We start from the raw sequence: 72,089 nt of genomic DNA, 5'->3' as shown, positions 1-72,089 counted from the left end.
GCTGTAGGTGTCCTGGAGGGCTGCTAGTTTGCCCCGGTGATGCGTTGGGCAGACCACACCACCCTCTGGAGAGCCCTCACCTCCTCCCTGTAGGCTGTCTTGTCATTGTTGGTAATCAAACCTGCTACTGTTGTGTTGTCTGCAAACTTGATGAACTGAGTTGGAGGCGTGCTTGGCCACGTAGACATGGGTGAACAGGGAGTACAGGAGGGGGCTGAGCACGCACCCATGTGGGTGCATGCTCAGAAATGGTGAAAGAAATTGTGGTTTAATTGACCCTGGTCAGCCAGTCAACTGCCTGCCCCTCGCCCAGCCTCTAGTTAGCTCGATGGGAGTTCTGTCAGCTTCTAGTGAATCTTTACTTTCATTTCAACAACTTTCTATTGGTGATGTGCTAGACGCCTTGAGCAAGATTGATGTACAAAAAAATCCACTTGGCTGAGTTGCTTGATCCTTTCTTGCTGCAGCTTTCTGCTCCTCTGATTGCAGAATCTTTAACACATCTTTTTAACCTTACAATTGATTCTGGTACCATTCCCAGGGTCTGGAAAGTGGCCTATATACTCCCTCTTCACAAAGGTGGTGACCAGTGTGACCTAAATAATTATCGCCCCAATTCCAAACTCTATTGCCTAGCAAAAATTCTAGAATCCTTGGTAAATACTCATCTTAGATCCTTTTTAACTACGAAATGTATTCTAAATTTACACTAGTCAGGTTTCAGACCAGGTCATAGCATCATCTCTGCTACTTCTTTGGTTTTAAGTGATTTTCTTAATCCTTTTACATTTATTTTTGAAGATTTTATTTATGATTTTTTTTTTACAATAGAAAACATCCACATACAAACGACAACATACAGACGCAAACAAACATCCACAACATCACCCCAGTCCAGACTCACCTGCTCACACCCCCATCTCCAGCGCCCATATCACTCTCTGTCACATGGCCTCAAACTGCACCATTTTGTTTCTCTCAGTCGCCCATGCACTTTCAACATTTAGATAATAAAGCATTTGACCTTTCCATTGTGTTAACGATGGAGGATTGGTTGATTTCCAGTTTTTAAGTATACATTTTTTAGAAATGATTGATGAGAAAAGTATTGTCCAACCCATCGGTATCTCACTGCACCCTCATATTCCATGTCTTGAAATTATGATGTTCTTAATTGATTGGATAAGAAGAAACACTATGTGGCCATTTTTATTGACCTGTCTAAAGCCTTCGATACTGTGGATCACTCAATAATTATTCAGAGGCTTTGATTAATTGGCCTGGACCAGGCTATGTGTTGCTGGTTTGAAAGTTATTTAAAGGACAGAACAGTGTGTACCCACTGGGCACAGACATCAATTCAACATCTATTCCACATTGGTTCAATGTAATTTCATTGAAATTACTTGGAAACAACGTTGATTCAACCAGTGTGCCCAGTGTCTCCACCGAGTTAGGTAAATATTTGTTTAGTTCTTTTGCGCCTCTCATGTGGAATGAGCTCCAAAACTCCTTAAAGGGGCAATCTGCAGTTGCTACATCAATTTTTGGACTTCAATTATATATAGGCCTACCCATTGATCCTTTAAGAATATAACTTATAAATGCCCTCATGAGCTTAGTTCAACTGTCGTACCCCATCAGAACCCAAAATATAAAGTATTTTTTCTCCAATGCTTGTCAACAAAGTCAATGTAAACAAACAATATATTGCCTCAAAACGTGGTTTAAACTATCATTTCGATATCATGGATGGTCAGTCCTTGCATCCCTAGCTCTGTCAATGAATTTGAGAGTGGTTACATTTCTCCAGCCACATTCCTCAGCTTTTTACAGAAACAGGGGCGGGGATGGACTTTGTTATTGTTTCTACTGCTGATTGCTGCTTTAAAGTTGGTGGCATTGGTGCCTCTAGGGCAATTCAGGCGGATGTTGAAGGGCCTTTTTTTACTGACGAATGTGTTTGTTTCATATGATTGTGTTTTGCTTTTCGCAACATGCAACAATTTCAAAGATTTTACTGAGTTACAGTTCATATAAGGAAATCAGTCAATATGAATAAATTCATTAGGCCCTCATCTATGGATTTCACATGATTGGGCAGGGGCGCTGCCATGGGGTGGGTCTGGGAGGGCATAGGCCCACCCACTGGGGAGCCAGGCAGAGCCAATCAGAATGAGTTTTTCACCACAAAATGGCGTTATTACAGACAGAAATACTCCTCAGCCCCATTACATATGGTCTGCAGTTGGAAGTACTGCCAAATTCTCTAAAATGATGTTGGAGGCAGAGCATGTGAGCAAAGTTGCATGGTTGGAAATCCAGCTCATCGCTCATGGAGCGCTCCAGCACTCCATGTCCTTTCCAACAGCTCCGCTAAAAACCGCACGGGCTCACAGGAAGAAAAAAAACTGCTTCTCCAAATTTGCTCCATTCATTAAAATCACAATTTAACCAACACCCATCTATTTTTGTGACTACCTGTCCTGGACCTACCATTTGGTTTTGAAGTATTAAAACCAAACCATATGGATTTGAATGAAAAGTATTTGAATAAACATGAAAAGGTGAATGTAAGTAGTATACATTTCAAATAGGCTACATGTCATATTAAATAGCATATAAACACTCTAAATAGGCCAGGAGCCAGACAGGGAGCCTAAGAAGGAAAATGAATTATTTTGTCTATATTATTTCAATTATTTCAAGGCTATAGCCTACAAAGAAATACATTGTGAAGCATTTGCGAGTGCGACACACTAGGCTGGTAGGGACATAAAGAGCTCAGCATTTAAACAACATTTCGCTGTAAACAACATTTCGCTGTATTAAATCATTATAGTCTATAAATTGTGCATATAGGCTGTGACTTACTTGGAATTAAATACAAATTAAACGAAAAATGCCTTATTAGTGCCTTTGAATTCATTTTTAGAATTCATTTTTAGAAACAGGAGTTTGGCCAGTCTGTGGCTTCAGGCTCATGCGATGGTACTGGAGAGCCGGCCAGCAGCGGAGAATATCCTCCCCTCACTTGCAGAGTCACTGGGGATGCTGACCACCCTTTTGGCCACTCTGGGCAGGCTGGGCAGAGATGCAGAGTTGTTTTTGTTATTTTTCTATAGGTAGGCCTAAAGATTTTTAGGCAAAATAACCCAAATTTAAAACAGAAATCTCCTTGAACATGGGAATATGCCAGGCCTATTGTAAAAAATCAGTTATGGTCTATTGTATAGATAATAGAACAAAAATGAACAAAACGTTTAAGAGATCTGATTTTTAGTTTATAAATACTTTGCTACAATGACACACTTAGTTATCTACCCACCTCAGTCCTTTCTTTTAGCATGTGCACGTAGTAAGTACACCGTCATGCTTTCGGGATATGTGTAATTTTAGATTCCACAATGATTCTTTAGTTGTGGACACTACATCACCCCGCACTCCCACTCTTGCTCTTGGTCCTCATCTTTTTAAGTCACCTTGATTTAGCACCTGTGTGTTCTATCAAGTTTCTTTATGAAAATATTTAGCGAACTCCATGACAGTAGCTAAAGCAAGGGGCTATAACAGCACAAAAGTAGACTACAAATGTATGCTGGGCCGGGCATGCCCTGAGTTAGTGAAGTGAGCACTACTGGAGCTAAATTGGAGCGGGCGAGAAGGCCGACGCTCCAGCCTTTGGGAATCTCGCTCTGTGCTCCAGTCAAAATGGGTACGCTCCACTCCAGGTCCGCTCGCATACTCTCGTTGGAGGCAACTTATGGTAGAGAAATGAACATGAAATGCTCTGGCAACAGCTCTGGTGGACATTCCTGCAGTCAGCATGCCAATTTACCGTTTAACCTCTTAAGGATCGGACCCTTTTTTTCCATTTTCGCCCAAATCTAACTGCCTGTAGCTCAGGACCTAAAGCAAGGAAATGCATATTCTTGATACCATTTGAAAGGAAACACTTTGAAGTTTGTGGAAATGTGAAATTAATGTAGGAGAATATAACACATTAGATCTGGTAAAAGATAACACAAACAAAAAAAAACATGCGTTTTTAAACGTGCAAGAGAAAGGCCACAATATAATACTACAGTTTTTGGCGCAATTTAGATTTAGGCCACTAGATGGCAACAGTGTGTGTGCAAAGTTTCAGATTGATCCAGTGAAGCATTGTGATACTGGACTATTTTGTAACAAGTCTGCTTCACTGGATACATTTTCAAGTACATAACTATAGAGAACATACAAAAATGATATGGTAATACTAAATGCAGGTTTACACACTCCCAGGAATGGCATACATGATGGATCATTAGCTTATACACTAACTTTCACACATCTAGATGGCCGGGCGGGGTGGGTGTGGAGCCAGAGACAGCAGGGGTTCAAACTGTAGAACCCTGTTCCTACATTTGATTATAAAAATTGATTTTATCAAACAAAACTACGCTAGATTTTCTGTCTGGGACCCTTAGGATGACAAATCAGAGCAAGATTACTGAACGTACAGTGGGGGAAAAAGTATTTAGTCAGCCACCAATTGTGCAAGTTCTCCCACTTAAAAAGATGAGAGAGGCCTGTAATTTTCATCATATGTACACGATAACTATGACAGACAAATTGAGGGAAAAAAATCCAGAAAATCACATTGTAGGATTTTTAATGAATTTATTTGCAAATTATGGTGGAAAATAAGTCTTTGGTCACCTACAAACAAACAAGATTTCTGGCTCTCACAGACCTGTAACTTCTTCTTTAAGAGGCTCCTCTGTCCTCCACTCGTTACCTGTATTAATGGCACCTGTTTGAACTTGTTATCAGTATAAAAGACACCTGTCCACAACCTCAAACAGTCACACTACAAACTCCACGATGGCCAAGACCAAAGAGCTGTCAAAGGACACCAGAAACAAAATTGTAGACCTGCACCAGGCTGGGAAGACTGAATCTGCAATAGGTAAGCAGCTTGGTTTGAAGAAATCAACTGTGGGAGCAATTATTAGAAAATGGAAGACATACAAGACCACTGATAATCTCCCTCGAGCTGGGGCTCCACGCAAGATCTCACCCCGTGGGGTCAAAATGATCACAAGAACGGTGAGCAAAATTCCCAGGACCACACGGGGGGACCTAGTGAATGACCTGCAGAGAGCTGGGACCAAAGTAACAAAGCCTACCATCAGTAACACACTATGCCGCCAGGGACTCAAATCCTGCAGTGCCAGACGTGTCCCCCTGCTTAGGCCAGTACATGTCCAGGCCCATCTGAAGTTTGCTAGAGTGCATTTGGATGATCCAGAAGAGGATTGGGAGAATGTCATATGGTCAGATGAAACCAAAATATAACTTTTTGGTAAAAACTCAACTCGTCGTGTTTGGAGGACAAAGAATGCTGAGTTGCATCCAAAGAACACCATACCTACTGTGAAGCATGGGGGTGGAAACATCATGCTTTGGGGCTGTTTTTCTGCAACGGGACCAGGACGACTGATCCGTGTAAAGGAAAGAATGAATGGGGCCATGTATTGCGAGATTTTGAGTGAAAACCTCCTTCCATCAGCAAGGGCATTGAAGATGAAACGTGGCTGGGTCTTTCAGCATGACAATGATCCCAAACACACCGCCCGGGCAACGAAGGAGTGGCTTCGTAAGAAGCATTTCAAGGTCCTGGAGTGGCCTAGCCAGTCTCCAGATCTCAACCCCATAGAAAATCTTTGCAGGGAGTTGAAAGTCCGTGTTGCCCAGCGACAGCCCCAAAACATCACTGCTCTAGAGGAGATCTGCATGGAGGAATGGGCCAAAATACCAGCAACAGTGTGTGAAAACCTTGTGAAGACTTACAGAAAACGTTTGACCTGTGTCATTGCCAACAAAGGGTATATAACAAAGTATTGAGAAACTTTTGTTATTGACCAAATACTTATTTTCCACCATAATTTGCAAATCAATTCATAAAAAATCCTACAATGTGATTTTCTGGAGAATTTTTATTTTATTTTGTCTGTCATAGTTGACGTGTACCTATGATGAAAAAGACAGGCCTCTCTCATCTTTTTTAAGTGGGAGAACTTGCACAATTGGTGGCTGACTAAATACTATTTTTCCCCACTGTGAGTTCATTATAAACCTTCAGAGGTGAATGTATCAAACCAGTTGCCGTGATACGTTTTTTTTTTTGTGCACTCTCCTCAAACAATAGCATGGTCTTTTTTTCAGTGTAATAGCTACTGTACATTGGACAGTGCTGTTAGATTAACAAGAATTTAAGCTTTCTGCCCATATAAGATATGTCTATTATTGTGGAAAGTTTGCTGTTACTTACAACAGTCATGCTAATCACATTAGCTCACGTTAGCTCAACCGTCCCGTATATGGGACACCGATCCCGTAGAGGTTAAGAACCAAACAGGAGCAAACAGAACAAAACAGGGAGGGACCTACCTTCCATTTGTCCAATTAAAACTCTTGTTTGCGTTTTCCATTTGGAGTAAACGGTTTCTGTTCAAAACGTTTTGCAACATACTAAACGTTTTGCAACAGAATCGGCAAAATGACTACACCCCAGAACATCTACCAGAGGGAAGATGGCGGAAGCGAATGATGAAGTGGAATCTGAGTACAATGGCGGTAGAATCAAGGAGAATTGGAGTTGTTCAAAAGAATGGAAAACGGAGCAAAGTAGGGTACAGTGATGAGAGTGACCCTTCGTATCTAGTAGGAGTACAGTTTGTTAGAAGAAACCATTTGAGTTATCCAAACTGGTGGAGAGAGTGCTGGGTAAAGTGAAGGATGTGAGGATCACAAGAGACGGGCTTGTTTAGATTTTTTGTGATTCTGCGGAACAGAAGGAACGTGCGTTGTGTCGTAATCGATTGGATAAGTTTGAAGTGTTGTGTGTGTCGCCTCGGAACAGGGCACCCCTTAAGGGGGTTATACAGTGCCTTGCAAAAGTATTCATCCCCCTTGGCCTTTTTCCTATTTTGTTGCATTACAACCTGTAATTTAAATTGATTTTTATTTGGATTTCATGTAATGGACATACTCAAAATAGTCCAAATTGGTGAAGTGAAATGAAATAAATAAATAATGGAAAAGTGGTGCGTGCATATGTATTCACCCCCTTTGCTATGAAGCCCCTAAATAAGATCTGGTTCAACCAATTACCTTCAGAATTCACATAATTAGTTAAATAAAGTCCACCTGTGTGCAATCTAAGTGTCACATGATCTGTCACATGATCTTAGTATATATACATCTGTTCTGAAAGGCCCCAGAATCTGCAACACCACTAAGCAAGGGGCACCACCAAGCAAGCGGCACCATGAAGACCAAGGAGCTCTCCAAACAGGTCAGGGACAAAGTTGTGGCGAAGTACAGATCAGGGTTGGGTTATAAAAAAATATCGCAAACTTTGAACATCCCACGGAGCACCATTAAATCCATTATTAAAAAATGGAAAGAATATGGCACCACAAAAAACCTGCCAAGAGAGGGCCGCCCACCAAAACTCACGGACCAGGCAAGGAGGGCATTAATCAGAGAGGCAACAAAGAGACTGTCGTATCGAGTGAGTGGTGGCAATTATTGCTGATGAACAAAAGGAGTCTGCTCATACTGAACGTTGATCATAAGTTTTATTCAGATCAGAAGCTTCAGCATGAGTGACAGGTGACATGACACCCGGAGAGTGACGCCTCAGAATGGCTGCTCGTTCTGCCCTCTCCTTCGTTTTCCCCCCTATTTATAAACAATGATGCTCCCTCTTCTGGCCAATCACCAGTCTCTCCTGTCCACAACACACTTCCTGTCGGTTGTATGCGACGTTACACTAAAAACATTCCCTCTTGATACTAACATAAACAACATTCCATTTCTTCATGAAAAACATTTAACAAAGACATAATCTTAATACACTACATATTCCCCCCTTCGAGACAACCTAAAAGTCTCGAAAACAAACAGAATAGGATTATGACTAGTAACAATTTATCTTATTGAGTATCTTTAACATTAAACCAAAAACATTCTCCTCTAGAGTGTAAATACCTTTCTATGAAATAACTGTTTATGAAGTGTGAATACATTACTATGAAATATGAACAAATCTCTATGGAGTGTAAGAGCGAAAAACTGTCCGGCAACCTTCCATCCATCAATCAAGACAGTAAAATTCTCTCACGGTCCCTCTGCCCCAGGCAACCACCTTCGGTACTCCAGATAACCTCATAAACCATGTAAATGCATTTGAAACTATGATGCAATTAAATACACATGTAAGCCCCTGCAAACAAAATCCTATCCAAAAACATCCACTCTAAAGGCTGGTCAACCCATTGGACCCTAAAGTGGACCTCTCCCTGCCTAGACTTTCTCTGTCCCTAAGCATCACCGAAATAAACAAAAACATCTAAGTTCCTCACATGTATTCAATAACATCAAACATCATTCTACAAAAATTAATCCCTAAGAATATGACACAATTATGTATTACACATGTCTATATTTCATTGCAGACACTGGAATGTAGTCCACTACACTTCATCTCCCCGTAGTCTCCTCTTCCAATGGACTTGTTGATGATGGAATCGGAATCTTTCCACACCCTCCTTGTTTCATCTCCTCCAGTCATATTGTCCCTTCCCATGTTCCCCCAAATGCTTCTGGAAGAAAAAGAAACGACCAAACAGTATCTTTTGCAAAACAAACACTTTCAAATTAAACATCAATATCAACTAAGAATATAAAAATGATATATAAATGATGTATGAATCACATAAACCTATTCCCCCCTTTGATTCATAAATCATACTACAAATCACCCCAATATTGGAAAAAAAATTTGAAAAATGATCAAAACATCAAAAATGATATTTATCCATCAGTTCCACTTGTCCATCTTTATCCAGATCAGGAACAGTCAACACCGGCATCTGAGTGATGTCTCCAGGCATCACTCTCCAACCTATCTCAATATCATAGCTTTCTCAAAGGTCAGTAACAAATTACAAACATCACACGGTGTTATCAAAGCTGCAATTAAATGTAACCCATCACTGCCCCTACTGGCCTACCTGATCTTGCAACCAAGACTTCTCAGATCTCCCACTCCCTCAGATATACCAAATGCATCCCTTATATTCTTCAATGCATATATAACTATCTGGACTCAAAGTATAACTATTATCATCAATAGGATCTTCCCAAATGTTACACCATACCATGGAAAATGTGATATTCCCATAAACATACCCCTTACCTCATATGTTTTATTAGAACAAACAACTTTTAGCCCTCACTGGTTTCACCTCCAATACTTCAGTTACGCTGTTACCTGATTTTTCTTTACCATCCAACAAATTCACACAAGTTAATTCACTTAACACAATAACACCTAAACCTAGGCTTAAACAAATGTTTTGACAATGACATTATTTTATCTGTTACTGACTGTTGCTGATACAACAGTCATGACAAAGCATAAGATTGACACATACTTGATAGAGGTCGAACGACCGTCTCTAACATGTTTGGTGGAATTCTCACCAGACATGTACCCTCAAGATTCCTCACTGATCTTACAAAATGAGTTAACCGCTGGAACCAAAGATTCCTACCTGGCCATCTATCTCTAATTTTCACAACAGAAGAATCAAACTACATGCATTTAGTTTTTCTCCTCCCTACATTAAAATCAAAGACCTCATCCTGTACCTCCATGATAGTATCATTCACTATTTCAGATGAATCTATATTGTTCTCTATTACTATCTGTTCTCCTATTTTAACCCTATTCGTACTATAATTGACAGCACTCTCCATCCGTAACATAAACCCTGAGTCCTTCTTACTACCCCTTTAATTTCAGAAAAGTTGTTGTCGATGCCATACTCCCTACATTTGCTATTGACCTAATATTATCATTAATCCCTTCCAAAGTTACCATTAAAGTAGTTGATTTAGCTGATGTATCAACACTCTTCACTACCGATATCCTATATGCATTATTTACTGTTGGAGTGACTACTGTAACATATTCTTCCTGAACTCCCTTGGTGACTGTGAAACTTCAACAGATTTCAAATCTTCCATCATAAGCGTTACTTTATGAATTACATAGCCTTTTAACCAATAATTCTTAACCGGAACAAATTCTAATGCTTGCACTAGATAAGTACACATATATTCTCCCTGACCTTTCTCTGTAACATTACGCAACATAAGTGAACAGTCACTTCCTAACCCTCTTCCAAACTATACCTCCTTTGACTAGGTGCAACAGCTTCTACTCCTGGTCCTGATAACAATACTTATTCTCCATAATTATCTCTCCATATGGGAGGAACGTCCCCATCCTAACCCTAATAAGTATTTTTTCCCCTAAAATTGGTGCTGTATTGGTTCCCTTATAATCAAATGCGATATATTTATGGCTTTAATAACTATCAATGTTGAAAGAGTTAACTTGCTTCTCACTGTTGTTATAATAGACTGAAGTGTTAATGTCCTTATTGTTGCTTCATCCATTTTCCCCAAAGAAAAGTTGTCTTTGCTTGTACTTCCATCTATCACCACTAGTGTCACTTTTTCCCACTCTCGGTCCTATCTCTAATCCCTGACTTTCAAATTTTTGATTATTAAAAAAATACACCTACAATTACCTTGATCTTCCTACTCTAAAGTGTCATTCACCATTGTTCTCTCTCTTACTACTAACTTTGAAACTTAGCTTACTGTCTTAGAGTTCCTTCAACCTAGTCCTCCTAACTTATTTTAATCTAATCTTTTCTCTCATAACCTTTAAAACTTTTCCCCTGATTTATTCACAAAATCCCTTTACCACCAAATTTTTAGAATATGTGATTGGGAAAGTCCCCACCTGCTTCTGACTTTTTCACACACAGACTTGGCAAACGACTAAACACCTTTTAGCCTAGCCTGAAATCTCTTAGTGTAAGAATGTAAACCAGACTAACAGTCACCCCTTTTAAACTTTATTTTTCAGACAGATTGTCTAATAGATTATCATCCTTCCTATGATATTATCTTTTTAAGCAAATACGATTCCCAAAAACCCTACTTTTTAAAATCCTCTACCAGACAGCCGTTTAGTGTACATCCTATTGTACAATTCAATTTAAACAATGCATCTCTTCCCAACACTGCAATAACAGTATCTTCTAATATTCGTATGTCTATTTTAATTTCTCTTTGAGTTCTTATAGCATAGCTCAATTGGTTCCCTAAGAGTAATTAGCTGTTTACTACCTCAAATCCCTATCCTAATTAGTCAATTTTACATAGTGAGATGTTTAACCTCTTTAGGCTGAACACAGATACGTTTTTCCACTATTCACCATCACTTCTCATAGTCCTCTGGTTTTACTTCAATTGTTGGATATTTTGTCTTCTTCTCTAATCGGTGCTATCAACTGGCACCCCCCTTCCGGATCTTCTAGGCACTCTAGAATCTTTAGGGTTCACCTGGAGAACAGGTGATCTTGAATTGCCCCTGTATCTTCCTTAAAAATTTTCTCTGTTTTTCCTCCTGACTTGTTGCACTCACAGGTAAAGTACCCAATCTGTCCACAATTATAACAGTCTTCTGAAAGTTGCTGGAAGTGTAGCTGAAATCTTCCTCCTCCTATTTCTTCTCGTCCTCTTCCTCTCCAATTCTGTGTCTGTCCAGAAACTGGCTGTGGATATGGATAACTGGTACCCCCCTTGGTGGCTGGTACCATTGCATTTGATATTGTTCAGTTGAAGCTGTAACAGTGATTGTTGATTTGGTTCACTCTGATTCTTCATAACCAAAGCTTCTCTTCTCCACCAGTTGTATGATTGAGTTCTCTCAGAGTTTCTTCGTCCTGTTCTTTCTTGTTGACATATCAGGATTCTTCAACAGCTTATATTCTAAGTTCTGTCCTCGAAATATCATCTTCCATCATCTTCTTACTTTTCTTCAGCATCTTGGCCTCAATGTATTCTTCTTCTCCTCCAATTCTTGGGATTAAAAAATGTTCTCAGCAGGTTTTCTCCTTGTCTCTTCAACGTCTCGAGCTGTTCCTCTAGCTCTCTTACCTCTCCCAAAGTCCTCGCTTCCTCCAGGCCTGATAAGCCTCGGTCTATATCTCCTTCTATTTCTTCTTTGCTAGTCATTGTAGGATAAAATCCTCTTGAACATAAAGCACCTTTAATCTCCAAATCTTCATCGCTTTCTTCATCTTTGCTTTCATCAGAGATCAAATCTCGTGTATCCTTCTTCCTTCAACTTCCATCAGAGATCAAATCTCTAGTATCCTTCTTCTTTCCTCTCTTGCCAACTTCCTTCTGATCACAGAGTCATATCCACCCATGCATGACCTCTTCTCAATCACTCATCTTCATCATCCTCATCTTCTTTAAGTTCCATCCTCCTTAACCTCCCTCTTTTCTTCCAGACATCACATTTTCTTCCTTCTGGAGTTTTGATTCATCTTCATCGTCGTTTCTGCTTGTCCTCTATCTATTATTCATCTTCATCTCTGATGCAACAATCACCCTCCTGGATGATCACTGAAAGCTGAGGATAAACATCCCTAAACTGTACTTCCTTCTCATAAGGTGGGTGTCTTACCGCTGAATCCGTATGTGAGAAAGGTGTACTAACTTCTGCCATTAGTTTCTCCTAACACTACTTTAGTTAAAGGATTACTATTTTTCCCCTATATCAACCCTTTTATATTCCTTTATCGTGAATTATTTTATTTTAGACTGTATAGCCCATGGCTTCCCCCCTGTAATTATTAATATAAACCTAACAACTCCAAAAAAAAAAAAAAAAGTTTTTTATTTTTATTTTTATTTTTTAATAAAATCAAATCAACTAAAATATGAATCTTAACAAATTCAATTAAATGTTTTATTCAAAAACCATTTAATTAAAAATAAAAAACCAATTAAAAACTCAATTAAAAATTATGAATAATTTAAAACCAATGTTTTATTCCTATATCACCAATTTATCAATTAGTGTTGGCTATCTTACCACAACCCATCAAATGCAAGTAAATGTAAGTTAGTCAACTTCAAAGCAATCCCAAAAACAAAGCCTGTAACCCTACCATTACTCCAATTCCCATAACCCCTTGCTCTATCAGCACCTAATTATCTTAAATTTACAGAATAATGTCAGTCCTTGATTCCCAACACAACTCCAATCAAACCCCAGTGATGCACAGAGCCTCCAAAATGCAATTTTTATTCAAATGAGTATTTGCCAAGCCTATGTGAAATTGTCATATCATCACATATTTTGTGAACTAGCCTGATATCTGATCCGATCGTCTGCCTCGTCACGTGATGTCACGTCAGCACTTCCTGTATCTCCTCTCTCTCTCCTCTCCTGTCTCTCATGACAAGGGAACAAAGACACAGAAACAGCTTTTAGTAGTTAATGCAATCACTGAGTTATTTCAACCATTCAATATTCGTTCGTTCTACATTCGCTCTAAGAATTAACTCAGAACTAAATAGATCGCTCAAAAACATTTTTATTTTATTTTAATCCGTCATTTAATTCAATTCATTATACTCCGTCAACCTATATTTAATTTATAAATTCAATAGGTCACAAAACAAGTTTCATCTTTAACCATCCGCCGTTTAAACTAGAATACTCGTGTTAAAATCTCTCCTCTTTGTCTGTGTCCATTTCTCTGTCTCCCCCTTGCAGGGTAACCCCAGATGGGACCTATGACCTTTACCAACAATGCAGTGTTTTGTAGTTTTTGCAAATAACCTCATGTCGTAGTTTTAGCGCCGTAAAATCATGCACATGCGCACATCCATTTAACCCCATGCTTTTCACCATAGAACGATAGCATTACGCTACAGCGTCACTATTTTATACCTTATACTCACACAATTACACATAACAGAGCTCACATTTGCGTAGAACTTTAAATTCTACACACACATACATATTTTAAGAGGCTTAGTCCATCGCAATGGGACCTCTAAGGATACATTAGCATGTAGCACACAACACAATTAGCATTTAGCCTTAGCCGCCATGTACCATGTAGCATGAAACACACTCCCATTTAGCATTAACATTAGCCTTAGCCTTTAGCTAACTGCGGCCTACCCAGCCCTAAGTAACCTGCACCGTGGCCAAATCATTGTCCATCATTATCCATATCTCCGCCTAACTTTATGCTGCCGTAAGTTCTGGATAATCATAGAGAGGTTATCCCACACATATACTTCGTCAACTATAAGATGAGCATAACATACATATAATCCGTCCAGCTTATAATTCCCAGAATCAACCTTACCCCACCGAACGCGTTGCAAGGATTTCATGGCCCATTCCTAAAGAATCGCCTCGCTTCGAGGTCTTTACCAGATTCACGGTGCCCTAAATATGCATACGTATTCCAGCCTTTATTCTCTACCAATCCATTGTTCTAGACTTGCTATTATTTACCGTTTACACATCAACCAAATTTAGAATATTTTTCAGACTCCTAGTTAACAGCAATAACGCCACCCGAGGCACGGTCGTAATGGTACATCCCTCCAGTGTACACAAGCAGCAACAAAACTAACAACTTAGCTGTGAGGAACACTCACCCTGTCTGGTCATGACTCCAGACCGAAGTTAGCTTGAGTTAGCTTGGCGGCTGCAAATGCAGCAGAGGAGGATTGCAGACCACTCCTGGCAAGCTCGCCATTTGTCGTATCGAGTGAGTGGTGGCAATTATTGCTGATGAACAAAAGGAGTCTGCTCATACTGAACGTTGATCATAAGTTTTATTCAGATCAGAAGCTTCAGCATGAGTGACAGGTGACATGACACCCGGAGAGTGACGCCTCAGAATGGCTGCTCGTTCTGCCCTCTCCTTCGTTTTCCCCCCTATTTATAAACAATGATGCTCCCTCTTCTGGCCAATCACCAGTCTCTCCTGTCCACAACACACTTCCTGTCGGTTGTATGCGACGTTACACTAAAAACATTCCCTCTTGATACTAACATAAACAACATTCCATTTCTTCATGAAAAACATTTAACAAAGACATAATCTTAATACACTACAAGACCAAAGATAACCCTGAAGGAGCTGCAAAGCTCCACAGCGGAGATTGGAGTATCTGTCCATAGGACCACTTTAAGCCGTACACTCCACAGAGCTGGGCTTTGTGGAAGAGTGGCCAGAAAAAAGCCATTGCTTAAAGAAAAAAATAAGCAAACACGTTTGGTGTTCGCCAAAAGCCATGTGGGAGACTCCCCAAACATATGGAAGAAGGTACTCTGGTCAGATGAGACTAAATTGAGCTTTTTGGCCATCAAGGAAAACGCTATGTCTGGCGCAAACTCAACACCTCTCATCACCCTGAGAACACCATCCCAGTGGCTAGATGTGCCAAGCCTATAGAGACATACCCCAAGAGACTTGCAGCTGTAATTGCTGCAAAAGGTGGCTCTACAAAGTATTGACTTTGGGGGGTGTGAATAGTTTTGCATGCTGAAGTTTTCTGTTTTTTTGTCTTATTTCTTGTTTGTTTCACAAGAAAAAATATTTTGCATCATCAAAGTGGTAGGCATGTTGTGTAAATCAAATGATACAAATGATACAAACCCCTCTGGCGTTTCGTGGGAAGTTGATTTGGAAGAGATGAAAAATATTCCTGGAGTGATTGAAGCACGTCGGATGAATCGAGTGGTGAATGGGGAAAAAGTGAAGCGTTTATCTGTTCTTTTGTTTTTTTAATTGAGTCTCTCCCTAATGAAGTGCGGTTAGGGTATATTAACTACAGAGTTAGAGCATTTATCCCAAGAACAATGCAGTGTGAACATTGTAAAGATTTTGGTCATGTAGAAAGTGTTTGCAGATGGGAGAAGCCGAGATGTACAAGATGTGGAAAATATCATATTATGTGTTGTAAAAGTGAAGAAAATGTGACATGTAATTGCGGTGGGAATCATGAAGCCACGTCTTCTGAATGCCCCACAAGGGTAAAGTAGAATGAGGTGGCCAAAGTCAGGGTTGTACAGAGCATTTCATATGCAGAAGCTGTGAAAAGGGTTGAGGGTTTGAATGTTGCACCAGAAGAGTCCATGGTAGTGGATAGGCCTTCACTGCAGGCTGCAGGGATTGTCTTACACCAAGAGGATCCTGAAAGGTTAAAAAGGTGGACTTTGTGGCCTTTATCGCAATGGTGATAAATGGCACTGCCAAGGTGGAGAAAAGATCTAGGAAGATTGAAATTATAGTGATTTTGGCAGAGCGGTTCCTGGGGCTGAAGGATTTCACAGCAAAGGAGTTACATGGAATATTAGCAAAAGCCGTACCACCTTCTCAGGACCTAGAGCCTGAGAAGGGAGATATGGAGAACTAAAATAAGGAAGAAGTGGGAGTTTTCTTTGTTTTGGCAATGTACTATTTGTATTAGGGTGGATTGTTAGAATCACTATTAATTATGGATTTATTTTTATTTATTTATTTTTTGGTTTCAAATCGTCCAGTTGGTGGCGGCAATACAACTTTTGGATGAAGTCTGCCATAAAACCCACAGAGGAAGAAGAAGAAGAAGAAGAAGCCGGAGCAGGAGGGTCGGATTGGGAACTATGTGGCGGACCAAATATTTTCAGATAGAAGACGAATGCCAAGATGTTGACACAAGTCCAGAGGATAGAATAGACGCCGGAGGGAGCAATGAAGAGGTCATTGTGGACTGTGAGGTCGAGGATAGAATAGAATCCGGAAGGGAAAGGAGGGGGAAAATGGAGTCCTTTGAGAAGGCAAGACATTGATATTGGTTAGGAGAAATGCAGTATTATCATAAGGAGACGTATACTTGGATGAATGAGGAGGAATGGATGGAAAAAGAGAGGCAGAGGAGGTCTAAGAGAGAGAGGGAGGAAGACTGTGAGTTTGAGTCAGGAAAAAATGGCGAAGGGAGAAGGTTCGTTAAAGAGTGGTAGGAAATGTAAGCAAAGTGAGCTGAAGACAGGAGTAGAAATGGAAGAGGGTGAAGTATCGAAGGTTGTAGGTGTGGTGAAGTGCTCGGAGCCAGAGGCTTGTGCAGAGGGTCAGGATAAAGATGAGTCTGTGACAGTAGGAGTGAAGTTTGTGGAAAAAGTGGATCCTTGCCTTTTGGCTGATCCATTTGTGGTTTCAAGATCGGTGAAAAAAGCGTTGGGTATAGTGGAATCGGTGAGGGTAACCAGAAGTGGTCTAATGATGTTTGTGTTTCTGTTGGGCAGAGGGAGAAGGCGCTCAGAGTTAAACAAATGGTGGAAAGAATTGTGAATTGTTTCGCTCTTAAGAAAAGGGCGCCATTGAGAGGAGTGATTACTGGGGTAGCAGTAAATGTAAAAGTGGATCAACTGAAGGAGAAGATTCCCGGTGTGTGTGATGCTCGTTGTTTGGTGCGACATAAAAACAGGGTGGCGAGAGTGGGGAAACAGAAGAGTCATTGTCTGTTCTTTTGAGTTTTGAAGTTGAGTCTTTGCCGGATAAAGTGAAGTTAGGATATATAAGTTATCCTGTGCGAGTGTATGTGCCGAGTACGTTACGATGTTACAGGTGTCAAACTTATGGGCATGTGGCAGCAGTATGTAGGAGGGAGATTCCAAGGTGTGAGAAGTGTGCAGAAGGGCATGAGACTAAGGAGTGTGAAGCAGTGGGGAAAGTAGTGGTATGTGCTAATTGTAGGGGTGGCCATGGGGCTGGGGATCAGACATGTCCAGTGCGAGAGAAGCAGGTTGAGGTTTCCAGGGTAAGAGTAGAGAATAAGTTGTCATATGCGGAGGCATATGCGGGGGGGTGGTGAGAGTAGGAGATATATACCAGTACAGTGGGATAGGCAAGCAAGTGATATATGTTTCTGTAAGATTGGGTTTTTAGCGTTTATAGCAATGGTTATTAATTGTACTGCAGGGATGGAACGCAAATCGAAGAAAATTGAGATTGTGGTGGCAGCTGCAGAGAGATATTTGGGTGTGTGAGACCTGACAGCAGAAGAGTTACAGGGAGTGTTAAGTGGTGATGTCCCATCATTTCAGGTTGAGGGCATGAGGTAGGAGTGAGTATATTTAAATAGTGGAGAAGGGTGGGGTTAATTATTATTATTAGTTTTGAAGTTGTGAGTGTAGTGTTAGATGGTAGGATATTTCTTTGCTTTGTTTTATTTTATTTTTCAAGGAAAGATAAGGGAGTTGTACTCCAGTATAGTAGGTGGCGTTAATGCAACAAATTGGATGCCAACCGCCGTTAAACCTAATTGAAGAAAAATAAGAAGAAGAAGATCTACCAGAGGACACGTCATTCATGTGCGACGGTGAAACGCCCCTACGCTACCTAGAAGATGGACGTCGAGCCGATGTAGGCATTGCGAGTGGCATATCTATATTTTATATAACCGTGCAAGTTTACTCCAGACACGCTATTAATATGACGTTATAGTAATAACAAACTTATGTTACTGAATATGGCTGAACATTTTCATTCATCATCGTCAGTATATTTGGCTTTCTAGCTAGCAGCACGGAGTCAACTAACGTTAGCTTGCCTGCAGTGCTAACGTAGCTAGCCAGCTAGTTATTTTTTTAGGGCTTAACTAACGTCAGTGAGCTAGCTAGCGAAGTTGTCAATAACTAAGTTGACGCATTGGGATCACTATGATAATGACAGGTATGTAGGACTGCTTAAGGCTAGCTACTTCTCTTTCACGTTAGACTAACTAGCTAATAGCTAGTTCGAACGAATTTGCTAGCTTCTGAAGTTGCGTTCTTCTCAGGCGGCGCTAGCTGGTCACCGTAGTAACTACCTAGCTATGACATGCAGGCGAGGAAATTGTAATAGCGGCATGGATTCTCATTTGAGTAGCAATAGCACAACCGGTGGTGCTAATCGTAAACAAAGTATAATCAACGCCCCAAACAGATCCGGGACTGAGCCTTGTTATGATCGTAAAGTAGGGAAGGCTGAGTATGGGCACCAAGCATGCCAGGGCAACATGACTGTATCCTCACTGAAGACACGTCTAGCCCCGACCATTCAAACCACGTTATCCGCTGCTGTGGATACCCTCTTGGGCGAAGTAGTACTTGTACTAAACGAGACCCAACAAGAGCTGGTTAACAAGGAGCAGGAGAACGAAAGACTCAAAGTGGAATTGAGGACTTTACAGGAATGCCTTAGCAGCGCCCAAAAGTTAATCGACCAGTTGCAAATTCCTTTCCCTGGTGCACAGACCATGGGTCAGTCGGTTTTCGCCCCGTCTCTCACATCTATTGGCTCTATGGACAGGGACCGCCAGAGCCACCGTAATGTGAACGGTGCGGATGGCCGGTGTGTTTCCGGGGTCGACCTAGAGATGGGTGGCTCTCTCAGTGAGTCTCTGCATGGTTATGACTCCAGGGATGACTATAAAATGTGTCAGCTCTCAATCCAATCAGATGGCTCTGTGACCAACCATTCTATGGACTCCTATGCTGCCAACGCACCTAACATCTGCTCCGACCCCAGCCGGCCAGGTAAATTATTCCTATTTGTCATAAGGCAATCCAATGTGTATATGTAGATATAAAAAGAGAGAATATCATTACAAATTTGTTGTAGCTCCATGCCATTCATTTAGAATTAATGGAAACATGGAATGTCTATGTGCTTCTAACATCCCTTTCTGTTGTTTTGTACTAAACAGATGAGAGGCGGCAGCAGGGGACCCAAGCAGTAGGACCAAGGTTTGAGATCAAAGAAGAGCAGGGGCCAGGTCCAAGTTCAGGTCCAGGGCAGGCCTGCAGTAGAGGCCCAGGGCTGAGGAGCGCCGGGGGTGCTGGTGGTGAGCAGACTGCCTCGAATGTGGGTGATCTGGGATACATCCATGTGGTGGAGCAGGAGGGGTCATTGCGCTCCAGCAGCTACTCTCTCCGCCACCCAAAACCCACGCGGCCACGTGCTGCTACCTTTGGTCCGGCTCAGGGGGGACTGGCAGGACAGAAAGCGGTGTTGAGGTCCCCTGGAGCAGTAGGAAGTGACATGTCCCCAGGTAGGGCAGGAGAGACAGCAGGACCATCCACCTCTCCAGGAGACCCAGACACAGATCGCCCCCACCATTGTCTGGAGTGTGGGAAGACCTTCCGCCTCATTTCCAGCCTGAAGAAGCACATCCGTATCCACACAGGAGAGAAGCCCTACCCATGTGGGGTGTGTGGCCGCCGCTTCCGTGAGTCGGGGGCCCTGAAAACCCACCTTCGCATTCACACCGGCGAGAAGCCCTATTCCTGCTCTGATTGCCCTAAAATCTTCCGCCACCTAGACGGCCTGCGCAAGCACCAGCGCACCCACACTGGTGACAAGCCCTATGTGTGTGCCATCTGTGGCAAGCGTCTGAGCCGACTGCAGCACCTGAAGCACCACCAGCGCATCCACACCGGAGAGAAACCCTGCAGCTGCCCCTTCTGCAACCGCACTTTCAAGGAGCCGGCGGCATTGCGCAAGCACGTCCGCACTCACCGTGAAGAGTCTGTTCACATGGAGGCAGGCATGGGCGACGACCCGGACCCAGACGCCCTGAACAACATCAACAGCCTCCACCCTGCTGCCCCCTCCCCTCAGATGAGGTTTGATGAGTGGGGAGCCGAAGGGGACGATGTGGACTGTGTGTAGGATGGTGTCATCCTTCTGTCTACTGCCTACAGCATTAGAACATGACGTTTAAAGAGTCTTCCTATTCCATTACTGTACTGTGTGAGGAAGTCTCCATTCCTTCCCTGAGAAACAGGCTATCTATCTACACCCTTAGTGTTGTCCAGTGACCAGGGTAGCCTATTAATTTCAGAGACACTTCATGTGCCTGTCTGACCCTTTGACATATCTATCCTTTAGTGCTTTATAATCTTAGAAATGTGAAAGTAGTTTATATAAGATGAAATGTACCTATGTATCATGTTCCCCCCTTCTCTCATTGCTAATGACCCTCCTATACAACTCCAACAACCTACCTAAACTGTGTTTGAATACTCATACTAAACATATTTGTGACGTAAATTGAGTATGTAGTATGCTTTTTGGTCATAGTATGGATATAGTAAGAATGCCAAAAGTTCCCGAATGTTGTACTACATTTGCCAAAATACGAAGTATACAAGCTGTGGACACTATTTCTGTGCTTTTAGGGCCCATAATGCAATTCTTTAGGAAATGGGTGTAGCTTCACAACATTTTCAGATTTGAAGAAAATGTAGGAAAATAGGCAGCTGAAGTCCGACGAGAGCGGAAACAAATTCATTGCTTTAACTAATTATGACAAATGTTAAGAAAATGTTGACCAATGTAATAAAGTAATTACTTTTCAAATTACGAACTGCATAGCGTATCATTACACAGTTGCTTGTATGTACTGGTATGTTATCTAGCTAGCTACCTAACGTTAGTTGGCTGCTAACAAGATAGCAAGAACTTGCGTAACAAAAGCATCAACTTCCAGTAGACAGGCGAAGCGCTAGTACACTCAACTGAAAGGATACCGTTCGTTTACAGTATACTAAAATGAACTAATAGTATGTAGTATATACTCATTAAGTATGTAGTATACAGTATGTTAGTATGGGTTTTCAAACACAGCTCTAGTGTATAACAGCCATGTGTCCGCTGGAAATACAAATCCTGTAAGGTGCTCGTCATATGTATTTTGAGATTGAATGGAGTTTTATGCAACCATGTCCAAAGACCATTTAATGGAAATTTAACAACAGTTAATTTGCTACCATTATTGCCACCGCCATGGTGACATTAAACAGAGATTCAGCATTGTGACATTACCATAAACAACTGCAACTTCAGAGAGAGTGCAAGGCCTTACTAGCACCTACCCCACACAGATACTGATAAACAGCTGCATATATGTACCAGCCGGGAAATCCCTCTTTCATGCAACGTGATAGCTGTGTGGTAATGCTGCGCACATTAGCCTCTTGCTTCCTACTCTCTTTGTTTTTGTCAGAAGTTGCTACTAATAGTCATGTCATATTGCTGAATGTACCTTTAACTATTAATCCCACTATGTAATGTAAATATGTAATCACTTGCAATTCTTCCTGGTATTGATTGTCCCATTCAGACAGAAAAGGGGAACCATCTCTTATCTGAAGGAGTGTCTGTCTGATCAGAGCATAGCAGAGTACACTTCAAATTTCAGCCTTTTAAAGCTGTCAATCTCTTTCCCAGCGTATGATCCTTGTGAACCAGACTTGGTCCATCTGCAATTATGGAAAATGTACATTACTGTTGACAATATTGAAAATATGCTTTAAAATGCACAGCTGGAGTTACATCCAGCATACGTAGTGGGTTCTCTGGACCCAAGGTAACAGGGTCATGTACCGCATTCAGTGGTTATTTTTGCACGCCAATATTGAACAAATTGTTATATTTTTCTTCCTGCTAAGTCTTTGGTATGAAATGTTCAAGAACATGACTTTGTTATGACTTGTCCTCCTGTTTAAAATGTATTTTTCACCCATCTGATGCATCCAGTTACTTTGTCTTAATGTTACCTATTAAAGGGCCTTTGTTGATATTGTGGCCTCTTAGTCATTGTTATTGTATGTAATCAATAAGATAATATGTATTGATCTTGCTATGAGGGCTTGAGCTTGCAATATATATTTTCCACAATGTTGATGAGGACTAGTGGTGTTACAATTTCAAGTCAACAGTGGAGCTCAGGCACATTAAATGTAAGATGTTCCTGGTTAACAGAGGCAGAGTTGAACACAGCGTCCTGTGGTCTCTCTGGTGTGGTCAGACTGGTGTTGTGGTGGCGGGCAGCCCTGTATTTCTGATCCACTCTCGGTTTCCACACATGCAACCAAAGTGGTGACCCTGCTCCCCTCCCTGACGGATATGGCCTGGCTGACACACCCTCACCCACAGACTACTCACAAACAATGACAAACACACAACCCCCCCTCCCCTATGGATTGATTATAATGACAGTCTCATGCACACAGAAAACAGCCACACACTCCCTGCTTTTTCCACAGGATCCTCGCCATAAACGTTGATGACATGCTAGTAGACTGGGTCACAGGATATGACTGGAGAACCACCATATTTAACATAATCAGGCCCATGGAAAACCAGTAGCATACAAAGGTTAGATAAATAGAAAAACCCTGCCAACCACAGCCAAACACTTCCATCCCACCTCGGACTTACGCACAGCAGTCCCTCCTTGTTTATCCAGTCCCACTGAAATGCCTCAGTGATGTCTGTAAGCCCACAGCCTCCACCCTGCCACAGCCCTGTGGTCTTACTGTCTGTCCCACTGGTACCACTGACCCAGTCTGGTGGTGTTCTGGCATTCACTGCTATCTCACGCGAGGATTGTCTTGATATGGAAGAGGAATATGGGTTGTTGTAATGACAGTCACAGTAGACTTACTACTTGGTCTGTAAGTAATAACCATTGCGTTTACAAAGGGGGCAATTTATAATAAGTGGAATTCCTTTGGCCTCCATGGGACTAAAGAAATTAGGCATTGATGTATACCCCCCCCTCCTTTCTATAGCTGTGACTCCCTCATTCTTGAAATTCGTGGCAGTCAGTAATCAGACCTTTGATAGTCTTCTTCTGTCCGCACTATGTGCAGGTGGCTGTACCCTGATTGTGTTATTGTATTCCTTACTCTCCATTTCCCATCAGTCTAGTCTGTGAGTACCTCTCTCCTGTTCTAATGTAAAAAGCAGGACTGGGCTCTGAGTTGGGTATTAGTTTAGTTTGGGAGGGAGGCAGTGGACAACAGCTGTGTGTGCATCTAGTTTGAGTGTTTGGGATGTGAGTGAATGTGCTTGAGTAGAGGTGTGTTACAGCTCGACTGGGTTCTATTTTTGTACGCTTCTGTGAGTGTTTGTTTGATTCGATTGTGAGTTTGCATAAGAGTGTGTTTTGTGCAAGTGTCTTTCTTGGCAGTGGATGTCGCTGTGCTGGACAGAAGCAGAGGCAGAGAAATGTAAGTGCAGCCTGTGAACTCTCCAGGCCCATGCAGTCATTTCCTTAGCGACTGAAAGCAAATATTCTCACTTTTTGTAGAGGAAGTGACTCAACCCTCTCCCCAACTCTCCCTTTCTCCGCCTGGCCCATCACAAGAAACCACCGGATGACCCCAACTGTACACCTTTGACTGATTGTGAAGGTCAGCTAATCATATTGGTGTGTGGTCTGTAAGTGAAGGGGGGTATGTGGTAATGCTCTATTGTTAGGTCATACTTTCTTTATATTTCACTACTAAATACAGTGAAAATAAATAGACTTTGATTGGATAGCTAGATTTGGCACTGTTACTTTCTCATCTAGTCATTGTATGGTGTCTCACATCTATACCAATATTGGTCATTTATTGAATAATCTAGATTTGAGATAGGCTTAAATTATGATGGCTAATGATTAATGTTTTTTTGTAAATTGAGTTTTGTCAACAGACACCTATTTTCCTCCCACAACTGTAACTGTAAGCTGTATAATACTCTACATTCCTCTGACTGGAGAGCTGTTTCGCACTGTTGGCATTCACACTTGATTTGGAGGTGTTTTCCAGAGCGACACGCACAGCTGTGCCGTTATCGTTCCCTGGATGGGGGGTTAGTGGGTGTTAGGAGAAATAACCAACAACGAAACCACTTTCAGCTTAGCTCCTGCGCTGCCTGGCCTACTGCCAGCTCTTTCTGGAGAGGATTGGCTTGGCTCCCTCTCCCTCTCTCCTCCCTCCCTTCTTTCCCAAACCCAGATACGCACACACCAACCATCCAAGCAACAGCAGGGAGAAAGGAGAGCGAGAAAGCGGGTAGGAAAATGGAAAAGTTATCTCGGTAACTTTTGGATCCTGTATTTTAGTTAAAATAAAAATGCCAAACATTTTACTGTTCCAAATGAATAATTTTTATATGCGAGGAGACTGAAATGTACTGTTTTTAAAGGGCAGGAGGGAAGAAGTACACCACTGAAGTTTTCTCAGCACTTTTTTTCGTTGTATGAGGCACCTTTATAATCAACATTTTGGAATACCTCCGGAAGTTAGTCGGTTGTTTTCAAGGTTCGATTGAAAGGAATACCGAGTCCCTTGGTGTTTTGTTACGAGCTGAACAGTCTTTAACAGCATTACATTTTGCCACCGTGAATGCCCCCTTCTCTTTGCGCACGGCGGTGAAGGATGCCAGGATGCCTTCTCTGATCATTTCCCATCTGCTCGTCATCTGGCTGGGTGTCCAGAGGCTGGCCTGGTGCGCAGAGCGCGCATCCACCCGTGAGCGCTTCAAAGTGGTCATCGCCCCTCTCATCTGCAAGAGGATTTGTTTAAAAGGCCAGTGCCAGGACACCTGTGAGCAGGGCAACAATACCACACTGATAGGCGAGAACGGACAGTCAGCGGATACTCTCACAGGGCCTGGATTCAGAGTGGGTGAGTGGTGATGCGATGATAAACAATAATTATTTTACACAGGCCTTATTATGCTGTTTTTTAAACACTAATCTCTGAACAATATCAGTCCTAGTAGGGAAGAAAATACACATAGGCCCCTAGGCCTTAATCATCAGAATCAAAATAAACATCTCCGTGTCAATTTGGCTATTACCATTGCATTGCTAAGACATTTGGCATATTTCGGATTTTCCCCCTTCTCTAATCTCTTGTCCACATTGTCTGGCTGGCATGAGTTGAATCTTTCTGCACAGAAGTCAGATAAACTGTGGTAAACCAAGGCTCCAGGGCCTATACCAGTTTACATTCTGGAGCCTACACTGGAGTTGACTTAGCTGACTAAACTCAACTCCACGATTTACGACTAGTGTGGGCGGACTGGAGCTCCAACATCACTTTACATTTTAGTCATTTAGCAGACGCTCTTATCCAGAGCGACTTACAGTTAGTGAGTGCATACATTTTTTTCATACTGGCCCCCCATGGGAATGAAAGTTGAGTTTAATCTGCTAGAGTTTACTGTTCCCTCTCCCACTGCCCAGTATATAGCTGCGACCAGCAACCATTCAATCAACACACTCTCACAATAATAACAATTTTACCAGTATTGTGTTTTAAAAGCACCCTTGCCAGTTTAAATTTGAATTATCTACTGTGATGGATCACAGGCTAGCAGCAGTTGTCAGACACAATAAATACACTGAGTGTACAAAACATTAGGAACACCTGCTCTTTCCATGACATAGACTGACCAGGTGAAAGCTATGATCCCTTATTACATTTTACATTTTAGTCATTTAGCAGACGCTCTTGATGTCAGCTGTTAAATCCTCTTCAATCAGTGTAGATGAAGGGGAGGAGACAGTTTAAATAAGGATTTTTAAGCCTTGAGACAATAGAACCCCACAGTGGAGGTGTCATAATACCCATAAAACCTAGCGGTCCAACAGGGAAATGGTTCCATTCATTTTTTCCCATAGGGACTTTTAGAAACACTTAAAATAAGGGCTGTGTTTCGTGTAGGCTTACCCTGGCATAACGTTTTGATAACCATGTAAATCTCTCTTGGACAAGGTGACTTTTAGCAATATATATTCGGCTCTATTTACGCTCAGATTCGAAAATGCTAATTAGCATCAAAGTAGACATCATGCAAGACTACAAATCCCTGCAAGCTCCTGCACGTCAGCTCTACCTGGCACCTTTGCTAACAGGTACAATTAAAGAAATGTAGCCAATTTATTCATTACTACATTTAGCTAACATTAGATAGTTAATCCAGAGATTCTTACCTTTGCCTCAATTTGGCAGTCACGTCCATATCATCATGCCATTTATAGTGCTTTATGATAGCCACATTAGCAGCTAATTAGCATTTCATTTGTTGGGGGTAAATACAGGTGAATATATTGATAAAAGTCACCTTGTCCGAGAGAGATTTACACGGTTATCAAAACGTCATGCCAGGGTAAACCTACATAAAATCCCCTATTGGAAAAATAAATGGTGGAAAAACGATTGGAACCATTTCCCTGTTTGATCGTTCCTTTGAACAGGGTATGGTAGTAGGTGCCAGGTGCACCGGTTTGAGTGTGTCAAGAACCGCAACGCTGCTGGGTTTTTCACACTCAACAATTTCCCATGTGTATCAAAAATGGTCCACCACCCAAAGGACATCCAGCCAACTTGACACAATTGTGGAAAGCATTGGAGTCAACATGGGCCAGCATCCATGTGGAACGCTTTCGACACCTTGTAGAGTCCATGCCCTGACTAATTGAGGCTGTTCTGAGGGCAAAAGGGGTGCAACTCAAAATTAGGAAGGTGATCCCCTTTGTTTTGTACACTCAGTGTGTTTATTGGGTCTGACAACTGCTGCTAGCCTGTGATCCATCACAGTAGATAATTAAAATGTAAACTAGCAAGGGTGCTTTTAAAACACAATACTGGTAAAAAAATATATATCAACAATATTGCCTCTGTTTAGATAGAGAACTGTTATTACTTGCTCAGCTTTTTCATTAGTTGTGATGAGGGGGTGTCCATTTCTTTGTTGATCTGTGTGAGGCCCAGGGTTATTTTAGTGTGACTTGATTTTCCCTCAAACCCCTAATTAAGGCAGACTAAGATTTGCTTTAGAATGTGAACAAGACCCCAAAATAAACTGCAGTAGTAAAAATAAATGAGGAAACTGATTCAGTCACTGTGAAAGCTACATTTATGGAAATGCATGCAGAGGCCGCCCTTAAAGTGTCGGCTGTGGGGCTCTGTGGTCAAGGGAGTTTGAGCAACATTCACATTCACTTAGGCCCACACATTTCCTATACATTTACCCACATTTTCCCAATGTTTAGATTTTTCTTGAACACCTAATGACTGTAATGCCAGTTTACCCTGTCATAATGTTGTCGTACAGATTTTGTTTTAGGACTTCTTGTGAAATGTGAAGTTCCTACGCTTTTTCTCCCACCAGCCCTTCATTACAGAACTACAGCATATTCCTAATGCATTTTTGTCATAATAAACTCTCTTTCTCTGCACTGTGAATGAACATGCTCACCCTTTCATCACAAAACCATCAGAATGGCCCTCCTTACATACTCCAGTTGTAATTACAGTGCAACACAGAATTGTTAATTTTGTGTAATCTGAACATTTGGTCTGGAGAATCAAACTAGTGTACAATCGGCCCTGTGTCTGGTATTGTACGGGTACTGTAAGCTGCATTTAACCAGGCTTTTGTGCAGTTGTTTGGGTTTGTCTGGCAGGGGCTACAGAGTGCAACTTGAGCCAGTGTCAGCTTTTGGCAAACCAGAAGTGTGTGTGGACAGTGTACTCTATGGACATGTGGAATTTTCTCTCTAGCATGTTAAAATGGCCGCGGTCAACGACAACAATATTAACACTTTTCCATAATATGAGTGGCTGTGACGTCAGCACCACAGCAAGGCTGAGACCTAGACTGAGCAGACCTGCCAGAACCTTGCCGTGAAGCAATTCACTTCCAAATGCATTAATTTTCTGCCTAATGATTCAAGATTTCCTGTCTTAAAGTCTTCACAAGAACAATGTTGTTAAAGCTGTTGTAGGATATTATGAGAAAATTAATAAATAAGGCTTAGTGAGTTTCAGCGAAATCTACTGGGCTTCAGCGGTTTTGCCAGGTTGGCCTCACGGCTATTACGTAGCTATTGGTATATATTACAGTAGGTACATTTCCATCCTGGATTTTTTTAGTTCAGTTAAAGATTTGTAATAGTATCTACTTGAACAGATTCTGACATGGTTCAAGTAACATAAACAGATATTTTGAAGCAGGATTACATTTTTTCTACAATTCTCTGGTAAATGAGAATTGACTCAACCAATCAACTCAACAGTGAAATGACATAAATAAGCAACCCTTTTCCATGTTCATTCTGTGCTCATTCCCTTAATCCTTCTCTTATGCTACTGTCTGAAGTGTATGGCACAAGCACCCTAATATATAATGTTCAGGAATTCTAGTGGTTTGGTCAGTCTTCTCTCATCACCAGGTGATCTGAAGTGAAACTGGACGTTCCTCCTTAAGTGGAGGATTGATGCATAGAAATAGAATCACCAGGACGTCTTCATTCCGTTCTGTGGAGTCTATGTATCTATCCCTGGTAAAGCAGGACTGGCTACCACCCCAGCCCTCAGACAGACAGTGTGGGGAATCCAGCAGGGTTAAAGAGGGATTAACTACTGCTACTGTTACTGCTACTTTTGCTGTTACTGCTACGCTTAGTGTTCCAGGGATAAATCAGCTGAGAGACAGCTAGGCCACACAGACTCCTGTCTGCACTGGATGAGGCCTCTGGATATACATGCTGTAGTATGGGAAAATAAACTAGAATGGCAGAGTTGCCAGAGTATAAGTAAGGAAGTAGCTAAATAAACGTAGGCTTCTATTTCTCAGCATTATCTCTTGTCATACTCAAATTACGTATGAAAGATAAATCCTAGATTCATATCAGAGATGGCATATGCTGTATGTTGAGATGCTGTTATACGTTTAGTTTCCGGCAGGTTCTATAGATGAAAAGAGTCAGTCGGCGGTTGATCTTTGAATCAGGCAGGCATTGTTCTGTGTTATGTCTCCTCCACATGGTCATAGAGGTTGAGCTGGGTTGTGCAGGTCAGACTGAAGCAGCACTCTGGATGTATGACTTAAGAGACTGGGAATGGGAATCTTGATAGACATTCCTCCCACCCCCACCCTCCCTACAGTATTTACCCACAGTAGTTCTGAGCCTGTTCCCCCAGTTTTACTGCACACAGCTCTGTTTGGGTGAGGGACGGAGGACGCAGCCTTTCTTCTCTTTAAAGGTTGCTACCGCACAGGCATTCCACCCATCAACCTCAGCAGACTGGCAGCAGCTGCTCTCCACCTCTTCTGGACCTGCCTCTGCTTCTCAGTCACTCTCACTCTGTATCTGTCTGTATCCTAAACTAAACCCGCTGTCTCATTCAGCCCAATCACAACAAGAGTCCCATCCTTACTGTTGAGGCTGAGCTGACTTCTGTCTCTCTAGAATGTCCTATGTCACTCCCCCTGTATTCAGTTCCTGATGGACTTCTCCCTCCATCCTACTGCAGTACCTCTGGCTCATGTCTCTCTATCCGTGACTCAGGATGGAGGTCATGTGAGAATGTTAAAAGCCAATGTGGTCATGCACAAAATATGAGTTTAATGGGTCATTCAAACCCAGTCATCCATTTCATTCTGAAGGCTCAGCTGTCCCACATTTTATTGCAGTGATTTATTTGGGTTTTCCCTGCGTATGGATCAGAGGTATGGGTCAGAGGTATGGGTCACAGGTACGGGTCAGAGGAGAATGAAAGGTAAAACAGAAGTCAGCAAAACAAGCCGAGCTGGAGCTGCCCAAGGCTAGCTGTCCCTGTTTAGAGACACACTTGAGTTTCCCTCTGAGAGCACTTCCCCACACTCACTCACTTCCTCCTCTGATGCCAAGTTATGGGTGCTGTAGTAAACATGGGCAACCCAGAAACCTGCACCACTCCACAGTGTGCCGCAGGCCTGGCTTTTCCCAGAGGTGAGGCTAAGCAGGGCTTCGCTCACACACACTCTCTGTCAGTCTCTCCCATGGCCATAGAGAGGGGGATTCACACAGCCATTTACGAACTTTGTTTGTGTGCGTGTGTGTGTATTTGATGCCATGTCATCAGCCTTCCCTCAAGGCTGTGTTTTAATGTTTATGCGTGCATGGTTTAGGCTGCTCTCGTATGGAGGGCAAATATCTCCGGTTATTTAAGGTCACAAGCGATGTAGCTCTACAGTCCAGTATTTGGGGATCTTAACTGGGATTTTTCATGGAATCAGATTCCTCCTCTCAGGGCTATTCCTGTCCTGTCACTGGCTCTATTCAAGTCAACACTTCGGTGCAGGTTGAGAAAAAAAAACAGTGCGAGGCAAATTGTTTTTGGCTGCTGAAGCTCCAAAAACAAAACACCAATTAGAGGTCAATTTTGAAAGGGATGAGGGAACACAGTGTGTGTGTCAGGGAGAAGGCTGTCTCGCATTTGAAGCTAATATAGGAGGAGCTAGCTCAAAAAACACCCCGGCTTGCCATGTTTAACACGCTTTCCTCCCATTTGCTTAGCGTGGGGGAGAAAGGGAGCAGTTATTTAAAGCTGGCCAGTGGAATGTGAGCACTGTGAGACTGTGTAACTGCACCCCCGCCAGACCTCTGGAGCTGCACAGCCATTAGCCAGGGTAAATACAGAATAACAGTGCTGCTGCCAGGACAGGGGGAGAAGGCCCTAAGACACCCTAGCCTGAACCACTACAGCTCCCCTGAGGGTGTGCCACCGCACCGCCATCGGGCCTGGGCAGATATCTCACATCAGCTCTGCTGGGTGCACCGTCAGCATTCCTCTCTCTACCTGGTCTGTTGTTATACAGAAAAACGGTGGATTAGACCAGTGATTACATGACATCACTTACCCAGAGTTGGTGCCAACATTCTGTCTCCCTCTCTCTCTCCACAGACGTTAAATTGCGCTGGTGCAGGGGGCTGCCAGGTTACACTGGGTTCATGCCTACCTCTTGGCCATAGAAACAACCTCACATACCTCCATGACATGTCATAATATGCCCATTGAGTAATCAGGGATTGGAGTGATGGGTTTGGGCAATTATACATAATCAGACAGACAGACAGTGCAGTATCATAGTCTCACACCAGATTAATGGTAATGATATGTAATGTTAGAAATTATCTGCCTAGTAGTCCCCTGTAGCTCAGTTGGTAGAGCATGACGCTTGCAACTCTAGGGTTGTGGGTTCGATTCCCACGGGGGGCCAGTATGAAAAATGTATGCACTCACTAACTGTAAGTCGCTCTGGATAAGAATGTCTGCTAAATGACTAAAATGTAAATATTGTTTATTTTTAAATAAAAATGTGTTCTAGATAATACTGCTTTAAAAAAGGGGTGGGGTTAATGAAAGTGGACAAAAATGAAAGTTGATCAAACCCAGCGAGGGTGGTCTTATTCATGAAAGATTTCTGCTAGATAATTTTGTGCCAGTAGACTGTTAAAGACAGCAATCATTTAGTGACTCAAATGTTCTATATGTGTTGAGCATTGGAACAGGCACTGTTTGGATAGCTAAGGGCTGCAGCCCTCCTTGCCAAGCGATCTGGGGTGGATGCGGGGATTGAGGGGATGCATGGGTACAATATGGGTATCTAGAGCCCATTCAGTAAACAGAGGCCGTTACTCCCAGGCGGCCTTCTAGTCGGCAGGAGGAAGCGGAGGAGACTTTCTCAGGCCTGTGTTTTTAAAAAGCCAGTGATTATGTCATTTACCCTGGGCTATGGGCTCAGCTACAGAAGTCTGGCCCAGTCCATAGTCCACTCTGTGGATGTGGTATGCGGTCTCACAATGCCAGTTTAAAGCAGGCATATTTGGGGATGTGGTTTCTTGCTTTTCTACTGACCGTGAAGGCAAGAGCGTCATAAGATGTTGTGCCTCCCATTATTGTAATAATGCCCTTTTAATAGTGGTAGTAGTGGTAGTGGTGGTGATTGTTATTGTGGTGTAATGTTGTTTTTGTCGTTGTCCTTTTGATGGTATTTATAGTGGGAATGAAGACATGAAAATTGATTGATTTGACGTGGTTGTGTAGCTTACTGGCATTAATGAATCATACATTGATTGCTAGTGACTCATAATATGTAATCCTCTAATCATCTGTTTTCTCTGTTACTCCTAGTATAAAACTGTAATACTAGTACAATACTGTAATACTAGTATAATACTGTATGTAATACTAGTATAATACTGTAATAATATACAAAAAAATAAACGTATTATCATTTTCTGATGTTTTGGCAAATACTCCCTCCTCTATAACACCATACTTTTTAAGGCATATAATCATAATCTCATGATCACTTTAAATGATGATGAATATTTGTTTAGCCATGAGAAGCTGGCCAGCCTTCACTGACCCACTGACATATTCAGGATGATCTTCTAAGAAATGTAAGATATCAGATGAACAGCTCACTGTACGTAGACTAACTGTTGAACTGGAACGTTAAACTATCATTTGATCATTTAGAGCTGGGAATATTTGAGTTGGGAGGGAGAGGCTGTGGTTGGATGGGAAGCTGTAGGGGGAGGTAACCAGGCTGCTGCTGCGTCATCTCTAGACAGACAGAAGTGGGTGGGTGGCCACAGTCAGAGCAAAACCCCAGGGGCATGCAGAGGGCGCCCCTTACACACACACACACACACACACACACACACACACACACACACACACACACACACACCTCCCCCACCTCCCTCTGCACACAGTGTACAGACAGGCAGGAGATCCCCCCTACTAAAGATACTGTTGAGGTCTGAGGTTAGTATGAGTCTTGCTGGTTTTAGATGTGCTGTATGAACTGTGATGTAGTGATATTAGAGAGCTCTGAGTTTTATCTCTTCAGCTAGGTTTGATTTGAATGGGGACTTAGTTGAACCTATTGTTGCTCCTGGGGCTTTGGATCCCTGAAGAGGAAATAGAATGGTCCTTGTTCAATCTGGAGTGTAGAAACGTGAGTCCAGGTTTGGCATTGGAAATGGGTCAGATCATTGCTCAAGACTTGAGTTTGTAAGGCCTATTGTTGAAATATTATCCTTGGCTAAAACTCTTCCACCCTGTCGCTCTCAAACGTGGTTGGTTGTAATGAAAAACCCAGCAACCAGTAGTTGGTCTGAAATAATAACATAATTAAACATTCCAAAGTGTGTGTGTTGGTGTGTCAGAGTTTCTGTATATGTACAGCATAGTACGTATAGCTCTATGTTAGTGTGCCAAATCTGTGGTAGTGTGTCAGTGTGTGTAAAGCACACTGTATAGTTGTCTCATCTTGCTCACGCTACAGTTGAAGAATGACAGGTATGTATTTTTGAAAAAGTCCCTCTGCATTTGGAGAAAAAAGTGCAGATTCATTTGGATCCCTCTGATGTTTTTTCCATTGCACTTTCTCTATTCTACTTCTTTCTTTCTCTCTCTCTTTCTTACACACTTTCCCCCTCTTTCCACTCCTCCCTCTCTCCTTCTCTCTCACGCTCTCTCTTGCCTCCCCACTCTCTCTTTTTCTCTACATATCCCTCTTTCTTTCTCTCCCTTTATTTTTTTGTAGTGCCTCAATTGGCCTGTCTATCCCCTACACACTGTCGGTTTCAGTCTAAATCAGTGGTATTCAAACTTTTTCAGTGGGGACCCCATTTCGGTACATTTAGATTTTTACATCTACAAATAACCTTAAATTCATTGCATTTTCATCTCTTATCAAAATGAAAAGAAACCAATAAATACATTTACTCAATAAAATTGTATTTTCAAATTATATTTTTCAAAAATGTTTGTATATTGTCCCATATAATAATCTGTACTCTTAATTTTCTGTTCCCACCCACAAAAAATAAAAAAAGTGTGTATACATAAACATAGTGCATTGGAAAGTATTCAGACCCCTTTACTTTTTCCAAATGTTATTATGTTCCAGCCTTATTCTAAAAGGATTAAATATATTTTTCCCCTCATCAATCTACACGCAATACCCCAAAATGACAAAGCACAAACAGATTCTTAGAAATGTTTGAAAATGTATAAAGTATTCAAACCATTTACTCAGTACTTTGTTGAAGCACCGTTGCCAGCGATTACAGCCTCAAGTCTTCTTGGGTATGACGCTACAAGCTTGGCACACCTGTATTTGGGGAGTTTCTCCCATTCTTCTCTGCAGATCCTCTCAAGCTGTATGGTTGGATGAGGAGCGTCCCTGCACAGCTATTTTCAGGTCTCTCCAGAGATGTTTGATCGGGTTCAAGTCCGGGCTCTGGCTGGGCCACTCAAGGACATTCAGAGACTTGTCCCGAAGCCACTCCTGCGTTGTCTTGGCTGTGTGCTTAGGGTCGTTGTCCTGTTGGAAGGTGAACCTTCGCCCCAGTCTGAGGTCCTGAGCGCTCTGGAGCAGTTTTTCATCAAGGATCTCTCTGTACTATGCTCCGTTCATCTTTCCCTCGATCCTGACTAGTCTCCCAGTCCCTGCCGCTGAAAAACTTCCCCACAGCATGATGCTGCCACCACCATGCTTCACCGTAGGGATGGTGTCAGGTTTCCTCCAGACGTGTCACTTGGCATTCAGGCCAAAGAGTTTAATCTTGCTTTCATCAGACCAAATAATCTTGTTTCTCATGGTCTGAGAGTCGTTAGGTGCCTTTTGGCAAACTCCAAGCCGGCTGTCATGTGCCTTTTACTGAGGAGTGGCTTCCGTCTGGCCACTCTACCATAAAGGCCTGATTGGTGGAGTGCTGCAGAGATGGTTGTCCTTCTGGATGGTTCTCCCATCTCCACAGAGGAACTCTGGAGCTCTGTCAGAGTGACCATCGGGTTCTTGGTCACCTCCCTGACCAAGGCCCTTTTCCCCCGATTGCTCATTTTGGCCGAGCGGCCAGCTCTAGGTAGAGTCTTGGTGGTTCCAAACTTCTTCCATTTAATGATGGAGGCCACTGTGTTCTTGGGGACCTTCAATGCTGCAGAAATGTTTTGGTACCCTTACCCAGATCTGTGCCTGGACACAATCCTGTCTTGGAGCTCTACGGACAATTCCTTCGTCCTCATGGCTTGGTTTTTGCTCTGACATGCACTGTCAACTGCGGGACCTTATATAGACAGGTGTGTGCCTTTCCAAATCATGTCCAATCAATTGAATTTACCACAGGTGGACTCCAATCAAGTTGTAGAAACATCTCAAGGATGATCAATGGAAACAGGATGCACCTGAGCTCAATTTCGAGTGTCATAGCAAAGGGTCTGAATAGTTATAAGGTATTTCTGTTTTTTATTTTTAATACATTTGAAAATGTTTCTAAAAACCTGTTTTCGCTTTGTCATTATGGGGTATTGTGTGTATATTGATGAGGACATTTTCATTTATTTAATCCATGTTAGAATAAGGCTGTAACATAAAAAATGTGGAAAGAGGGAAGGGGTCTGAAAACTTTACGAATGCAATGTATATCAAAAACAATTTTGGAGACCCCACCGCAGTTACCCCGATTTTAAATACCACTGGTCTAAATCATGGCATTATGAGGAAGGAGCTCTCACATAAAACACGAGAAGAGCTTTAAAGCATTTGTTCCTTTCTTCCTCCTTCTCTCCCCCTCTCTTTTCTCTCTTTTGCTTCCAGCACATGCTGGATAGGAAAAAAGATTTCCCCTTTGACTACGGTTTGGAACACATGTGACCCAATTTTGAGTATGAAATCTATATCCGAAGACATGCCAATAAAATGGTATAATGTGAAAGTGAGATGTGAGCAAAATCTAAAAAAACATTCCCTGAGGATTTGGACCACAGTATTAATGGTGGTGACTGAGAATTTATATCCATATTGGTATCATGGGTTTCATAGAAGTGCTTTATAATATATAGCACTGTATAATATAGCCTAGATAGCACCAAGCATTTGTTGGAGTGATCCTATAGCTGGGTGGCTTTAGTGTTTCAGATGATCTATTCTAGGCCATTCTGACTGCCTGCTACCCACTCAATAGAGTGGGAGAATTTCCCATCTGCAGACTTTGTGTGCCAAGTTGGGTTTCATAATTCAAGGATGCATTGGAACACATATTATCATGACTGGATCATAACAGTCCCACGATAATTTCACTCACTCAGACACAGTCTGCAGAAAGTATTAGTCCATGTGCATTATACCCAGGTCTCTTAAGCTGCCCTGTACTGGGTTTAGATAGAGGAAGCAGATGTGGAGGAGAGTCTAGTTTAAATCCCTCCTATTTACTGTGAGAAGACCAGTCTGAGACCTGGCCTCCTGGTCCAGTCAGTGTGGTGTAGTCTGATTAGTGGACTTGGAGGTCCACCCTCTCTACCTCATAAGATATGTGGTTAGCCTGTCATGCTAAGCACCAGTACGCCACACAACTAGCTAATCTGTGGGGAAGGGATTAACATTCTAAATACAAGCACACAGCAAGAGGTGTGCTAGAGATGGCAGACAGCAATGTGATGTAGTCTCTGTTGTGAAGCCCCATGCTGGGGTTAGTTCTAAACATCAAAAGAAAGGCTCATTCACCAGATTTTATTTTAACCACAGCTTATGTACAGTCTGCTTCAAGGTATGTGTGCAATATTTTCATGGAGACAAAGGTATAATTTTGAGTAACATTACCTAAAGGCTGTGTAATTTTTTTTTCATAGAACCCCTTCCTGTTGTTGGTCATGGAGTTGTTGGCCATGGAGTTTGTGTGTGTGTGTGTGTGCATGTGTGCCTGTGTGACTGCTGTGAGCTCCTGTTCCCCGTCAGAGGGTCTACTCTGCTCTCTCTTAGACAGCTTCTCTGCCAGACGGGCCCTCTCCCCTAGCCTTACCAGACTTTTCCTATGTTGTCTCTCCGGTCTCTGTGGGTTGAAGTTGTATAATCGGGTTTGGAAGGAGGCTACGCCCCTGTCTTTCTTTCTCCGTCTCTTTCTCTGTTCTCTTCCCAATTCTCCATTCCCAACAGCTTTCTCCGCTTTCTCTCTCCGTCTTTCCAGCTTTCTCTACTGAGACAAAAAGTAATCAGACACACAATAGATGTCTGGAGAGCTGTGCGTGGGGAAGGGAAGTCCTTCTCCAGCTGGATTTACTCTCCAGGTTTTCCCCTGCTATCTGTGAGCCTCCCCATTAACCTGCTGCTGCGTGTAGCTGCCTGTTTTGGGTGTATGGTTAAAGACCACTGTCAAGTTTAATTATGGTGCAGGCAGTGCAGGCTGCGTCAGAACAACCCAGCCTATCCCACTACACATTTAAACATAAGCTGCACAGCCTCATGTAATTTCATTATGGCTGTGATTTCTCCAGTTGCTCTTTTCCTTGACTTTCATTGGTTTAAAGATGTCCCTGCTGTGTTTGAGGTGATCTAGTCCCGTCATTACACAGCGGCCTAGACTCCGAGGCAGTCCAGGCCTAATTGCTTCAGTGTGTGGAGCTCTACTCTGCGGGGCGGGTAACACGAAGAGGCCTCATCTCAACCACTGGGTGGGTCTCTGTGTCAGTCAGAGGTGCTGAGTCGTCACTCTCTCTATCTCTCTCTCTCTCTCTCTCTTCCTGCCCAGGGACTCACACTGCTGCAGGTCTGTGATACTGTTATGCTAGACTGCAGGGAAAGACATCCAAACCACTGAGCTTCAACTTCTGCTTTATTTCATGGCCACATTATGGGACAGAGAGAGACTACAACATTTAGTCGTTGATTAAAAGTTTCAACATTTTATGTTGTATGTCTATTGAACTATGTGTGTTATTACAGCATGTATTGCAGCATATCTTAACACAGCATATCTTGAATTAAGTTATGATTCCATTATTATTGCTGAACGTCTCAGTCTGGTATGTACTCCTAGCTCCCAGATCTCGGCTCCCACTATTTCATCTGATTCTCCTTTTTAGGGAGAAAACTAGCTACCATAAAAGTAAACACGAAGGGAAACCTACAGAACGGCATATATGGCATGAAGCTTTTTCTTTAAGCAGAGCTCCTGTGGTTTCAAATCTTTTCCAAATCCCAGTAAAAAGACGTCATTCCTATCAGTGTTCTGCTCTGGCCTGCTCTCATCCACAGCCAGCCCCACCCCCACCCCCTGCTGCTGATTGGCTGAGGCAGCTTGTTTGTACGTGGAGCTGATGTGATTTGACTGTGTCATTTAGTCCTGAAATCCAAAGTGACCTTGTGGGGGTGACTAATACTGGAAACTCCTGACATCAGGGTGTTGTTGTTCCCCACGAGGAAATCTGGGGGGGAATACTGTGGATCTGTCTCTGTCCATTAGTACATTTGTACGGTAGTCACATGCAATATCTCAGACAGCACTGGCCCAATTTTTACGAAACTTGGGTGGATGATGTGTCTTGCCATAGAGGTCCGGTATTTACAAAATTACACTGATTGGCCAGATGGTGGTGCTATAGCAAGAGATTGAAAATGCAAATGTTGAAAGGTCACGCCCTTCACTCCATTTGACCTAAAGTCATGAAATTCGGTACATACGTCCCTCTTCTCACAAGGACCAAATTTGCCTCAGGGACCCATAAGGTCTGCCATGATGGATCTTCTGCCATTTTGAATTATATGAAAAACACTTAAAACGCTACTCTTCTGGCATCGAATGACCAATCTGCACGAAACTTGATACGTGGCATCTATGGAGAAAGCTCTCTCAACGCAATATTTTCCAGAGTAGTACCTAAAAGAACAAGGTCGAGGTATCTAAATATCTGAAAATGGGCATTACCGGTAAACCCTTCAGAGGCTAGTTTAAATTTAAACAAATCCTTTCTAATTGCGATTATTCTCTAAGCCATACAGAGAGGAAGGTTGCTAGACACGGACTGTGGTATCTATGGTAACTGCAGACTCCCCTCAACGGGAGTGCCGAGGGAAGGCTAGGATCTTGTGAACTGCCAACCCTTCCTTTGGACACATTCAGCTGCCTGGACAGCTAAATAAAGACAGAGGAAACAGATCATGCAAGCGGTTTCAACCCACACATCACAGAATACAATAACAACACTGACTGACTGCAGACATTTCATAGACAGACCATACCCAGGGCCATGCACATGGAATGGAGCAGCTGAGCACAGGCCACACATTGCCTACAGTGACATGTGAGATGGGGTGGCCGGACAATGGTAATGGGAATTACATTTGTATGTAAATTAACACAGCTACACTGTTATATACAGTGGGGAGAACAAGTATTTGATACACTGCCGATTTTGCAGGTTTTCCTACTTACAAAGCATGTAGAGGTCTGTAATTTTTATCATAGGTACACTTCAACTGTGAGAGACGGAATCTAAAATAAAAATCCAGAAAATCACATTGTATGATTTTTAAGTAATTAATTTGCATTTTATTGCATGACATAAGTATTTGATACATCAGAAAAGCAGAACTTAATATTTGGTACAGAAACCTTTGTTTGCAATTACAGAGATCATACGTTTCCTGTAGGTCTTGACCAGGTTTGCACACACTGCAGCATGGATTTTGGCCCACTCCTCCATACAGACCTTCTCCAGATCCTTCAGGTTTCGGGGCTGTCGCTGGGCAATACGGACTTTCAGCTCCCTCCAAAGATTTTCTATTGGGTTCAGGTCTGGGGACTGGCTAGGCCACTCCAGGACCTTGAGATGCTTCTTACGGAGCCACTCCTTAGTTGCCCTGGCTGTGTGTTTCGGGTCGTTGTCATGCTGGAAGACCCAGCCACGACCCATCTTCAATACTCTTACTGAGGGAAGGAGGTTGTTGGCCAAGATCTCGCGATACATGGCCCCATCCATCCTCCCCTCAATACGGTGCAGTCGTCCTGTCCCCTTTGCAGAAAAGCATCCCCAAAGAATGATGTTTCCACCTCCATGCTTCACGGTTGGGATGGTGTTCTTGGGGTTGTACTCATCCTTCTTCTTCCTCCAAACACGGCGAGTGGAGTTTAGACCAAAAAGCTCTATTTTTGTCTCATCAGACCACATGACCTTCTCCCATTCTTCCTCTGGATCATCCAGATGGTCATTGGCAAACTTCAGACGGGCCTGGACATGCGCTGGCTTGAGTAGGGGGACCTTGCGTGCGCTGCATGATTTTAATCCATGACGGCGTAGTGTGTTACTAATGGTTTTCTTTGAGACTGTGGTCCCAGCTCTCTTCAGGTCATTGACCAGGTCCTGCCGTGTAGTTCTGGGCTGATCCCTCACCTTCCTCATGATCATTGATGCCCCACGAGGTGAGATCTTGCATGGAGCCCCAGACCGAGGGTGATTGACCGTCATCTTGAACTTCTTCCATTTTCTAATAATTGCGCCAACAGTTGTTGCCTTCTCACCAAAATGCTTGCCTATTGTCCTGTAGCACATCCCAGCCTTGTGCAGGTCTACAATTTTATCCCTGATGTCCTTACACAGCTCTCTGGTCTTGGCCATTGTGGAGAGGTTGGAGTCTGTTTGATTGAGTGTGTGGACAGGTGTCTTTTATACAGGTAATGAGTTCAAACAGGTGCAGTTAATACAGTTAATGAGTGGAGAACAGGAGGGCTTCTTAAAGAAAAACTAACAGGTCTGTGAGAGCCGGAATTCTTACTGGTTGGTAGGTGATCAAATACTTATGTAATGCATAAAATGCAAATTAATTACTTAAAAATCATACAATGTGATTTTCTGGATTTTTTTCACAGTTGAAGTGTACCTATGATAAAAATTACAGACCTCTACATGCTTTCTAAGTAGGAAAACCTGCAAAATCGGCAGTGTATCAAATACTTGTTCTCCCCACTGTAACTATTGTCAAGATCTTTGGAATATCCACGTAGCAGAGAAACAACACACACACACATGCACCCACACAGACGTCCTCAGTGATGGAACTAGTGGTCTGAATATCAGACCGTTACTGCTCTGGGGCAAAATATCACAGAATTTCATATCTGAGGAAGCAGTCTAATGTAACTGCTGCCATTTGAAGACATTAAAGCATGACAGGTCAACCTGTAATGCTGAAGTCCCCATAGATCTCATCAAACATCCCTCTGATTAGATTCATTAACAGCTTACATTGATCAGCGAAATGTGAGTCCTCTCCTGTCATGCATTATACCACCACCACAGTACATTCCTATCAGTACTGGTTTAGAGGGAAGGTGCCCCAGAGGTGTTGATCCAGCTTCCAGAGGTTAATATTCTACTACCTGCTGATGACAAAAGTTTTGATTGCAATCAGAATGAAATGTATGAAATCTGGTAAAGGTTATTGTAATTAGATAGTAAAGGATCATGTTCAGTCCATTCCCCTAGTTGCTATACAGAATAGTTGCAGCATAGAAGTAATAGTATACTGCTTCAAGTTACAAATAGTAGCTTCATAATAATTAAGTGTTGCAAGTGTTTTTAAGCTGTACAGTCGTGGTCAACCACTATTGACCAATAAACATTCAAGTGGGCGTGGTCTGGCACATAAATGCATATAAATCAGTCGAGGATATTCGTATTGTAACAACATTTGGTACACATGTTGCAAACACTATCACAACTCAACAAATGCAAGAACATTCATATCGACCACACAGTGGCATTATAATGGGCACATGTTTATATCTCTTGATCTGTTTGACGCACAGTGCTGAGATTTGGCACACATGCTCAGGGATATGAGTATAGCTAATCCATGCAATATCTCAGACACCACTGGCCCGATTTGGATGAAAATGATGTGTGAATGATGCGTCTTGCCATAAAAATCCTTCATTTAGAAAATTACACTGATTGGCCCAAGGGAGGTGCTATAGTAATCAACTGTACATACGTTAGTTATACGCAATATCTCAGACACCACTGGCCCAATTTCATGATATCCAATTACGATCTTGTCTCATCGCTGCAACTCCCCAACGGGCTCGGGAGAAGCAAAGGTCGAGTCATGCGTCCTCCGAAACATGACCCACCAAACCGCACTTCTTAACACCCGCCCGCTTAACCCAGAAGCCAGCCACACCAATGTGTCAGAGGAAGCGCTGTCCAACTGACGACCGAAGTCAGCCTGCAGGCGCCTGGCCCACCACAAGGAGCCGCTAGAGGGCGGTGAGCCAAGTAAAACCCCCCCGCCAAACCCTCCCCGAACCTGGACGACGCTGGGCCAATTGTGCACCGCCCTCACTGGTCTGATTTTGACGAAACTTGGGTGAATGATGCTTCTTGCCATAGAGATCCAGGATTTACAAAATTACACTGATTGGCCCAAGGGGGGCGCTCCATCATTCATGGATTTAGGGATGTAGCTCAGTTGGTAGAGCATGGCGTTTGCAACGCCAGGGTTGTGGGTTCGATTCCCACGGGGGGCCAGTATGAAAAATAAAAAAATAATGTATGCACTCACTAACTGTAAGTCGCTCTGGATAAGAGCGTCTGCTAAATGACTAAAATGTAATGTAAAAGGGGGATGACATGTTTATTTTCTACTGGAATGATGCGTCTTGCCATAGAGATCCGGGATTTACAAAATTACACTGATTGGCCCAAGGGGGGCGCTCCATCATTCGTGGGGGATGACATGTTTATTTTCTACTGGAGCTATGGTCCTGCTATTGTAAAAGTCCCAACTGCTCTCTGTTTAAAATAATGTTCCAAATGAAAAAAAGCACAACATTACGTTATGTTGATGATGTTCGCCATGTGTACATGTTTTTCCTCTCCTAATGTCTTGGTGATGTGTTTTATTTTGTATTTAGTAACAACACCTCTTTCTCTCTCCCTGTCTCTTTAGTTGTGTGTCCACTGACCTGTATGAATGGAGGGGTGTGCAGCTCGCGGACCCACTGCCTGTGCCCGCCAGGTTTCACTGGTCGCCTGTGCCAGTTCCCGCTCCGGCAGATGCCTGAGGCCCAGGCGGCGCGGGGCAACAAGCAACCCGTCTACACGCTGTCAGTGCTGCCAGACGGCCAGAGCCAGGGCGAGCAGGCGGCCATGGGGCGACCACAGCTGGCACAGACCCACTCTGTGTTCACCCTTCCCCTGGCACAGGGAGCAGGACATCACTCATCAGAAGGTAACCATTATGGCAAACTGTGGGCACTGAAACCACAGTCATATTGCTGTATATATCAATACCTGTGCCCATGTAGCAGTTTGTTTTGGGTGACATTATACAGAACTGTAATCATATTAATGTAATCTCCCTTGTGTTTTTCTCTTCCTCTTTCTTGGCATCTCTCTTCCCTCTGCTACTCTCTCTCGCTCTCTCGCTTTCTCTTTTTAGTGCAGTTCAATGTCCGTGTCCACCATGCACACGACACATCCGTTGTCATCCACCCTCTCGACCAATCGGATTCGAAGCCCCCTCATAAAACCGTGACACGCTTGACCCCTCAGACACACAAACCCAGGGGGCGGTGCTTCCAGGAGACCACGCCCAAACAAGCTGTGAGTTACACCGCCCATCGACACAGTGATTGTCACTTTACATACAATAAATGTGTTATGGTTTTTCAATCGCCATTTTGTACATTTCCCTCTTTCTTTCCCTTTCTCACGCCATGTGCTTCAGTGTAGCAGTACCCCTCTCCCTGTACTGACCAACCAGGAGGACTGCTGTGGAAGTGTCGGGAACTCCTGGGGACAAAACAAATGTTATAAATGTCCCAAGCTACCATGTGAGTAACAAATGCCTCAGAATGGACTTGTGTGTGTGTATTTCCTGGACTACTGGTGATCTGACATTCTTTCATTTGTGATCTTCTATCCAACATCTCTAACTGCATATCTGTCATGTATAGTGATTATCTGTCATGTATAGTGATTATCTGTCATGTATAGTGATTATCTGTCTTGTATAGTTGTATAGTATAGTGTATAGTATAGTGTATGTATAGTATAGTGACAGATAATCATCTAGATGATTATCTGTCAGGTGTGACAACTGAGCTTCCATTATTTATAATCTAACTCCTTGGCAGATGTCCATCTGATCTGGATCTCTCTGCTGTTATACGCATTGTTATTTGTTTATGGAGCCAAAAAACGTCAAGCGTCCACGCCAATCATTCATTCCCAGCTTATGAAATAATGAGCCTGCATTAACGCAAGCGATTTGTGTATGTCTATGTTTGTATAAGTGTGTACGCATGTGTGTGTATGTGTGTGTGTGTGTGTGTGTGCATGTGTGTGTGTGTGTGCATGTGTGTGCAAGTGAGTGAGGGAGAGCGAGAGAGCGAGAGAGAGTGAGAGAGACAGAAAATAACTCTGCAGTTACGTGTCTTCCCATGTGCCAGGCCAGTGGAATACTGTCATCGAATTGCTGAAGATTGAATTTCAAGCTGCGCCCCATGAAAGTCTTGGCTTACCTTTTTCCATTTTTCTATTACTCCATTCCTCATTTGTGTGTCAGACAAAGAAACCTTTGTAAGAAAATGATAGTTATGGTTAATCTTCCAACTTGGGACAGCAGGGTCCCTGTCTGGCGTGCTTCTCGCCTCTTTTCTAGTAACGTTGAAGGAACGTTGTATTGTTTTTATGAGACATGTCTTCTGCGTATGAACAGACACAAGCAAGTGGAAAATATGATTCTGGCCTTTTCTTGGGAAGCATAACTTTTTGAAGTTGTACTTTTCATCAATCTATTTTTGAAAGGTATTCTGGAACGCAATGCTCCCACAGTTTCCCACAAAAGCATTCTTTCAATATTTCTGCCTGGAGGAAAAATCACTCATAGACCACAATTTTTTCTATCTTCATTTGATTCCTTTCGGTTTAATCTCTCTTTCCGAGACGAGGTGGAATTTGACTTGGTCGCTTTACCTCTCTTTTATTTTATTTTCCCTCTTTTAGTACTCCTTGTTTCATACTCATGCTTGGATACCTGTAATCTCTCAAACCCAGGCTCTGATCAAACGTGTCTCATCTATACAGATATCTTTGTCCCATGGAACCACACACACTTACTGTCATGCTTCCTATGCTGACAGACTAAAGAGGGAACAGCTAAATGAGCTACTTAGTCCAGGGCAGCAGGTAGCCTAGTGGTTAAGAGCGGTGGGCTAGTAACCGAAGGGTCACTGGTTCGAATCCTCGAGCTGGTAAAGTGGAAAAATCTGCCATTCTTCCCTTGAGCAAGGCAGATAACCCCCAACGACAATTGCTCCCAAGTGCCGATGTTGATTAAGACAGCCCCCCGCACCTCTCTGATTCAGAGGGGTTGAGTTAAATTCGGAACACACATTTTGGTTGAAGGCATTCAGTTGTGCAACTGACTAGGTATCCCCTTTCCCTAGTGTATGACTAACTGGGGGGGGGGTGGGTAGAAGGATTACTTTATCCTATCCCAGGTATTCCTTAAAGAGGTGGTGTTTCAAGTGTCTCCGGAAGGTGGTGAGTGACTCCGCTGTCCTGGCGTCGTGAGGGAGCTTGTTCCACCATTGGGGTGCCAGAGCAGCGAACAGTTTTGACTGGGCTGAGCGGGAACTGTGCTTCCGCAGAGGTAGGGGGGCCAGCAGGTCAGAGGTGGATGAACGCAATGCCCTAGTTTGGGTGTAGGGACTGATCAGAGCCTGAAGGTACGGAGGTGCCGTTCCCCTCACAGCTCCGTAGGCAAGCACCATGGTCTTGTAGCAGATGCGAGCTTCAACTGGAAGCCAGTGGAGTGTGCGGAGGAGCGGGATGACGTGAGAGAACTTGGGAAGGTTGAACACCAGACGGGCTGCGGCATTCTGGATGAGTTGTAGGGGTTTAATGGAGGGAGCCCAGCCAACAGCGAGTTGCAGTAATCCAGACGGGAGATGACAAGTGCCTGGATTAGGACCTGTGCCGCTTCCTGTGTAAGGCAGGGTCGTACTTTCCGAATGTTGTAGAGCATGAACCTACAGGATCGGGTCACCGCCTTGATGTTAGCGGAGAACGACAGGGTGTTGTCCAGGGTCACGCCAAGGCTCTTCGGACTCTGGGAGGAGGACACAACGGAGTTGTCAACCGTGATGGCGAGATCATGGAACGGGCAGTCCTTCCCCGGGAGGAAGAGCAGCTCCGTCTTGCCAAGGTTCAGCTTGAGGTGGTGATCCGTCATCCACACTGATATGTCTGCCAGACATGCAGAGATGCGATTCGCCACCTGGTTATCAGAAGGGGGAAAGGAGAAGATTAGTTGTGTGTCGTCTGCGTAGCAATGATAGGAGAGGCCATGTGAGGATATGACAGAGCCAAGTGACTTGGTGTATAGCGAGAATAGGAGAGGGCCTAGAACTGAGCCCTGGGGGACACCAGTGGTGAGAGCACGTGGTGCGGAGACAGCTTCTCGCCACGCCACTTGGTAGGAGCGACCGGTCAGGTAGGACGCAATCCAAGAGTGAGTCGCGCCGGAGATGCCCAGCTCGGAGAGGGTGGAGAGGAGGATCTGATGGTTCACAGTATCAAAGGCAGCAGACAGGTCTAGAAGGACAAGAGCAAAGGAGAGAGAGTTAGCTTTAGCAGTGCGGAGAGCCTCCGTGACACAGAGAAGAGCAGTCTCAGTTGAATGACCAGTCTTGAAACCTGACTGGTTTGGATCAAGAAGGTCATTCTGAGAGAGATAGCAAGAGAGTTGGCTAAAGACGGCACACTCAAGAGTTTTGGAGAGAAAAGAAAGAAGGGATACTGGTCTGTAGTTGTTGACATCAGAGGTGATCAAGTGTTGGTTTTTTGAGAAGGGGTGCAACTCTCGCTCTCTTGAAGATGGAAGGGACTTAGCCAGCGGTCAAGGATGAGTTGATGAGCGAGGTGAGGTAAGGGAGAAGGTCACCGGAGATGGTCTGGAGAAGAGAGGAGGGGATAGGGTCAAGCGGGCAGGTTGTTGGGCGGCCGGCCGTCACAAGTCGCAAGATTTTATCTGGAGAGAGAGGGGAGAAATAAGTCAAAGCATAGGGTAGGGCAGTGTGAGCAGGACCAGCAGTGTCATTTCACTTAACAAACGAGGATCGGATGTCGTCAACCTTCTTTTCAAAATGGTTGACGAAGTCATCCACAGAGAGGGAGGAGGGGGGGAGGGGGAGGAGGATTCAGCAGGGAGGAGAAGGTGGCAAAGAGCTTCCTAGGGTTAGAGGCAGATGCTTGTAATTTAGAGTGGTAGAAAGTGGCTTTAGCATCAGAAACAGATGAAGAAAATGTAGAGAGGAGGGAGTGAAAAGATGCCAGGTCCGCAGGGAGTCTAGTTTTCCTCCATTTCCGCTCGGCTGCCCGGAGCCCTGTTCTGTGAGCTCGCAATGAGTCATCAAGCCACGGAGCTGGAGGGGAGGACCGAGCCGGCCGGGAGGATAGGGGACATAGAGAGTCAAAGGATGCAGAAAGGGAGGAGAGGAGGGTTGAGGATGCAGAATCAAGAGATTGGAGGGAGAAGGATTGAGCAGAGGGAAGAGATGATAGGATGGAAGAGGAGAGAGTAGCGGGAGAGAGAGAGCGAAGGTTGCGACGGCGCATTACCATCTGAGTAGGGGCAGAGTGAGTAGTGTTGGAGGAGAGCGAGAGAGAAAAGGATACAAAGTAGTGGTCGGAGACATGGAGGGGAGTTGCAGTGAGATTAGTAGAAGAACAGCATCTAGTAAAGATGAGGTCAAGCGTATTGCCTGCCTTGTGAGTAGGGGGGGACGGTGAGAGGGTGAGGTCAAAAGAGGAGAGGAGTGGAAAGAAGGAGGCAGAGAGAAATGTGTCAAAGGTAGACGTAGGGAGGTTGAAGTCCCCCAGAACTGTGAGGGGTGAGCCATCCTCAGGAAAGGAACTTATCAAGACGTCAAGCTCATTGATGAACTCTCCAAGGGAACCTGGAGGGCGATAAATGACAAGGATGTTAAGCTTAAATGGGCTAGTGACTGTGACAGCATGGAATTCAAATGAGGAGATAGACAGATGGGTCAGGGGAAAAATAGAGAATGTCCACTTGGGAGAGATGAGGATTCCTGTGCCACCACCCCGCTGACCAGATGCTCTCGGGGTATGCGAGAACACATGGTCAGACGAGGAGAGAGCAGTAGGAGTAGCAGTGTTTTCAGTGGTAATCCATGTTTCCGTCAGCGCCAAGAAGTCGAGGGACTGGAGGGTAGCATAGGCTGAGATGAGCTCTGCCTTGTTGGCAGCAGAACGGCAGTTCCAAAGGCTGCCTGAGACCTGGAACTCCACGTGGGGGGTGCGTGCAGGGACCACCAGGTTAGAGAGGCAGCAGTCACGCGGTGTGAGGTGTTTGTATAGCCTGTGCGGAGAGGAGAGAACAGGGATAGACAGAGGCATAGTTGACAGGCTACAGAAAATGGCTACAATCATGCAAAGGAGATCGGAATGAAATGAACTAAACATCTGGGAAAGGAGAGAGCGGGGCCTCCCTCACCACAACACCCAAATATAACTCTCCCAACTTCCACCTCAGAAACTATAATTGTTGTAAACTACAGCGGTTCAATGTTTTCTAGGAATAGACTAACTTAGTTTATTCAGCTAGCTAACTTGGTACAGTATTCTTCCGTGAAAATCTTCCAGGGCACCTAGTCATAAGACGCCACAGCCAGCTAGCATGCCAGACTCCAACAACACGGTTTAGCACCAATACTCGGCCACAACAAACCACCAGTGTGTTAACACGCCAAGCAGATCATTAGTGTCCGTATCTAACGTTGTGGGTTAGTCCCGACAGCTTGAGCGAGTCCGTCGTCAACTTATTCAGCCAGTTAGTTAGCTATAATAGTTAGCATAATAGCTAGCCATTGCTTTCAGACAAAGAAGAAACCCCTCCTTTCACGGCACGAACACACAGAGAGAGCCAAGCTAACGTTAACTAGTCACCCATGTCCCGAATTCCCTTGAACGACTCTGGCTACCAATATGTAAAAACAAAACATAAATGTAGGTTATAACTTACTACTGTTAGCTAGCCAAGTGCAAAGCTAGCCACTGAATTGACTCAGCCAGTTCGCGTCTGTTTGCTAGGTCGTTCCAGCTATTGTTTACTAGTAGCTATCCAGGTAGCAACAAGCTAGCTAAATTTCAAGCACAATAGCCACTTACTACCTAACGTTAACGCTTCAGACAATGAGCTTAGAAACAGCTGAATGGTAGGCATTATTGTATGTAATTATTGTAGGCAGCCAGCTGGCTTAAATACAGTCACTCTCAGGCATGAAACAACTATCCACCGTTGCTAATAGTTGCCAGTAGCTACCCGCTAGCTAGTCCAGGTAGTGGGTTAGCTAGCTAGCTTCGTGCTTCACCGGGCTCAGTCGAATACAATACTAACCTACAATAATTACATACAACAACCCACGATAACTACCTACAATACCTAACTACAATCTAAATACATAGTTTAAGCTTTACTCGACAAAGCCCAAACTATGTATAAAGCCAAGCTTACCTCCCGCCAGAGAGAGACACAACCTCATCCGACGACCTCCTGCTGGTAAAGTACTTAAGATCAGGTGTGCTACTTAAGGTGTGCTACTTAAGATCAGGTGTGCTACTGCTATTAGAAACAGAGTAGGATCCTACTGACATAGGCCTGATCCATTACTAATGATTTAGGCCTGTCTTATCAGATTCTCAGACATTTTATGATATGTTTTTTTTTATTTTTGTTGATGAGCGGTGTGTAGTCTCTCCTTGCTCTCTCATTCTTCCATTCTCTCCTCTTTTGATCCCCCCTTCTCTGCCTCACCCTCAGATGCTGTAGTGAAGCTGCATACCATCATAGAGGACTATGGTTCCACCTGCCCTCAGGGCTACAAGAGACTCAACAGCACCCACTGTCAAGGTAGCATGAACATACTGCCTCTCCCCTGACTGATTCAACGCACATCAGGAGGATGTATCAAACAATAGATAATTTACACACACGTTTTAACACATTTTGTTTGGTACGCATTTGGTATGCCTGGTATGAGTGTAAAACTTTGCCCATTTGCTTCACTAATGTGAGGAGAAAAAAGCCAATCCTCACTTTCTCTCTCTCCCCCAACTCTTTCTTTGTCTCTCACCTGTAAGACATCAACGAGTGCACCATGCAGGGGGTGTGTCAGAACGGAGAATGCCTGAACACCCAGGGTAGTTTCCTGTGTGCCTGTAAGCCTGGCTTCACCCTGGACAGGACTAGATGTGTGGGTGAGACTCAGAATCTCCTCCAGTCAGACCTGCTCTCCACACAACTCTGCATTCACTCAGCACAGCCATATCACTTTCAGTAGCAGCAGCACTATACACTATACATCCTCTCCTCACGTGTGTGAAGATTAATTATTGTGGGGTTTTCGTTTCTTGGCAATGGAGTGGTCAAGTGGTGACCTCAGCACCTGATAGGTAGATGAGCTGAATATGTTTCACATCCATAAAGCTGTCACCAAAGCAGACAACTAGCCTTTTATGTCCCCATATTTAGTACAGTGTTTTCACACATCCATTATGTCCTTACTTAAAATGCCACATCTAAAATAATAGAAATGTCATGTGATTTTCCCTTCAAGAAACAGCACTACCCTTACTGACCTCTTCTGTCAGCCTAATGTCCTAACTCCAACCTCTGTTGTGTTTTGCTCTCTTCTGATTGGTCCTGGCTGTCAGAGTCTCCGTCTCCGGTGGAGCAGGGTCAGTGTTTCCTCATAGTAACAGAGGCGGGTCGCTGTGAGCACGCCCTACCCACGTCCCTGTCCCAGGAGATGTGCTGCTGCACCGTGGGCAAAGCCTGGGGCTCCAACTGTGAGAGGTGTCCCCAAGATGGCACGGGTCAGTGTGATGCTAGAGTAGGAGAGTGGGGGTCGGTTTCTAGTATTTGACAGGTCAGATGCTGTATGATTAGTGCTCATCTCATCCCCTCTTGTCTTTCCACCTCTATTCCTCTCTCCCTGGTCCCCCAGCCTCCTTCAGTAAGATTTGTCCAGCAGGGAAGGGCTACTTCTTCCATAGTGTCCGGGAGACGGTGGCGTTCCCACCTCAGATCCACACCAGCCTGGAGCAGGTCCCCCTCAAGCCTGACAAGAGCCACAAGAAAGACAGTGAGTCACTGTGGCTTCCCCCAGGAAGTAGATGAAGGGTGGACATGATTACCTTTGTCCGCCTGCCAACAGATGTACTTCATTCTGGATTCACTTAGTCACTTAGACCGATGCGATTGCTAAGCTTGTGAGAGAATGCAGTCGGGCTATTGGGAGATGCCTCCATATTACTGGGACTTTAGAGTGCTTAAAAATCTAATCACATGTGCCGAATACAACAGGTGTAGACCTTACTGTGAAATGCTTACTTAAAAGCCCTTAACCAACAATGCAGTTTTAAGAAAAATAAGAGTTAAGAAAATATTTACTAAATAAACTAAAGTTTGAAAAAGTAACACAATAAAATAACAATAACGAGGCTATATACAGGGGGTACTGGTACCGAGTCAATGTGTGGGGGTACAGGTTAGTCGAGGTAATTGAGGTAATATGTACATGTAGGTAAGGGTAAAGTGACTAAATTCATCATCTGTAAATGAAAATGGATAATTATTCAGTATTTTGACCTGTTTTTCTCTGTGTGTTCTCCTTTTTAGAAGTCAAGCCCCCGGTAAGAAACTATTTTCCTTTAGACACCAGTCATTATACGAGAGACTGTGTGTCCGCAGCTCCTCTTAGACATGTCTGTGTCTCTGTCCCCTTTCCTGTAGGAGGAGCCTCCAGAGACAACCACACCCATGCAGCTGTCTCCCATCAGCACCCACGGCCCCCATGTCCCTGGTACGCCTCTCATTCCTTTATTCTTTATTTCACTTGTATTCATCCAGAAAGTCCTATTAGGGTCAAGAGAGCCCATTTGCTAGGGAAACCTGTTGATATTCAGGGAGACATGGGGCATTGATTGGGTCTGTCTGTTTCTCTGATGGGTCCCAAAGTGATCATCACCAAGCCCACCCCTCCGCCCATCATTAGGTTGAACCCAGGCAGTGACCCCCTGGAGGTGGCACAGACGCAGGTCTCACGTGAGTTCCACTACACAATCTAATCAAAACTACTATCAGCCTATTAACTCTCAGCTTATAGCTGCAGTGTTGTTGTCACCGTGATGGGATGTGCAGTACAGAGATCAACTGTCTTAGGTAGATTGCTGTGTGTCCCCTCCCCACAGCAGAGACAGACGAGTGCAGGCTGAACAGGAACCTCTGTGGCCATGGGGAGTGTGTCAACGTGCACACTGGCTACAAGTGTGAGTGCTATGCTGGCTACCGGCTCCACCCTCAGAGGAACGCCTGTGTGGGTAAGTCAAGGGACAGGATAGGGGCATGGCCAAAGGGATGGGAGGGATTTACTGGGTAAAGATTTTGGCACGCTATATCCAAAAAGTTCAATTGTGACCGACTGGCTCGATTCGGTCTTATGTAGCAACATTTGAAATTGTGTTTTTTACATTGGATAAAAGTAAATGGTATATCATATACTACAGTTGAGGAACAATGGGAAAGTAATTCTGCTTTGAAAGTTGATGAATTTGTAACCCCACTTTTGAGAAAATGACCCTTGAATGTTTTGGTACACGTTCTGGAGAGCTCTTCTTTGTCTACACCCATTCAGTATCGTTCACACCCTCTTAAGCCTTAGCCCCACCCATCTCCTTAAGGATTCACATGCATGACATCAGCAGCCTGGTGGTCCAAAATAGCATAACTGGTATATTTTAACACCAATAAACCCATCCGTTTAAAAATGAATTTAGTATATGTAAATCTAGCAAACCAGGCAACTAAAAGCAAAACATTTTTGTTTGTAATTTTTACCCCCTTTTTCACCCCAATTTCATGATTACAATCTTGTCTCATCGCTGCAATTCCCCAACGGGCTCAGGAGAGGCAAAGGTTGAGTCATGTGTCCTCCAAAACATGACCCACCAAACTGCGCTTTTTAACACCCACTCGCTTAACCCGGAAGCCAGCTGCACCTTTGTGTCAGAGGAAACACTGTTCAACTGACGACCGAAGTCAGCCTGCAGGCGCCCGGCCCACCACAAGGAGAACGCGATGAGCCAAGTACCCCCGGCCAAACCCTCCCCTAACCCGGACGGCGCTGTGCGCTGCCCTATGGGACTCTCGGTCACGGCTGGAAATGACACAGCCTGGGATCAAACCCCAGGCTGTAGTGATGCCGCAACACTGCGATGCACTCGGGAGGCCTACTAAAAGCAACTTTCTAAACAATGTTTTGGTTAGTTTCTAGCTTGTTAGCTAGCTAGCTAACATTAAGTTAGCTGGCTAACCAGTTCAAATAATGACCATATTATATAGCTGACAACGTCTTAACTTTAGCTAATTTGTATTCATTATTACAGGAAAATAAACTCACTACAAGATCATTATTTACAGGTTAATGGCAAGCTAATTACAGAAAATAGCTTACGGTTGTGAGTGTGACTAAATAAAACCATTCTACTGGAGAATTTTAGAACTTGGACACTGTCTTGTTGGTCTAACGTTATATCCTAATTGGACGTTGGTGCAGGTCATGTTGTTCTTCACATTACCGTCTCTGGTAAACACACACTATATCAAATAAAATCAAAGTTTATTTGTCACATGCACAGGATACAGAAGGTGTAAACGGTACAGTGAAATGGTACCTTGCATAGTGGAGTCTTTTGTTTAGACAATGAAGCATAATCCCAACTCATAACGTTACTACCCTGCATGAATCTGCAGGTAGCTAACCAACTAAATTCAATGTTAGCTAGCTAGCTAACATTAGGCTATAACTAGTAATGCAAATGGCTCTGAGATATGAATACTCTTACTACACAGATCATACATGTAAAGTTAGCTAGCGAGCCAGCCAGCTAACGTTAGCTAGCTAGCTAACAGTACGCTTTAACTTGCAATGAAAATGACTTTCGGACAGAATTTGAAACATATAATATCTGATAATGTAGCTAGCTCTCTTACCCGTATACATGGATGAACGCTTCTCCATCTCTGTCATGGATGCCATATATGCATCTGTAATCTGGAGACAGGTGTTTTATACAACAGCCTTCTGTGTGTTCTCTTTTCGACTCCCTCCGCATATTTGCAATCAAACGGCAGAATTTTCTCCATCTCCTTAGCTATCATACTCTGCTTCCACCGGGCATTCCACTGATTTCAAAACTCTGTCCTCCAGAAAGTGGAGAGCAACACTTTTGCAGTTATTTGTGATATCTTTTTTAAAAACCTGCGTTCGAAAGGATTACCTACACATACTGAGCAGCCCTTTGTTATAGACAGAAGCGTGCTACATGGCAGACCAATCCGAACTCATCTCTCGGCATGTCCAGCCCATCCATTATCTCATGGCTAGCGGGAAGGTTCCTGTCTTTTTCCGTGGCTAAACCAACTAGGCTCGTAATTTAACAATTGTATTCGTATTTACAGATGGTATACAATTTTGTTATTAAGGCACATGAAAGGTCACATTCCAGAATGCATTTCTGCCAAAAAACGCATTTTGCTAAAAAATGTATGTTTACGTTCAAATGCATTTCCTGTGAAGTAGTGATGCGTGACATATGCCTAGTTTCCTGAAACTAGTCAAATCAAATCAAATCAAATTTTATTTGCCACATGTGCCGAATACAACAGGTGTAGACATTACCATGAAATGCTTACTTACAGCCCTTAACCAACAATGCATTTATTTTTTTAATAAAAAAGTAAAATAAAACAACAACAACAAAAAGTGTTGAGAAAAAAAGACCAAAAGTAAAATAAAATAACAGTAGGGGGGCTATATACAGGGGGGTACCGGTGCAGAGTCAATGTGCAGGGGCACCGGCTAGTTGAGGTAGTTGAGGTAATATGTACATGTGGGTAGAGTTAAAGTGACTATGCATAAATAATTAACAGAGTAGCAGCAGCGTAAAAAGATGGGGTGGGGGTGGGGGGGCAGTGCAAATAGTCTGGGTAGCCATGATTAGCTGTTCGGGAGTCTTATGGCTTGGGGGTAGAAGCTGTTGAGAAGCCTTTTGGACCTAGACTTGGCGCTCCGGTACCGCTTGCCGCTCCTCTGACACCGCCTGGTATAGAGGTCCTGGATGGCAGGAAGCTTGGCCCCAGTGATGTACTGGGCCGGACGCACTACCCTCTGTAGTGCCTTGCGGTCGGAGGCCGAGCAGTTGCCATACCAGGCGGTGATGCAACCAGTCAGGATGCTCTTGATGGTGCAGCTGTAGAATATTTTGAGGATCTGAGGACCCATGCCAAATCTTTTCAGTCTCCTGAGGGGGAATAGGCTTTGTCGTGCCCTCTTCACGACTGTCTTGGTGTGTTTGGACCATGATAGTTTGTTGGTGATGTGGACACCAAAGAACTTGAAGCTCTCAACCTGTTCCACTACAGCCCGTCGATGAGAATGGGGGCGTGCTCAGTCCTCTTTTTTTCCTGTAGTCCACAATCATCTCCTTTGTCTTGGTCACGTTGAGGGAGAGGTTGTTATCCTGGCACCACACGGCCAGGTCTCTGACCTCCTCCCTATAGGCTGCCTCATCGTTGTCGGTGATCAGGCCTACCACTGTTGTGTCGTCGGCAAACTTAATGATAGTGTTGGAGTCGTGCCTGACCATGCAGTCATGGGTAAACAGGGAGTACAGGAGAGGACTGAGCACGCACCCCTGAGGGGCCCCCGTGTTGAGGATCAGCGTGGCAGATGTGTTGTTACCTACCCTTACCACCTGGGGGCGGCCCGTCAGGAAGTCCAGGATCCAGTTGCAGAGGGAGGTGTTTAGTCCCAGGATCCTTAGCTTAGTGATGAGCTTTGAGGGCACTATGGTGTTGAACGCTGAGCTGTAGTCAATTGAACTTGCGTGTTAATTCTCTAAAAGAGTTGTAACCTCCCAATTCTCTAAACTTCCAAGTTATCCCTCTCTGCCAGATGATGATGAATGTGACGCTGAGCCATGTGGCCACAGCAGAGGAATCTGCATCAACACAGAAGGCTCCTACCGCTGCCGCTGTCTCCATGGCTACAAGCTCCTGGTGTACCATGGGAAGCTCAGGTGTATAGGTGAGTGGTGTGGTGTGGTGTGGGTTCAATTGTTCAAATGTTATCTTTTAGTCTTCACATTGTGGGATTTCTCATGAGGGTGTTTTGAACTTATCTTTAGATGTGAATGAGTGCTCCAAGCCTGACATCTGTGGGCAGGGGGGTCAGTGTGTTAACCTGCCAGGGTCCTACAAGTGTGAGTGTCAGAAAGGCTTCAGGAGCAAGTCACAACGCCAGCCAGCCTGTGAAGGTAAGAGCTGCATCTGTTGCCCTTATATTCCTTTGTGTGTGTACGTACAGTATATGTATATGTGTCCGCATTGGTTTAATAATGTTTATGTGTGTCTGTGTTTGTCTCATATCTGTGTTTGTCTCTAATGTCTCAGATATAAATGAGTGTCTGGACCCCAGCAGCTGTCCCAATGAGCAGTGTGAGAACATCCCAGGCTCCTATGAGTGTGTTCCCTGCTCAACTGGTCACCAGGCCCAGGATGGGGTCTGCTACGGTGAGAGCCAATAACTTTATGTATGCATACTAAAGAGAACACACACCAATCAACTATTTGTATCACCTATAACTCAGTGGCGGTCAGTGCCATTTAAGATGAGGAGGACAATTTTTTTTTCATGAGCATGGCCTTATTTCTATTACAGCATATTGGATGACTCTCACTCATATTCCATTCACCCAGTTCAATGTAACAGTGATAGGTTTAGGCTACTACATGATACAAAAATTTTCCCTATACCCATCATGAGGTTGCTACAACCTAGCCTATGAATGAAAGTTTACAACGTAGCTACACACAGGTCGAGAGACAAATTTGAGGTCACAGATAGTGACACATGGACAGACAGTGACATTCAATACCGCCTTGCACACTCTTGCCTGCATCTAGCTGATATAGGGTGTAATCATTAGTCCAACAGTTGCAAACAAGAGTTTCTATTTGGCAAATTCAGATGTTTATCCCCGTTTTGTTCCGTTTGCTTCCGTTGAAGAAACATTTTTCAACAGAATCGGTGGAATTAATACACCCCTGATCACGCGTAAACACAGTTAACTTTCATAGCAGCCACTTTGTATTCCTTGTCGCTCTCCTCCTCTCACCTCTTCCCTTTGCTTGTGGACTTCAATGCACAACACATCAGCTGTATGTGACCAGGCGAAAAAACCTTTCCAAGCCAAACCACTACATACAGCCTACATCGTTGTCACCATATTAGCTAAAGTAAGGTCATAGTCAGCATAGCTAATAGAACTAACATTTTACATTTTTGTCATTTAGCAGACGCTCTTATCCAGAGCGACTTACAGTAGTGAGTTCATAAATATTCATACTTTTTTCGTATTGATCCCCCGTGGGAATCAAACCCACAACCCTGGCGTTGCAAGTGCCATGCTCTACCAACTGAGCCACACGGAATGCTTTAGTAAACCTGCTACAATTATGAAGTAACGTTACAGTATACAGTCAGTAAGCAGTTACACCGGCGATCCCCGGTGGCAATAAATTAGTAATACCAAAAGCTTACCTTGACTTGAAAGAGTTCCAGTGTTGTGTTGGAAAGTCATAGCCAGCTAGCTAATATAGCATCCCTCTGTTTGAGCAGGGTGTTTCAGTAGGCTACACTAGCTAGCTGCATTTGCTAGCTAAGTAAGTGAAACTGAAAGTGAAATAAACTGACAATCTCTCTCTCTCTCTATTTCCCTTTTGCTTCTCCTTCATTTTGGAAGATCTTTATTTGTTCAAAACTGTTCAACTATTGTCTTTCTCTCTTTGATTCAACTACTCACCACATGTTATACACTGCAGTGCTAGCTAGCTGTAGCTTATGCTTTCAGTACTAGATAATTCTATGATCCTTTGATTGGGTGGACAACATGTCAGTTCATGCTGAAAGAGCTCTGATAGGCTGGAAGACGTCCTCTGGAAGTTGTCATAATTACTGTGTAAGTCTATGGAAGGGGGTGAGAACCATGAGCCTCCTAGGTTTTGTATTGAAGTCAATGTACCCAGAGGAGGACGGAAGCTAGCAGTCCTCCGGCTACACCATGGTGCTACCCTACAGAGTGCTGTTGAGGCTACTGTAGACCTTCTTTGCAAAATAGTTTGTTTTAATCAATTATTTGGTGACGTGATTATATTTAGTATAGTTTTATCTAAAAATGATAACTTTGTAAATGTTTTGCAATTTTACGTTTTATGAAATTCACTGAGGAGGATGGTACTCCCCTTCGTCCTCTGAGGAGCCTCCATAACTGCTATAACTATCTATCTCACTGTTGTATATATGTGCCTCCCGAGTGGCGCAGTGGTCTAAGGCACTGCATCGCAGTGCTAGCTGTGCCACTAGAGATCCTGGTTAGAATCCAGGCTCTGTCGTAGCCGGCCGCGACCGGTAGACCCACGGGGCGGCGCACAATTGGGAGGGATTGGCCGGCAGGGATGTAGCTCAGTTGGTAGAGCATGGCGTTTGCAACGCCAGGGTTGTGGGTTCGTTTCCCACGGGGGGCCAGTATGAAAAACTACACTCACTAACTGTAAGTCGCTCTGGATAAGAGCGTCTGCTAAATGACGTAAATGTAAATGTTATACCTTTTCTAACTTGAGCCATTACATTTGGTGATGTATTGCCACCTAGTGGCCATGCTACCATAGTTGGCATTACTAAGAGGATAGTCATAATGGAAACAGTGATAGCAAGTCAAATCAGCAATTAGAATATTGAATCTGAACATTCAATATGTTGATCTTCCCCAGTTAGTTTTGTCTGAACCATGACATTGAAGGTATTCACTATTCAGAGCTGTGTGTGATGTAGAGAATGGATTTGATCAGTCATAGTCAGTAAATCAGCCAGAGGGAGTCTGCCCCAGACACACAGGGCCAGCAGGCAGGATGCCAACAGGCACTGGGCCAGTCCAGAGCTAGTATTCCTCTGTATGACTGACTGTTTCCATCCCTCCCCTACTCCACCCCTACCCCCTGCAACCCCTCTACCTCTCCACTAGATGTCAATGAGTGCCAGAAGCGCGGTGTGTGTCCGAACGGGCGCTGTGAGAACCTCCCAGGAACCTACCGCTGCCTCTGTAACGAGGGCTTCCTCCCAGCAGCAGACAGCAAAGACTGCAGAGGTCAGTGCACTGATTAATGTTAAATAGAATATATCTTAGTGCTGCACAGACACTATTATATGCTTGCAGACTTGCAGTGGTGTAGTGGTTACCAGTATTTCTGCACAATATTGAAAAAAGAGAACTAGGTAGCCTAGCGGTTAGAGAGTTGAGCCAGCATCCAGACAGTTGCCAGTTCGATATCCCGGGTACGACGGGAAAAATCTGTCATGAAGTGAGCTCGCAACCGGAGGGTTGCTGGTATCAAATCCTAGATGCAATTTCCTGCCATTGTGCCTTTGAGCAAGGCACTTAACACCAACAGCTCCTCTGGCTCCCAGTGTGGCAGACCCCTGCACCTCTCCAAAACCTGCATATGTACTGTATGTGTATGCATATGTGTCTTTCGGAGGGGTTGGGTTAAAAGTAAATTTTCGGTTGGACCTTGGGTGCAATTGACCAATAACGTGATCTTATTATTTTAATGGGTATACAGGTTCTATTGACAGGCTGCATGTGTCTCCTCCTCTCTCCCCTCCAGACATTGACGAGTGTGAGGATGACAGACTGTGTGCCAACGGGCGCTGTGTCAACACAGAAGGCTCCTTCCAGTGCCAGTGCTACCCAGGATACCAGCGTACTCAGGAGGGCAGCCATTGTGAAGGCAGGAGCTACCTCTTATTACTCACTATAGCTTAATTGTTACAACATTATTACACTACTAGTGAAGTATGAGTAATATGTTCACTGCATAGGCAGCACATACGTTTCAGATTTGGGGAAGCTATTTGTTTACCATAAACATTTTCCTTTATAATAATGCATTGCATGCATCTATCATCACATTTGCAGACGAAAGCAATATATTCCTAGTGTGATAAGTACCTAGATTGGGTACTGTTCGCCAGTGCTTGACTTGGGCAGGAGCTCACCGGAACTGAATACCCCCCCTTGTGATTTAAAACAATCCACAGCAAAACATTTTAAAGATACAAATGAACCTCTGTGGCTCAATCATGTTTTCTGGTGTAGTATTTTGAATTATTTTATTTATTTCTGTATAGGCAGAAGTAATTATATATATTTTTGGCAAATGTAATTCAATTTACTTTAAGGGAAGCTTAGCTTCCCCTAGCCTATTGGGTACGCCGCCTATGGTTCACTGTATAGAGCTGCTGATCAAATACATGGCCGCTGTTTGATCGTTCTTTTCCTCCCTCAGATGTAAATGAATGTGAGCGTCCCTCTAACTGCCAGAGGGGGCGCTGTATCAACAGCATGGGATCCTACCGCTGTGAATGTCAGAAGGGTTACATGCTGGTCGGAGGGAGGCGGTGCCAAGGTCAGTCTGTCTCCACCCTCTCCATGAGTTTCAGGGAGATAAATCATTAGTGTTAACCATTCTGGCAGTTGAGCTCTGTAACCAGTGGAAACTGTCATAATTCAAGCTTAATGGAAGTCATGAGGATTGTAGCAGATGTTTGTAACACATTCTCCCTCTCCCTCTCTCTCGTTCCCACCCAGACATAGATGAGTGTGCGACAGACAGGGGTCTGTGTCAGCCTCATGGTGTCTGTGAGAACAGACAGGGCTCCTATGTGTGTGTGTGCAAAGACGGCTTCATCCTGTCTGAGGACAAGCACAGCTGTGAGGGTAAGATTTCTGATATCCTCTCATCCCTCTCTCCATATAGCTATATTCTACATGTACAACACACACACACACACACACACACACACACACACACACACACACACACACACACACACACAGTCACACACTCCAATCTATTTCCTCTCTGCCCCTCCAGAGATTGAGGTAGACGTGGAGGATAAGAAGGAGTGTTACCTGAACCTGGATGACACAGTGTTCTGTGACAGTGTCCTGGCCACCAACGTCACCAAGCAGGAGTGCTGCTGCTCCATCGGTGTGGGCTGGGGAGACCACTGTGAGATCTACCCCTGCCCCGTCTACCACTCATGTACGTACCTCAGGCCCAACACAGGGGTTAAAGCGATGACATAGCCTAATATAGTCAGAAGCATGTCTGTTCAACGAAATATATTTCCAAATAAATGTATTCTCAAATATTTTATTTTCTCTGTTAGATGTGTGCACTGAACTGACATACATGATTGTTGATGACACCCCGATGTTCTGATGAAGGGAATAAATAGTCTATAATGAGCACCACAGCAGTGGTCAATTCAGACAGCAGTGTGAAGCCTACTGTAGCTGCTGGAAAGTAAATCAAAGCCTATACTTTATCACTCAGGATGTAACTTTCCAGTGCTACTATTTTTGCCATGTAATGTTGTTATTAAAACAAAACCAGACAACCACATAGTAGAATAGTTTGCCTATTTACCTAGTTGGCTTTTTGTTATGTGTTCTATGCCAGATAAATATATCTCAAGGCAACCTGGTCTCAGAGCATTTTGTATTATTTTGTAAGTAAATCTGAGAAAAGCAATTTAGTGTGATATGTTATGTTTCGTATGGTATGTATTCATTTGTGGATGTCCATCACCCATATCGTATGAAATGTTATGAATTAAAATTCGTATTATATGTTACGAATTTACAAAACATACAATATGTTATGAATTTGCAAAACATATGACATATTATTAATTCTAGCAAGGTGGCTAGGTGGCTAATGTTAGCTAGGCTAGGGGTTGGGGTTAGGGTTAGGGTTAAGGTTAGGGGACGGGTTAGCTAAAAGGGTTAAGGTTAGGGGAAGTAGTTGCAAAGTAGCTAAAAATGTGTAAGTAGTTGAAAAGTTGCTAATTGGCAAAAAATATTAAAGTTGTCCATGATGAGATTCAATGTCGCAACCTTTGGGTTCACGTTATACGCCCACCCATCTACCCCGACCAACCACCCTACTTTCGTTTTTTGACTTAAGTAGCCGCCTGTCTTATGTAACCATACCAAATGTAACATATCATATTAATTTGGTTTCATAGATATACATTTACTATGTTACGTCTAGTCTATGAGACCAGGCTGCTCGAGGCGCATTCAAGTTGCAAGCAGTCAATGCACAACAATTCTTAATGCAATTGCAGGAAAACACTTTTAAAAGCAGTTTTGGCAAATGTACTTTGAAAGCAGTTTTGTCCTTTGTGGAAAAAAAAGTGGGAGATCCCAGTTTTACACTTCTACCATGTTTATTTCTCTACTCCTTCAATTGCGAGTGTGGCATCATTTTACAAATACAGTTTTACATTACAACCTGAGTATCAAGCATGGTTTAGGGCAGCTGCGCAACAGAGCTCTTAAAGGGGCAAGTTGTCTTAAAAGGGAAATGACATACTTTGTAATAGAAACAAAAAATATATATCATTTTTTGTGTGAATAATAATTATTTATATATTCGTATTTATAATAAAATAATAAAAATTAATAATAATAACAATCAGGATGTTGTGTCCAATGGGGTAAATGCAGATGGATAAACCCCATGCTTCAGCCCATGTACATTTTATAGCCACTATCCTTCATCAGTTGGGTTATAGGTTATTATGCTTATTGCTAATAGCACATCTGATAATATAGACCATGCATAGGCTATATGCATGGTCCAATATGTTAAAATCATTTTTACATAATTTTTACAAATTTTATTGGGCCCATTTCTGGAGGTGGAAATTACATTTTATACTGAACAAAAATATAAATGCAACATGTAAAATGTTGGTCCCATGTTTCATGAGCTGAAATAAAAGATCCCAGAAATGTTCCATACGCACAAAAAGCATTTTTTTATTGTGAACAAATTTGTTTACATTTGTATTTTATATTTTACATTTTTTGTCATTTAGCAGACGCTCTTATCCAGAGTGACTTACAGTTAGTGAGTGCATACATTTTCATACTGGCCCCCCGTAGGAAACGAACCCACAACCCTGGCGTTGCAAGCACCATTCTCTACCAACTGAGCTACAGGGGACATCCCTGTTAGTGAGCATTTCTCCTTTGCCAAGATAATCCATCCACCTGACAGGTTTGGCATATCAAGAAGCTGATTAAACAGCATGATCATTACACAGGTGTCCCTTGTGCTGGAGACAATAAAAGGCTACTCTAAAATGTGCAGTTTTTTCACACAACACAATGCCACAGATGTCTCAAGTTTTGAGGAAGCGTGCAATTGGCATACTGACTGCAGGAATGTCCAACAGAGCTGTTGCCAGATAACTGAATGTTAATTTATCTACCATAAGCCTCCTCCAAAGTTGTTTTGAGAATTTGGCAGGACTATTTCTGTCTGTAGTAAAGCCCTTCTGTAGGGAAAAACTAATTCTGATTGGCTGGTCCTGGCTCCCCAGTGGGTGGGCCTGGCTCCCAAGTGCCCTCCCAGGCCCGTTTTTTTTTCTGTTCAGTATATATGGTGTCAACTTCATTTTATTTTCATAAATTTTTCATTAAGCAAGAGGACTGGAATTGGTGAAACTCGCAGTTTAATACATGTACAAAATGATTATCTTTGCCTAAAAGCATTATGGTCATGACTTTCTTACATGAAAGGGGAGGTTAACTTGGCCCCAGACAATCGATGTGAGTGAAGTTTCAGTCATCTGATTTTTTGGGGGGCTTTTACCCCTGGACCAACAACATACACACTAGTTTAACAAACCATCAAGTGGGCTGGGGGTCAGTTCAGTTATTTGAGCTGTTCAATGTCATTCATTGATTACTAAAAGCAGGTGAATTAAGTGAATAGGTAAAGTGTGATAAGTACATTGTTTAATTGATTTCCTGTTTTTCTCTCAACCAGCTGAGTTCCACTCCCTGTGTCCAGTGGGCAGAGGTTTCTACCATGAGGAGGGAGTAACTGACTATGGCCTGTCTGTCCACAGAGGTGAGTAGCTACACAACCACAACCCAACACTGTAGGTTTGCTGTTATCTGATTTACAGCATTCATTTACATGACAGTATTTGTTCTCAGGGGGAGTTTGTTTGTGTTGAAATCTGTGTTCCTGTCCCTCTGTGTACAGATATCGATGAGTGTGTGCTGTTCTCCAATGAGATCTGTAAGGAGGGCCGCTGTATGAACACACAGCCTGGCTATGAATGTTACTGCCAACAGGGCTTCTACTACGACAGCAACCTACTGGAGTGCATCGGTAACCCACCAGAGACCCACCTGCCTGCACCAAAACACACCTCTATTTCATTACATACGAATACACATCAGATATCCCATTTAGTCACAGATCCTCTATGTTAATGTGTCTTCTCCTCAGATGTGAATGAGTGCCACGACGAGTCTCTGTGTACCAACGGTCAGTGTAAGAACACCAGAGGCTCCTTCTACTGCACCTGTAAGTCCCCCTGGATCTACGAAGCCTCCAATAAGAAGTGTGTCATCCCCACGGTGGCAGGTGAGATCTGGGTAGAGCCCTCTACTGTACATACTGTACCCGCATCCGCACACACAGGGAGGTACAGTACAGTATAGGCCATAGAAGAGGACTGGTGTTAAGTCAGCAGTGTGTTTGTGTTGTTGCAGGTGTGGATGAGTGTCAGGACTCGTTGAACTGTAAGAATGGCCACTGTGTGGACACCCCTGGATCCTACTACTGTATCTGCTCTCCCCCCTGGATACTGGCCACCGACCGCAACAGCTGTGTGACCCCAGAGGAGCAGGCTGGTGAGTGGAGGAGAGGGTACTGCTGTCCTTAGCAGGGCAGGAGGTGGGTTCAGGAAGCTCAGGACGGATGACTGGATGGTGGTGGTGTTGTGAGAGAGGCTGGGCAGTCTAGTTCACAGTGGGTTGGTTCTCAGGGGTGGCTGTGTGTATGAAGGTTGAATGAGATCATGTTTTTTAATGTTAGTTCCAGTCTAACACTACTAATCAGCCAGACCTGCCCCTTCAGCCTCACCCGCTCTGACATTTACATAACCTCATGTCTGTCACATACATCAGAGATAAACTCAAACACAACCCTGGTCCTATAGCCACCTCCTGGCCCGTGTTCACTGTTGTACCGATAGACACCCAAACACTCTGCATGCTCTCAGGAAGCAGTGTAACGTAGTGATCTGCCTGCAGGCCTGTTCAACGTCACTTTAAGCTGTGAGCTCGCCCCAGGCTGGTGTCCATCCATCCGTAGGTTGTGTAACCGTGTTTGTGGTGTCTGTGGTGCCCTTGCAGATATCAATGAGTGCCAGGACCCCTCGTACTGTAAGAATGGGAGGTGTGTGAACACGCCCGGCTCCTTTCACTGTATATGTACCCAGCCCCTCACCTTCAGCGCAGCGCTCAAACAGTGTGTCTATGACGGTGGGTATAACCAATCGGCGCTCAGCTCGCCTGAGCCTGACCAATCAGTGCTTAGCTCACCTGAGTTTTGGCTTACCTGTACACCTGCCACTCCTGCTACTCTTTTTAACTCCTCCCCTTTTGAGCCCCCTCTCCCCAATACTGACCCTATGCACAGGCTCACCACTCCCCCTCTTGCTTGTTTCTATAGAAACACACTCTCAGTTTAGTGAGCGAGTTCATGAGACTTGAGTTAGTCAATGTGATCTCAGTTCTATAGATTCAGTGTGATCTCTGTTGCCCATTTCTCAGTTTCCGTGGTTGTCCCACTAAGCTTGCATAGTCACAGGAAAACACTTTATTACTTCATCCTTCATTGTGTGCACTTGCTTGTGTGTCAGAGAAGTAGACATAAAATGGAGGCAAATGAGATGGCTTGTGGCATTTTCTGCACCTTCCTTTCTCCAAAGCAATGTTTCTCCTTTTAACCAAACTGTTTACTATTGTGATACATGTGATGTTGTAACATGTTGGATACGTTGTTGTGACATTACTCTTGTGATTGTGTTACTTTCTTTCAATAATTTTGTTGTAAACTCTCACAAGTTTGCATTGACAAAACAGCTTTTACTTTATTGTGTCTAGCTGGTCTTTATGGATCTTTATGGCTCCATCTTTGTGTGTGATGTGTGACCGTAAATGAATGTGCAGAGCAGAGGACTGGTGTAGCTCTGAGCCCTACCACCTCAAGCTAGGCCTCATCACTTATTCATATCTACCTGCTGGCTGTTAACATGCTGAGCAATTACTTGCTTAATCATAGAAGTCATGAAAAGTTTCAGGATCTGGCCTGATTGCATAATGCAGGAGCAAAGATTGGCTTCTTTATTTGATTGAATAATACTTAAGATTCCTCTCTCTCTCTCTCTCTCTCTCTCTCTCTCTCTCTCTCTCTCTCTCTCTCTCTCTCTCTCTCTCTCTCTCTCTCTCTCTCTCTCTCTCTCTCTCTCTCTCTCTCTCTCTCTCTCTCTCTCTCTCTCTCTCTCTCTCTCTCTCTCTCTCTCTCTCTCTCTCCCACCCACAGACCGCACAGCGGCCCATAAGGACGTGTGTTTCCTGCAGGTGGATGAGGACCTGATCTGCAGCCACCCCAGGAACGGTTTGGTGGTCACCTACTCTGAGTGCTGCTGTCACTATGGCCGTGGATGGGGCCCTGAGTGTAGGACCTGCCCCCAGAGAAACTCCGGTGGGCACCAGCAACATTTCCTTCACTGGTTTTTGGTCTGCTGGTCACTTCAGTTTCAGCTTTGCCCATATCAGCATAAATAGTCTAATACTAATAACTTAAAGGTCCAATGCATCTGTTTTAATATCAAATCATTTCTGGGTAACAATTAAGTACATTACTGTAACAGAGTTCCATTAAAATTGACAAAAATAGCTTCTTCTTTTTTTTTAATTTAGCAAAGGGCTGTCTGGGAGTGGTCTGAGTGGGGATAGGAAAATTGAAAACTAGCTGTTATTGGCAGAGATGTTTGTAACTATCTTTGTTATTGGTCTATTAACCAATTTACCGCATGGTGATGTTACCATGGAAAGCCGAAACTCCCGCCCATGCAAACCTGCTGATTAGAAGGTCCTGTGTAGATTGTATTTTCAACCAGCAACTATCAGGAAATAACACTGATCACATTCGTTACACTTTTACAGTGTTAGTTTCATCAGCTGTTGTACAATATGATATAAAACACAGGTAAAACAGAATTTTGACTGCACTGGGCCTTTAAGAAGACTTAACTATTTGTCTCATTCAGGGATCTTTAACCGGCTGTGTGAGATGCACTTGGAGACAGAGTCTGATGGTGAGGGAGATTTCCTGGCAGCTTTCGCCAACTACAACCCAGGTATTGGTAAGGCCTGTAATATATTTGATTACACTCTGAATTTGTTTATGAATTTACCTCAGAGCACACCCTCAACCATCACACCACTATAATAATATTTTCTCTCCCTCTCTCCTGTATCTTTCATTCTCTCTCTCTTTCTGTTTTGGCTCAGAAGGGGACAGTTCAGAAGAGGACTCAGATGAGTGTAGTTGTGCCAATGGTCGCTGTGTGCGTTCCTACTTGGGCACTATGTGTGAGTGCAACACAGGCTTTAGGCTGGACCACTCCCGCACCCGCTGCACAGGTATGTTGACAATCCACATATTCTGTCTGTCTGCTTCCCTTTAACTTTGGGTTGGATTAGAGGGAAGGCGAATGCTTGCATTTTAGCTTCAGTTCAGTCATCTCAATCTTTAGGTGGATGCCAATTTGGATGCTCATCAATTCTGCGAACAGAAGAGTCTCTGTATAATTTGTAGCTGTTGTCCTTTGTTGAAGTGTTTTGACAGACATGTCTGAAATTGTATTTAGCATTTAAAAGAACATCTGGTTGTTGATTTTATATGCAATGTTCCCTCTAAGCTGCGTGCGTGTGTGCGCGGCCCCAGCTCCACGGGACTACCGCACAGGAGAAATATCAGTCCACGCAGAGAAGCACGAGACTGAACTTCACTCAACTTTCTAGTTTTCCCCTTTAGTTAACACTATCAACGTTTCCCTCTACTGTGGGAATTGCCAATATTAGCCACTTTCAATGCAATATACCGAAACATAACAAACTATGCAAGACTTAGTATGCAAAACTAACTATGCAAGAGATTTTCTTGTAGGCAGAACGCACCAGAGTAGGATTCTATTGCATTGACAGGCACATCTCAGCCCATACTCTACAGACCGGTGCGGCATTAACCAATCAGAGCTGCAGTATCCCTATATGCAAATAGACAATTACCATATATGGATCTGTGCCATCCACTTTGAACTGGACTGTGTTTACAGCATGAGTAGATACACTTGTTTTGAGATCAAAGCGTGAGCTGCATGTAGCCACGTGTACACATTTGTTAATATTCTTTGCTAGTAAGTGAGTTATTAGCCCAGTTATAGCTAATTTCTAGTCAGCAATGGGGAAATGGTTGCTTCTTACAAGAGTACAAAACGTGTGCATTTCTAGACATCTTTGAAAAACGAGTCAGGTAAAGAGCATTGTTTCTCTCTTAAAGAGGCAGTGTTGTATTTTGAGACAGGCTTGAATAAGCTAAGTTGCCAATAGGCAGAGGGTAGCATAATTTGTCTGATTCTCTGTAATAATGGTATGGGAATAATAATGAACTTTATTTTGTAAAGTGGTTTCTTGCATTAAACAGCACGTTTTCAGTCACCTCCTTGTCCGAAGGACAAGTGGATAAACAGGTTCATATCAAGCCCTGCATATTTTTTCCAAAAGTCTCACGGAATGTAGGCCTACATTGAACACCACACATTGCCTGCTACTGTAGGCTGAATGACAGAACAGCTATTTACAGGTTAAAATGTTATGGGATGCATTTTCTCTATTGTTTTTGATGGTAGGCCTCTCTATAATGCCTACATTATGATCAAATAGCCACAGTAGCCTACTTGGCCACTGTTATAACTGTAACTTAAAGCGGGTACAGCCTCAGTGTTCACAGTAAACGCGTGCCAAACGTTGCACAGAATTTTCACAACGTTTAAGTTTGCGCTCAGCAGACCTAACATTTGCTCAGCGCCCCAAAAAATTTGAGGGAACATTGTTTATATGTAAATTGATGTGCAGGCAGATGGCAAGCTCTCTGTTTTGTGTCAAACCATCTCCCTCTTTCTCTCTCCCTCTCTCTCTTTTCAGATATTGATGAGTGTGCTGAACCAGGGGTCCGAGTTAATCCATGCAAGAATGCCCGCTGTGTCAACACGATAGGCTCGTTCAAGTGCTACTGCAAAAATGGCTTTGTCCCTGCACGAAGGCCCAACATGTGTGTACCAGGCACGAAGGTCCAACATGTCCGTACCAGGGCTCTATAAGAACTGTATCTCTGTCGAACATACATAAATACACACATGCAACCCCTCTGTCTTATAAGTTCAATATTCAGTATGTGCCTGCCTGTCCCTCGAAAAAACGTTGTGGTGCCTTCAAAGGGCTCGTTTGAAATGTTTGAAATGTACAAAATGTGTTGTTGTTGTTGGCTCCTCCTTCGCTGAAATTAGAAATTAGCTTCCAGTTTGGTTCTTCGCAATTATTTTCCTTATACCTAATTAAGAAAATGCTTTGGTTTATTTTTATGTATTTTTGTAATTATTATTATTTTTAAACTGTTTGTGTCCATTGACTGTTAAACTTGTGTTTTTGTTTATTTGTTGAGTTGTTTCCTTGTTGCGTTGATCTCATACATCCATGAATCTTAAGCCCTCCTACAGGCAGTTTGATGAGGAAGTTCCTGTCAAACCCACTTCCTTCCTGTGTGTCTGAACTCCTATATGAGTAGCAGACCATTATTGTACATTTTGGGATATTAGAGACTCTGTCCTCCTTCATTGTCCAGTTTTGTACAGTATGTGAAGTGGAGATTACTTTGTTGCCTGTTGGATCGGTGCCTATCAAGCTCCTGTAATCATTTGTTTTACGGGATGTTTTGGAAATTGCACTTCATTGGAAACCATTTAAGTGCCTTGTAGACTGTTGACATGTGCATATTGAGTGCAAATGAAGCTAGACTAAAGGTAAATGGGGTAAAAGGTAATATTCAGACCTAACTCGTGGATCCAGAGGAAATCCTCAGGAGTACGGTGGAAAATCGACCCCAAAGTAAATGGAATGGCATACATACTTAGTGACTTCTCTTAACAAAATGACAGAGTTTGTTTGCCTATGCATTATAAGGAACCAAAGTGGCTTTTGAGAGAAATAAATTAAACAGCAGAAGTCAACCACCAAATGTGTGTTTGTGAGTGTATTCTTTATAAAGTGGATTCGTTCTTTCTTTGAGATTATAGGTTTTTCCCATCCATATCCTGTTCTGTCCATGAGAAGAAAATCAACACAGACTCATGCACTACAGAACAGATTGCTTCATAAATTAATCACATTACATGTACTCAGTGAGATGACGAGCCTCTGCCAAACAAATAAATTGTAATCAATATACAGTATAACTTTGTTTGAATATTCATTGTCATTGATTGGTGTTAAATTCTCATCTATTAAAGGGGAATAGAAACACTTAGATTTAGAACTTGAATTTTAGTGTTTCCATTCCCCTTTAAGACTGGCTATGAAACTGATACAGAGTATGACATTAAAGAGGGAATATCTGACAGAGATGTATTCAACTGGTGAAGAAAGGAGTTTTTCTTCTGCCTGTCATGATCGATGGAGAAGAAAGAAGACTTCAAAGTACTTCAGAGAGAATGGCTGAGAGAACTCTATTGTGATCCACATACTGTATACACTTAGTACACCAAACTCCAATGCTTCCCACAGTTGTCAAGTTGGCTGGATGTCCTTTGGGTGGTGGACCATTCTTGATACACACGGAAACTGTTGAGTGTGAAAAATCCAGCAGCGTTGAAGTTCTTGACACAAACCGGTGTGCCTGGCACCCACTACCATACCCCGTTCAAAGGCACTTACATTTGCTGTCTTGACCATTCACCCTCTGAATGGCACAAATACACAATAAATGTCTCAAGGCTTTAAAAATCCTTCTGGAACCCGTCTCCTCCCCTTCATCTACACTGACTGAAGTGGATTTAAAAGTGACATCAATAAGGGATCATAACTTTAACCTGGATTCACCTGATCAGTCTATGTGATGGAAAGATCAAGTGTTCTTAATGTTCAGGGTCCCTGCTCTCCCTGTCTATAGTTTGTACATATTTATTCTGTATGCCCATTGTCAACATCATCCATGTTCATCAGAATGTTAATGTAGTTATGATGTAATATCTTATTATACTGGAGCAATTTCTGCCAGACTTTCATCATTTAGAATATAATTATATAGAGTAGAATTCAGCACACGTTGTCTTCAGATTCAAATGTATTTTACTCCAAATAAACTTAAAGGTAACACTTTATTTGGATAGTCCATCTGCAGATGATCTACAGACTTCCTGACTGGCCGACCCCAAGTGGTGAAGGTAGGCAACAACACCTCCGCCACGCTGATCCACAACACGGGGGCCCCACAGGGGTGTTCACCCATGACTGCTCGACCACGCACGTCTCCAACTCATCATCAAGTTTG

At 43.4% G+C, this 72,089-nt stretch overlaps 2 protein-coding genes across 9 annotated transcripts; both read left to right on the top strand.

Annotated features, from left to right (window-relative positions):
- Positions 1-18,290: 18,290 nt before the first annotated feature.
- On the top strand, positions 18,291-22,563 carry LOC121579515 (zinc finger protein 92 homolog). Its single transcript, XM_041894158.2, has 2 exons — positions 18,291-19,516; positions 19,687-22,563. The coding sequence occupies exons 1-2, from the start codon at positions 18,814-18,816 to the stop codon at positions 20,649-20,651; spliced, it is 1,668 nt and encodes a 555-aa protein (XP_041750092.1). The 5' UTR covers positions 18,291-18,813; the 3' UTR covers positions 20,652-22,563.
- A 2,121-nt stretch (positions 22,564-24,684) lies between these two features.
- LOC121579514 (latent-transforming growth factor beta-binding protein 3) lies at positions 24,685-70,778 on the top strand. Of its 8 annotated transcripts, XM_041894150.2 has the most exons (30): positions 24,687-24,829; positions 24,963-25,444; positions 43,335-43,616; positions 43,827-43,990; positions 44,115-44,220; positions 50,238-50,327; positions 50,558-50,674; positions 51,131-51,292; positions 51,424-51,561; positions 52,098-52,111; positions 52,212-52,281; positions 52,437-52,523; positions 52,670-52,798; positions 56,434-56,565; positions 56,666-56,794; positions 56,931-57,050; positions 59,561-59,683; positions 60,204-60,326; positions 60,885-61,004; positions 61,187-61,315; positions 61,473-61,643; positions 64,446-64,529; positions 64,668-64,796; positions 64,917-65,054; positions 65,183-65,323; positions 65,828-65,956; positions 67,020-67,181; positions 67,750-67,845; positions 67,994-68,125; positions 69,689-70,778. In XM_041894150.2, exons 2-30 carry the CDS (start codon positions 25,204-25,206, stop codon positions 69,862-69,864), a joined length of 3,834 nt encoding a protein of 1,277 aa, XP_041750084.2. In that variant the 5' UTR covers positions 24,687-24,829; positions 24,963-25,203; the 3' UTR covers positions 69,865-70,778. The 8 variants fall into 8 exon arrangements, with proteins under 8 accessions (XP_041750088.2, XP_041750086.2, XP_041750089.2 ...); XM_041894154.2 differs by having other exon boundaries at positions 24,685-25,444; positions 67,750-67,839; positions 67,997-68,125; XM_041894152.2 differs by having other exon boundaries at positions 24,685-25,444; positions 67,997-68,125.
- The last annotated feature ends 1,311 nt before the right edge of the window (positions 70,779-72,089 follow it).

Source organism: Coregonus clupeaformis, chromosome 13 (assembly GCF_020615455.1).
Source record: "Coregonus clupeaformis isolate EN_2021a chromosome 13, ASM2061545v1, whole genome shotgun sequence".
Classification (NCBI taxonomy): Eukaryota; Metazoa; Chordata; class Actinopteri; order Salmoniformes; family Salmonidae; genus Coregonus; species Coregonus clupeaformis.
The sequence above is the reverse complement of the archived record's forward strand: the minus strand, read 5'-3'. Positions and strand labels throughout refer to the sequence as shown.

Bases quoted from the DNA above. Each gene is read 5' to 3' on its own strand.
- LOC121579515 (XM_041894158.2), top strand. From the start codon at position 18,814: ATGACATGCAGGCGAGGAAATTGTAATAGCGGCATGGATTCTCATTTG. The intron at 19,517-19,686 runs GTAAATTATTCC...TGTACTAAACAG, and splicing joins CTCCGACCCCAGCCGGCCAG to ATGAGAGGCGGCAGCAGGGG.
- LOC121579514 (XM_041894150.2), top strand. From the start codon at position 25,204: ATGCCTTCTCTGATCATTTCCCATCTGCTCGTCATCTGGCTGGGTGTC. The intron at 44,221-50,237 runs GTGAGTAACAAA...CCTCACCCTCAG, and splicing joins TAAATGTCCCAAGCTACCAT to ATGCTGTAGTGAAGCTGCAT. The intron at 57,051-59,560 runs GTGAGAGCCAAT...CCTCTCCACTAG, and splicing joins CCAGGATGGGGTCTGCTACG to ATGTCAATGAGTGCCAGAAG.